This window comes from Hypanus sabinus, unplaced genomic scaffold, assembly GCF_030144855.1.
Source record: "Hypanus sabinus isolate sHypSab1 unplaced genomic scaffold, sHypSab1.hap1 scaffold_1045, whole genome shotgun sequence".
NCBI classification, from domain to species: domain Eukaryota; kingdom Metazoa; phylum Chordata; class Chondrichthyes; order Myliobatiformes; family Dasyatidae; genus Hypanus; species Hypanus sabinus.
The window spans coordinates 18,473-90,561 of NW_026779098.1; the positions used below are offsets into that span (position 1 = coordinate 18,473).

The 72,089-nt window shown below is 43.0% G+C and overlaps 1 long non-coding RNA gene across 1 annotated transcript; it reads left to right on the forward strand.

Moving 5' to 3' along the window:
* The first annotated feature begins 3,429 nt into the window (after nucleotides 1–3,429).
* LOC132386163 (uncharacterized) lies at nucleotides 3,430–56,975 on the forward strand. Its single transcript, XR_009509420.1, has 6 exons — nucleotides 3,430–3,855; nucleotides 14,436–14,528; nucleotides 36,440–36,509; nucleotides 42,191–42,542; nucleotides 55,652–55,716; nucleotides 56,838–56,975. It is a non-coding gene; the product is annotated as an uncharacterized LOC132386163 (long non-coding RNA).
* The last annotated feature ends 15,114 nt before the right edge of the window (nucleotides 56,976–72,089 follow it).

Consider the following 72,089-nt stretch of genomic DNA (forward strand, 5'->3'; position numbering starts at 1 on the left):
AGTGTAAACACAGGTAGGCAGGACGGAGAAGAAGGTGTTTGCCACACCAGCATTCGTCGGGAGAGTTTTGGACACTAGGCCGTGACGTCACATTACATCTCTCCCAGCCTTGGGGAAACGACTCTTGGAGCATGACGTACATTTATAGTTGCCCTGTGAGCAGAGGGTGACGTTAAACTGGAGAGGGTGCAAAAAGGATTTAACAGGAGGCTAGATAGGCTGGAAATTCCTCATCAGAGTGTATGTGACATTAGAGAGGTTGATAAAATAATGGCAGACATTGATATGGTCAGTAGTGAATCTGTTATCTCCAGGGTCATGGAGTTGGACGCTAGAGATTCCAGGTATAAAGTGAGAGAGGGAAGATTTAAATGGGACCATGAGGAGCAGGTTTTGTACACAGAAGGCGCTAATTACATGGAACAAACTACCTACAGTGATGGCATAGGTCGGCACCATTGCAATATCTCTTGCACTGTGGAGAGGGAAGTTTTACAGGGACATGGGGCAAATAGAGGTAACTGAGAATGGTTTTGTTTGTCCACTTTGTCAGCATGGATGTGTTGGGCTGAAGGGCCTGTTTCTGTGCTGCACAACTCAGTGACAAAGTCTGTTGCTCTGGCAGAGTGGGACGGACAGTGTTAGTAGTGAGAAGGTTTGGGGGATGTAGAGAGGAGAGTGAATGGTTGAGGATGGGGCGGATGGAAAAGAATGTGCGGAAAAGTGAGATCACCTATTCCCAGGATCTGTAAGAGTCATTTCCACATGGGGATGTTCAAAGGGACCTGGGTGTCATTGTAAACAAATCACTTGAGTTAACATGCAGATACAACAAGTAATGAGAGGGGCAAACAGTATTTTGTCCTGTGATCCAGGAGGAGTGGAGAAGAGGGGTACAGATATCTCGGTGGGTTCTGTAGGGTCCTGGTGAGAGCACACCTTGAATGTAGTGTCCGTGTTTGGTCACACTTCCTCAGGAAGGATATCCCTGCAATAGAGGGAGTGCAGTGACTGTTCCCCGCACTGACTGTGCTGGTTCCAGGGATGGAGGGTTGGTTATGTGAGAGGACAGTGAGTGGACCGGGTCTGTATTTCTTGCAGTCAATGAGAAAACGAGGAAATCTGTTAAATTCTTTCAGGATGTGACAGACAGTAGGCAAGGAGTATCTTTCCCCTGAATGAGAGTTCCAAAACTGAGGAAAATACCCTCAGAATGAGGTGTAAATCGCAAACACGAGAGAATCTGCTGATGCTGGAAATCCAAAGCAACAAAAGATGCTGGTGGAACTCATGAGGACAGGCAGCCTGTATGCCAAAGAGTAAACAGTTAACACTTCGGGCCAAGACCCTTCCATCAAATCACAGTGTGAAGGTTCTCAGCCCAAAGCATCATTACTCTTTTACATCAGAATGCGGTGACATGCATTCAGGATGGAAATAGAATTATATCTCTTTAATCAGAAAATGAAGAATTTCTGTATTCGCTGTATAAGTAATCTGGAGCCTCAGGTGCTGGGTTGTGTCAAAGCTGAGATCACCAGTCTCTGGGAGAGTTTTCGTCACTCAGTCCATAAGGCCACAAGATATAGGAACAGAATTCAGCCATTTCGCCCATCGAGCCCGCTCTGCCATTTCATCATCACTGATCAATTTATCCTCTTATCTTCCCTTGTATCCCTTTATGCCCTGACCACTAAAGAATCTATGAATCTCTGCCTATACCCAGTGATTTGACCTCTCCTGCTGCCTGTGGCAAAAATTCCACCGATTCACCACTCTCTGGCTGAAGGAATTCCTCCTCCTCTCCATTCTGAAAGGATATTCTATTTTGAAGCTGGGTGGTCTGGCTTTAGACACTCCCACCACAGGAAAAATCCTCTCCACATCCACTCAATCAAGCCCTTCCACTATTTGATAGGTTTCAATTCGGTAACTCTTCTTTCTCCAACGTCACGGGGAAGAGAGGCCCAGAGCTATGAAACGCTTTTCATATGACAAGCCATTTAATCCTGGTAAAATTCTCCATTTGTGACGTCATGTCAGCAGAAAAAGTTCTGGATTTCAGAGATTTTTGTATTTTGGAATTATGGACAAATCTGTAAACCTCAATCATTAACCCATGCTATCCCAGGCACACAGATGCAAAATAAAGACAGATGTAAATTTAAAGCAGGAAAGTGGAACCTTACGAGGAGGTGAAGCCTGATTACAAGGCCTCAGAACATTGTACTCTCCAAATGGTCAAAATACAGCCAAGTAACAAGTTCGAAAATACCCACAACATGCAGTATTACAGTGCCTCTGATTATCTTCGTCCATGGGATAAACACAAGCTGGGTCTGATCAACCCTGGCTCGGTCACCTGGGCAAGAGAGTCTCATGATTAACGACCCGAAACCCCCAATGACCCCAGGTTGCAGTACTGATGATGTGTCCCTTTGCACACCCGGTTCTTTAAGCCAAGTGGGAGTCAGGCCACGTTAATGAAAGGCATCGGCTAGATTAAATTGGCTCCACTACACTACCCTATCCACCATAGTCCCACATATCTCACCATACTAAACTCCACAGCTTTATCTCTTCCAGCCTGACATATACATCCACCAGCCCTACCCTCAAACCCAATCCTAAGAAGGGGCACCCACCGCTTCTAACCCTGGCCACACACCCACAAACCCGAAGCCGAGTGTACGGAGGAGTAAGATCCAACAAAGGCAAGTGTTGGACCTGGTGGATGAAGGCATGGGCCGGATCAATGTGGCAGCGTTGCGTGAGACTGAATCGAGAGTGACGAGATGAAGAAGCACAAGAGGGGTGATTCTCCGACTGCCCGCATAATCTTTGTTATTTTGATTTTGTTCTGATAGTCCTCTGTCTATTTGAATATGTTGGTATAATTCATATTTAATTCCAGTGTTTCTTGTCAATGTTGTGTCTGATGAAATGTGTCTGTGAATGCTGCTACAAATCCGTTGTTCCTTTCTCCTGTGTGCATAAATAAACTCGATTTGAACTTTACTTTGAAATGTCCAAATCTCTCCTTCGCTCTCCTGCTGCCTTGTGTCATGAACTGAACGTCTTCGTGTTTAATTTTACAATATTTCATCTAATTTTATTTTCATACTGCTTTTGAAATTTGCGTTTCCCTTTTCAATTGCAGCCCGCACCCCCGCCTGTCTCTGCCCTCTGTCCTTCCTCCTGTATTAAACGCAGCGCGAACCGTCACACATTGGTGCCGCTTCCCATCCCCCAGCGTTCCGCTTGGTGATTCCTTTCTCCAAGCAGCCAATCGGAATGCTCAGCGTCACCATTCTAATTAACATACTATTTTGTGCGCTGCCTATTTAGTCCGAGCTCCGAACAGTTTCTGATTATTATTGTGTTTGAAACCGACGGGGAAGTGCCTGATCCTCCGAAACCCGCTCCCAAGAAGGGCGCCAAGAAAGCTCCGTCCAAACCGGCGAGCAAGTTTGGCAAGAAACGCAAGAGGTCGAGGAAGGACAGTTACAAAGTGATGAAGCAGGTTCTCCCCGACACCGGCATCTCCTCCAAGGCCATGAGCATCATGAAATCATTCGTGAACGATATCTTCGAGCTCATCGCGGGTGAGGCTTATCGCCTGGCCGACTACAACAAGCGGTCCACCATCAGCTCCCGGGAGACCCAGACCGCCGTGCGCCTGCTGCTGCCCGGGGAGCTGGCCAAGCACGCCGTTTCCGAAGGGACAATGGCGGTGACCAAGTACACCAGCTCCAACTGAAGACAAGTTTACTGACAAAACAAACGGGAAAATCAAAGAATCTTTTAAGAGCCACTCACGGTTTCATTAAAAGAATATTGCGACATGGACTTGAGGTAAGCTTGAAAATTGCTTTTTGATGCGCTCATTCAGAATCTTATCTCCGTTACTCAGAAATTGCTGTCCACTATTCAGCAGAATCCAGATTTCTCTGTTACATTCCTGCGTACTGCACAGGCATGGAATCATGACGCACTCCTTCCCTGTCATTTCCTCTCGGTCATCAGGTTTCTCTGAAGAAGACACTAATTATTGCTTCTGGTTTAATAACCGTGAAGAATGCGGTTCTTTGAGCTTTGTCCCATTTTTGTTACCTCTCTTAACCCCATTCCAACCCGAGAGCTGAACACTCACGGTTTGTTCAGACTGTATTTGTTAAAGCCCCACTTTCTGAAGGGCCATCCGTTGGTAAACTGACTTGAGTTTACACAATGACCGTCCGCGAACATTTATAAATTGAAAGAAATCGGTGAACTAAATCTCCAGACACCGTGGCAATATTAACTACACTTAGTTTAAATCTGTTTCACCAATCATAAACGTCCCGCTACATTTCTCCAGACTGTGTATGAAGGGAGAATACGCATATTTCCGGAAGCCAGAATTTTTCACGGTCAAGACTCCAAGTTTATTTCTGATTTATCAAATCTATCTGACGTTGTATGTGTTCAGGAAACCTGGCTTCCCACATTTAAATTCTTCCTTCCAGGATTATATTGTAATTAGGCGTGATAGATTATTTCGTAGAGAAGGTGCTATTGCAAATTTTATACAGAAAGGGAGAAGGCATACAGTTGTGGATGTGAATGAAATGTATGAGACACTTGTAGAAGTATTTGATTCAACAGGGAGCGACATTAAAGAGGTATATTATTATAACCATGGTGGAAAGCTTTCGATTGATGTGTTAGAGTATATGTAGCTCCAGCTCACTGAGGGTTGTATGGTTGGGGCTTTTAATGCATAGACTTCACTGTGGGCTTGTTCTCAGAATGATGGTGCTTGTTTGATTGCAGAAGAGTTTTAGATATTTCACTGTGTCTAACTGGTGGGAGAGTTATGAGATTTAATGTTCATAATAGTTCTGAAATTGCTGTAAATTTAACTTTGGTTTCAAACATTCATGCTGCAGTGAGTGAGTGGTATGTCATGGGAGATGAAACATTGGGGAGTGATCATTTTCCTCTATTTATAAGCCTGGGTTTAGACCAAGATGCCTCTTTGAGGAGGTGGAATTTCGGTAAAGCAAATTGGAGAAGTTTTAATGTTTTATGTGATGAATGGAACATCTGTTTGGATGGAATGGAGAGCATGATGTCGATTTCTGCAAAGAAAGGTTCTCACGTTATTCCTCAAATTTGCTGGAAGAGACTCATATTAAAAAGTGCATTAATAGGAGAAAATCTGTACCATGGTGGACGGAGGAGTGTGCAGAGGCAATTATTGAGAAAAATGTGGCATTTTGGAAAGTTAAGAAGTATCACTGTCCGCGTGATCTTATTAAGTGTAACAGGTCACAGGCCGTGGTGAGGAAAGTAATGAAGGTTGTGAAAAATATTTACTAGAGGTCATATTGTGCTAGAATTCGAAGGACTATTAAACTTGGAGGTGTTAGGGGAATGATAAAGAAAATGGGGGTGAGGGATTCATAGGGTCCCAGTATTGATTAAAGAAGGTGATACAATTGTGACTGAAACGGAGAGGGTTTAGTTACTGGCTTGGTCATTTGCTGTAACTCATAATCAAAATAATGAAGAGACTAAACAATGTAGGGATAAGCTGTTAAGTGAATACCCAGACTTGTTGGAAACCTGCTGTAGCAATGACAGTGATGTAGAGTTTTATTTGTGTGAATTTAGGAAAACGATTATTAATACTGGGCTGACGGCTCCAGGAAAGGATGATATATGTTATTGCATGTTTAAACGTATGGCCGGAGCTCTTTGGAGATAATATTACATTTTTGAATCCTATTTGGCATTCAGGCCATCATCCCTCCTCATGGAAAATTGCAATTGTAGTGTCTATTCAGGATCCTGGTAAACCCCTGTTGGATCCTCCTAGTTATAGATAAATATTCCTGATGTCCCATTTGTGTAAACATATGGGATATATGGTATTAGAGTGGTTGAATTATTTTTTGGAAAAGGGAGGGGACATGTTGTTGTTAATATACTGGATTAGTTTGAGGGGAGAAGTGCTGGTTCAACAGCACATGTCCCAAAAGCAGTCAATGTTTTTATGCAGAAATCTCAGCATCTACTTCAACACAGCAAGCTTCCAGAAACAATATAGTCAGTGGAAATGTCAATCCATCGCCTCCTATATTGTCGCGATGAGGCCACACTCAGGTAGGAGGAACAACACCTTGTATTCTTGCTGGTCAGCCTCCAATCTGATGGCATGAACATCGATTTCTTGATCGTCCGGTCATGCCTCCCCTCCCTCATCATTCCCCATCCACTTTTCCCTCTTGTCGCCTGCCCATCACCTCCCTCGGGTGTTTCTCCCCCCCCTTTCTTTCTTCCACGCCCTTCTGTTCTCTCCTATCAGACTCGCCCTTCTCCAGCCCTGTAGCTCTTTCACCAATCAACTTCCCAGCTCCTTACTTCATCTCTCCCTCTCCCAGTTCCAGTTATCACTTTGTGTTTCTCTCTCCCCTCCCCCACCTTTAAATTTACTCCTCATTGTTTGTTCCCCAGTCCTACTGAAGAATCTTGGCCCAAAATGTAAACTGTACTTTTATCCACAGATGCTGCCTGGCCTGCAGAGTTTCTCTAGCATTTTGTGTGTTCTTGGATTTCAATAACTGCAGATTTTCTCCTCTTTATTACTCAATGTCAACAGGCATTCTGTATGACAACTGTCGAAGTCTCACTGCAGATATGAAACTCGAGGTTCGGCAGATGCTGAGAATAAACTGCAAAGTAACACACAAAGTACTGCAGGAGCTCAGCAAGTCGGGCAGCATCTCAGCAGAGAAATAAACAGTCTAGGTAGGATGAAGTGTTTGGGCCCACAATATTCACGGTTTATTCCTCTGCATAGATGCTGCTGGGGCTACTGAGACCCGCCAGCATTTTGCAAACATAAACTTCTTTTTTTTCAGTCAATCAGTTTCCAGATGTTGCTGAACTTTCATTTGTAGCCTCATCCTCCTGCTCTGGTTCCCTCTTTCTACTCCCCATCAACTCGAACCTCCATCACATCTAGAGCCTCCTTTTTGCTGACCCCACTTGTTTCTGCTCCATCGAATATTTACCCACCATTCTGCTCATACCTTAGAGGAGAGTATTGTATTGCAACAGTCTGGCTGTGTGAGGCACGGCCCTTCAAAATCAGTGAAAATCACCCAAAACAGTGAATGGAGAAGGGCAGAGCCTATATTACCAGCAATATCGAGGAGCAGATAGGGAAACAGATTCTGGAAAGGTGTAAGAATAACAGAGTTGTCATGATGGGAAATTTTAATTTGCCAAATATAGATTAGCACCTTTCTAGAGCAAGGGTTTTTATGAGGTGGAGTTTGTTAGGTGTGTTCTGGAAGGCTTCTTGACACAATACGTAGTTAAGCCTACAAGAGGAGAGGCTGCACTTGATTTGAAATGAACTTGGTCAGGTGTCAGATCTCTCAGTAGGAGAGCATTTTGGAGATAGTGAATATAATCCTTTCTCCTTTACAATATCATTGGAGAGATATTCGGAGCAGACAAGTTAGAAAAGAATGTAATTTGAAAAATGGGAATTATGAGGCTATCAGACAGGAATTTGGAAACAAATGCTCTCAAGGAAAAGTACGGTAGTGTGGCAAATGTTCAGGGAATACTTGAGTGAAGTTCTGCAATAGTTACGTTCCCATGAGACACGGAAGTGATGGTAGTGTGCAGAAACTCTGGTGTACAAAGGCTGGTCAAGAAGAAAAGAAAACATTACTTCTTACTTCTCCTGACAGTAAGAGTGTTCACTTTGATTTGTAAATATGTGGATTTCATCTCCAGGCACAGTGAGGATATAAAATCCCCATTTGAATACACTCAGATATGAACTGATTGTTCATAGTCACAGTGCATTGATTACTCTTCACAAACATGTCTATCCAAATAGAAACTATTTGCGCCATTGCAAAATACTCCACTTGAGGTTCCTCCCCTCCCTGAATCACAATATATAGGGGACAACCACCTAAATCTGATACAGCAGCTCAAAGAAAGCAACTTCCATTTCTTTGTTACAGGTACATCTGATTTTTCTGAGTCTTTCTGAAGTAATTATTGTCAAGCATTAAATGTAGATGGCTTCATTGGTAAATTGGAAGATGAAGAAACAATTGATGGAGCTGTGGATAGTGTGGAGGACTGGCAATAAATACAGCAAAATGTAGATCAATTGCAGATATAGGCTGGGAAATGGCAAATGGAATTTGACCCAGATAAATGTGACGAATTGCACCTCAGTAAGGCAAATGCAAGACAGAACACTGTTATGGGCAAGGTCCTTTAGTGTTGCTGAGCAGAGAGATCATGGCATCCTAGTTCATTGCTAGTTGTAAGTAGCTACACAAGTTGGTATGTTGTTTAGAAATAGGCTTACAACATGCTTGTATTTATTATTCGAAGCATTTAGCTCAATAGTCATGTTCCTACTTTGTAAGACTCTCGTTGGGCCACATCTGGATGACTGCATACATTTCTGGTTGCCCCACACTTGGAAGGATGTGGAGGCTTTGGAGAGGGTGAAGAATATGTTTACCAGGATGCTGCTTCATTTAGAGGGTGTGTGCTATCACAGGAGGAGTAATAAAATGTTGTTTCCACTGGAGCTCCAAAGGCTGAGGGGTGATCTGATAGAGGATTGCAGGAAGATGGAGGGTATGGACATGGTATAGGCAGGAAGGATTAGTGTTTGGGTGTTTTTGATTTGCTTTATAGCTAGTTCATCACAACATTGTGGCCCTAATGGCCTGCTGTTGTGCTGTACTCTTCATTGTTCTATGTTCTCCTTAGTTCTCAAATTATTTTCATAGCAAACTGACCCATTTGACAGTTACCTTGTAGCTGTTGGTTAAATCCTTTGCGATTTACAATTTGCTATTTCTAAACTCAAGGTAAAGATTCCATTTAGTATTTTAAATCTCTCACAATATCATTAGACATTTTGGATCTTAAACCACAAAAGCAGCAATGACGTTAAATTAGTTTCGTCTTTCCATGTTCATGAGATGTTCTTCTGCACACCATTGATTTAACATGTGGTAATTTAATAGCACCTTTCTGTCAGCTTAAACAGTCTGACATATCACAGAAACAAACGTTTTCACTGATAGAACTGCCAATGATCAAATGACTTATCTTTAAACGCTTTAAACTCTTGTACATGAAAGTGGCTGAAGGCTCTGATATTCTCAATCCACCATGCCTGGTACAAATGATCAATCCATGGTCAAAGTCACTAAGATCTCATTTCTCTCCTATGTTGTTGTTTGGTCTCAACAACAAATGAATCTCTTGACCATTCTTGCATGCTTTTATGCATTAAGTTTCATCGACAATATTGGATGATGAGATATCGGCACTAACAAGAGTAATGGGATGTACGGGTGTTCCTAATAAAGTGGCCACTGAATGTACTATGCTCTGCTTGGGCTGTCCTGAACCATTTCTCTGTCATTGAGGTATTTTAGAAGTAGAGTTTCTGATAAATTGGAAACACAGCAACCAACCTCACACATGCAGCAATGTTATGCCCTGATAGAAAGGAAAATGACTCAAAACCAGGGAGAACTTGCCCATCTTTTCCAAGGTATATGGAAATCACTCAAGAGGCTTTAACATATCTGCCTGGATTCATTCAGGATGGCATTGAAATAGCATCCTAGAATTTGAACTGTTCACTCGATTGGACCTCAAACCCACGCTATAGCCTCAAGGAAATAATCACACCACCTTGTCACTCTTGACACTGTTAAGAACTCAGCATAGAAACAACTTTAGGGAAATGGAAAACAATCAGCTCAGCAAAGGCAGCAGTACAGGAACTTGCAGCTCATACTGAATGGAATCTAAATTCATACTCTCTGTGATTAAAGAAGAGAATAGTAAATTTAATGTTATTCTATCTACAATTGAAAGGTGTCCTGAAGTTGTCTTCAAGGCTACCAGAGTCTGTACTTCTGCAGATAATCTATTACCTTCAGTGACAGTGTCTGATTGTACAAGACAATATGTGGGAACCGAATTCAGCACAGATATACTATAGCCCATTGTTGAACACACACAACTTAAACTAGAAAAATACAGTATTGCCTTTAAAACTGATCTGATTTACTGTCCCAGCTATCCAAAGATAAGTCATCCTTGTCATATAGTAGTATGTCTGTATTCATTTTACCTGTATTCTCAGTTTTCTGAAATATCCTCCCTCTCAATTTGTAGTTTCCAAAAGTCATAGGAGCAGAATTAGGCCATTTAGAACCAACGGGTCTGCCCATCATTCCATTTTGGATGATTTATTATCCCTCTCAACCCCATTTGCTTCCCTTGCTGCGGAACCTATCACAAACATATTAATGAATAATCTATCAACCTCTGCTTTACCCATCCCCAATTACATAGCTTCACAGCTGTCTGTGGCAAGCAATTCCATAGATTCACCACCTTCTGGCTCGAGAAATTCCTCCTCATTCCTGTTGTAAAGGGACATACTTCTACTCCAAGGCTGTACCGTCTGGTCCCAAACTCCCCCACCACAAAATACATCCTCTCTACTTCGGCTCTATTTAGGTCTTCCAATATCCATAAGCTTTCAATGTCCTTCTTTTCTCTTTACCAGAGCTATCAAAAGTGAGATTTCTTCCTCCAGATAATTGCCTTCCAAAAAACTCTTGTCATCCTGGTGTTTCTCCTGCTGATTGTTAACACTGAGTTTTCCAATGCCCGAGGGGTCAGACGACTTGATATCAGATTAAATGGTAATGCAGAGGGAATTTCTTCACAGGTAGGATTGTCTTAGCTCCACTTCTTTAACCAAACGAAACAACATTCCTCTGCAACTTGCTCCAACCACAGATCATTGATCGCACAAAGCACATAAAACTAAATATTGTCAAAAATAAGTGCATAAAATATAACTCACAATGCATGCAGTGTGCAGCACATTAAAAAACAACTAACAGTAGAGAGCTCACTGTCCTGTGATGAGAGGTCGGTTGTGGCAGGGCATTCATTGGTTTTGTAACCTAATGGAAGAAGCCTATTACCCAGTCTAGCAGTCGTAGTCCTCAAGCTGCAATGCCTCCTTCTCGATGATTATAAGTCAAAGAGATTGGGAGATATGTGCCAGGGATCCTCAATGATGCTTTGGGCTTTGACTAAATCAAATGTGTCAGATAATTAATATTCCAAACAACATTTTATTTAAAGTCAAACATCTATTTTTTGATATAATGAACATACTGAAATGCAATATAAAACATTAATTTTTCCAACTCAAATTGAGTTTATTCTTATTATCATAAGTTCAGTGAGGTACGGGTTCAGTGCCAAGGAAAATTTGCATGCAGCAACATCACAAAGATGAAGGGACAGACAGCACACAGAATATAGATTATGCATTAGGTCTACCTTAAGTCATGCCATATGCAATAAAGTCGATTTGCCATCATGAGTATATATTTTCAGAAGTTAATTGGCTGGAATAGTAATGAATGGGAGATTGGTTTGACTAGACAAAATAGATGAATGTCACTTGAGGCAGGCATCCCCAAGAGTGCTGAAAACATTGTCAATTACAATTTCCCACGAGACGTTACTCACGGACAGTTATAGAAAATCGTGTAGGTCTTGTAATGGAAATGTTCCCATGATAGTTCAGGGTTTATTCATCAAGAAGATACTTTGATTGATGTACCAGTTGGGTGGGAGGTGGACGGGGTAATATTTTGGTAATATTTTCTGAGGAGCTGACTGGTCAAACTAAATAGTGAGAACTGGTGCCGAATACTTTCCTGTGTTCAATGGTGGGTGAGGTTCACCAATGACGGACTGGGCCATATTTAGTACATATTACAGGCTTTTCCGTACAATGGCATTGATGCTTCCATATCAGGCCAAGATGAAACTAGTCAATAAACTCTCTAACAGACATCTGTCGAAATTAATCAACGTTTCAGATAATAATTCAAATTTTGTCAAGCTTCCAAGAAAGCATAGCGTTTTTGGTGACATTCCAAATCTCCTCAAATTCCTATTGAAATATAGCCGCCGTCACACCTTCTTTACAGCTGTATCAATATTTTGGGTCCAGGTTAGCTCCTCGGACATACTGGCACCCAGGATCTTAAAATAGCTCCCTCACTGCATTTCTGATCCCTCCATGAGGATCAGTGTGTGTCATTCACTCAACTATTATGTGTCATCTGTCCTCATACCCGAACTCCGGAAAACACGTTGAGGAATTCTTCCATGGGCAAAAAGTCAATGGTCTGAGATAACTGAGCAGCAAGTTGACTTCACAATTCTTTGTTAATTGTCAATTCAAATATGAGCGAAAGTCTGAGAATCAGATTCCCACGACACAATAGGTGACTTTGTGGTTTGTTAGAAGTAAAGGTCTGTTACGATCTATTAAGAACAGTGCATTCCAGTGATCCACTACTCTCTGAATAAATAAAACCCTACGCCTCACATGCCCTTTGAACACACGCCTTCTCACTTTAAATGCTTGCCCTTTGGTATTTGACATTTCAACCCCGGGAATCAGATACTCCCTGTCTACTCTATCTATGCCTCTTTTAAACTTAGAAATCTTCATCGGAATTCCCCTCAGGCTATGGTGCTCCAGAGGAAACAACTCACCGTCCTTTCCAATTGTATCCAGTCTCAATTGTAAGCCAGATTGACGCTGTGGAAATACAGCTCCAGAAATATGATTTTTATTTCTGCAAGGAGCATGTGTGTGTGTGGCAAATATCCGTCGACATTTCCTGGTACATGCTTCAGAGCATCGACTGATGATAAGAGGATGCTCACCATGACACTGGAGTAAACTCCAGATGTCTCCTTCTCCTGTGTAGTAAAGGACTTCAATTTGCTGCAGGTTCTGAGTTATCATAATTCGAAAATGAGCAATGCTAAAAGTTCAGGTGCAACTGTTCTATTTAAATTTTCTGCCCATTACACTACTGGTGTTTTGGCAGCAATAAAGGTCTTCCTTCTTTGGCTGTGTTCAGGGCTTCCTTCATCATGTCAGTGTTACGCCTGTGACAATAGACAATAGGTGCAGAAGTAGACCATTCAGCCCTTCGAGCCTGCACCGCCATTTTGAGATCATGCCTGATCAATTACTATTAATACCCTGTTCCTGCCTTGTCCCCTAATCCCTTGATTCCCCTTTCCATAAGATACCTATTTAGCTCCTTGAAAGCATCCAGAGAATTGGCCTCCACTACCTTCCGAGGCAGTGCATTCCAGACCCCCACAACTCTCTTGGAAAAGAAGTTTTTCCATAACTCTGTACTAAATGACCTTATTTAATGATCCTCTTTTTAAAACGTTTTTTATTGCGTTTTCAAATAATTACAGAAAGAAAAACAAATATACCCTTAGCCCCTCCCCTCTAACAACCCTACAGAAAAAAAGAAAATGAAAAAAAAGAAAGAAAGCGGGAGTGCCTGTATATCTGAAGATCCCCACATGCTCCACGGAGTTCGTAATAACTTTATTATATATACGTATTTCTTTCCCCAAATAACCAATTATTTTATCTTCGGAGCAGTCATTTGAGATCTTAAGCTGTGTTGCCTTTAAGGCATTTGTTTAGTTTATTATACTTTTGCTTTAGTAATTGGTTTGTTAACATTTTCTAGTTAAAGTTAAGGTTGTTTAAAGTAAATTCGTTTTCTGTGATATATAGCGGCATGCGATGACGTCACTCCCGGTTTCGCCGTGTGTTGTGGGAGAATACCGGTTTGGAGAAACAGGAAGGAGGGGGCTTATGTGTACAGTATCAGCGCGAGAAAAGTTTTCTTTCTACGCATGAGAAACATTAGTGAATCAACGCCCTAAGTTCATGAGATAATCGATATGTTGAATTAAAAATGTTAACGCTGATTCTGTTAAAAGTAATGATGATTGATAAAGTTTATGTTTTTTGTTATTTAAAGAGTTGCGGATAGTTTGTGTTGAAATGTATTTAAAGCCAGTCAATGGCGTGGGTAGATTCTGACTGTATGTTGCAGTTTAATGTAAGATTGTTGTTGTCGTTTTACTTTTGCACGTGTTTATGATGTAAATGTGATGTCAAGAAGGAAACAAATACAGTATATTTTTTGTATTGTTTTATCAACAGTTTTCACCATACCTTAATGTGGAAGAGTGAACAGTAAATGGTTAATCTTACTGGGACCGCCTCATTGATTGGTTTATGCTTGGTGTTTAGTTCAGAGTTATCTTACAGCTGTGCGAGAACACTACATAAGCATTTACGAGAATGACACCATCTGATTTCAAATCCCAGAAAATCCTGCAGTCTCGTTCCTGCAGTTCTTCCATTGGAGTGAAAATCATATAGTTATTGGAGATGATGTATGTTGCCGTATGTCGATTACAATAATGACATTTGTGCTGTTCATTTTTTTCAGACAGCTGCACCATAGACCCTGAAAGTGACATCAGGAATATCTTCTCCGCAAGTTACAGTGAGCATCTGGGTTAAATCTGATCAACAGCACAAGGTCAGAAACTTAGTGTCACTACCAAAAGTTCCAGCCAATAGAAGTTCAACACTGTATAATGTGTGTTAAAGAAATGTGAAATAGTGCAACACTTGTAATAATAATTAACAATCAATGAAACATACAAACAATGAGTTCTTCATTAGCATTTATTATAAGACTGGAAGTGGTTACTACTGATATTGGCAACATTTATTCACCATACCTAATATCTGTGCTCTTGAGATTGTCCCCATTAAACACAAAATTATTAAAAAATAATTAATTTTAGACGTACTTATTTAAGACCATATGACATAAGAGCAGAATGAGATAATCGGGCCCATTGAATCAGCTCTGCCATTCAATCACTGATGATCCTTTGTTTTATCTCCTCCTCAACCCCATGAGAAAGTAAGGATACATGGGATCCAAGGAGACATTGCTTTGTGGATCCTGAACTGACTTACCCCCAGAAGGCAAAATGTGCTTGGAGACGGGTCATATTCTGCATGGAGGCCAGAGTCCAGTGTTGTGCCTCAGGGATCTATTCTGGGACTCCAACTCTTCGGGATTTTTATAAATTACTGAGATGAGGTAATTTAATGAGATGAGGCATTAATAAGATGCAAAACTGGGCTGAGAAATGGTAGATGAAGTTCAACCCAGATAAGTGTGGCCTGGTTCATTTTGGTAGGTCAAATATGATGGCAGAATGTAGAGTTAATGCCTAGACTCTTGGCAGTGAGGAGGATCAGAGGGATCTTGGGGTCCCAGGCCCAAATTTTCTTTAAATAACTATTTATGGTTCTTAGTAATTGTTCCATCCAAATAAGTAAGTTTATTTCTTACAATTTTAAAAGGAAGGTTAGTATTAATTGATACTAAATGATTCAATAGAATAAGTTCACTCTTATCCTGAATACTGACTAAAACAGGAGACAAAAGAATGTACGATAGCTAATAAAGTCTCAACATTAGGAATATAAAGCAAAAGGTCATCGGCATAATGCAAAATTTCTAAGGTAAGGACATGTTCGGCACAGCTTTGTAGGCTGGAGGGCCTGTATTGTGCAGTAGTTCCGTGTTTCTATGTTTCCTCAACATTTCATGTCCCTCCACCAATATTCCTAATATCTGCAAACCTGGCAGGAAAGCCATCTATTCCTTCATCTAAGTCATTATTTACAGCATAAAAATAAGTGGCCCCATAGGAACCCTGCGGATCACCACTAGCCACTGGCAGCCAACCAGAACAGGATCCATTTATTCCCACTCGCTGCCTCCTACCAATCAGCCAATGTACTACCCATGTTAGTAACATTCTTGTAATACCATGGGCTCTTAATTAAATGCGCAGCCTTCTGTGTGGCACTTGTGTCAAAGGACTGCTTAACGCCCAGATATACAAAATACACTGCATCCCCTTTATCTATCCTACTGGCATTCTCATTAAATTATCGCAAAAGGTACATATTTTTAGCCAGATGGTGGTGGAATTATGGAATTCGTTGCCACATACAGTGTGGAGGCCCAATCATTGAAGGTGCTTAAGGAGGAGATTGATAGGTATCTAATTAGTCAGTGTATCAAGGGATATGGGGAAAAAGTCGGAAATTGGATCTAGATGGGAGAATAGTTCAGCTCATGGTGGAGTGGCAGAGCAGATTCAATGGGTCGAATGGCCTCCTTCTGCACCTTTACCTTGCTTGAAATGTAATATGAATTATTAATAGAGTAAACGAATAGACTATAAAGAGACAGTACTTAGCTCATGACGAATTAATGTTGTCACAAATAAAGTGACTATGAATCACTGATTATTTCTACTTGGCATAATTTATAATTATTTAATTATTTCTGGTTAAATATTGCTATATTTCTACAGAATTCCTGCTTAGTATGAATGTAACGAGACCCAATTTCCTTCGGGATCAATAAAGTATGTCGTTCAGTCTGTCTGTCTGACTGAAGTTTCTGGCAGACTGAATTCCTTCCGATGGATCATTGCTGGGAGTGCTCGTTCCATTTGGGCAGCTCGCCATCTACAACACAAGTTCAGAAATATTCATTTGTTACTGAAAGCATAGTACCTTAAAACCTGGAATACAACAAATGATTAATATTGAATAGGATAAAAAAAACCTGACACATAAAGGTTTGGACCAAGAGGAAGTGGATTATGATGAATGTTAAATTGTGCCAATGCTTGAAATAAGGGATGGCAATAAATAAAGGGCTGCAAGAAGACCACAGACATGTCATCAGGTTTGAAGGACCATGTGCCTCAATGACCCTGAGTTCTATGTTGTCTGGAGTCAGGGCCTTCTGCTTTAGCTCTTGGTAGTATCAGCCATACCTAACAGGTCAATAAGTAGAGGCCAGGCGAAGAGATGTCCATGGGTCCTGCCCGTTCGGGGTTTCAGTTCAGCAATAAAAATTCAGACTGGTAAATAAAAACTGGTCTGGAAAAGCAATAAAGAATAATTCTACATCTGAGTGTAACTGTATTCCTGAGTCTCCACATGAAATGCATACTAGACAGTAGAGAAAACTAAGTGGAAGTACTGACATGATGAAGGAAGCCCTGGACACAACCAGAGAGGAAGACCTTTATTGCTGCCAAAAACACCGGTAGTGTAATGGGCAGAAAATATAAATAGAACAGTTGCATTTGACTTTCAGCATTGTTTGTTTTCGAATTATGATAACTCAGAACTTGTAGTAGGATGCAGAAAATTTAATTCCTTTACTGCACAGAAGAAAGAGACATCTGGAGTTTACTCCAATGTCGTGGTGAACATCCTCTTATCATCAGTCGTGTGCTCTGAATCATGCACCAAGAAATGCTGCTTGATATTTGCCACACACACATACTCCTTGCAGAAATAAAAATCTTATTTCTGGAGCTGTATTTCCTCAGTGTCAGCTTGGCTTACAATTGAGACTAGATACAACTATTGTATTATACAATATTAATTAAAGTTCATAATGTGCTCCTTTGTTGCCTTTACATAGATCTAGTTTTATCAAGAGAACAGAAACATTCCCCGACATGTGACACAGCAGACTCTGCTTAGCTAATATTATAGACTGATTACTTTTGTTGAAAGTTATCAATATACGTTATCAAATGACAAATTTAATTAAATTACAAAGCACTTCAAATCACTTCAACAGGACTGACGATTTGGTATTCACTTAATGAGTGACATGTCAACAGAAACATTGAGAAAGTTTGTAGTATGATACCAAAGCAAAACGGATTATTGTGTAATGTGGGCATTGATTGCAAATTGATTGGAACTCATTGTCCTGTAATTCTGTTTGAGGCATCATGGTCGTGGAATTATGGAATTCGTTGCCACATGCAGTGTGGAGGCCCAATAATTGAGGGTGTTTAAGGAGGAGATTGATGGGAATCTAATTAGTCAGGGTATCAAGGAATATGGGGAAAAAGTCGGAAATTGGAGATGGGAGAATACTTAAGCTCATGGTGAAGTGGCGGAGCAGACTCAAGGGGCCGAATGGCCTACTTCTGCTCCTTTACTTTGTCTTGTCTTGACATGTGAATTATTAATATAGTAAATGAATAGACTAAACTCAGAAACAGTGCTTAGCTGATAACGAATTAATGTTGTCACGAATAAAATGACTATGAATCACTGATTATTTCCACGGCATAATTTATTATTATTTAATTATTTATGGTTTCATATTTCTATATTTCTACGTGGGCTTTTCCGCCGGCTTTCACTATTACGCTGTTACAGGAGTTCTAGCCTTTCTTCTGGTGCGTCTCCAGGAGCTGTTCCCCAGACCCTCTTTTATCCCCACTCATAGGGTCTCAGATGTCACTCAGGGTGGAATGATGCCATCCCCTAACCTGCCCACGTTGCCTGAGGGCATCCACGAAGCATAGTATTCAATACACAATTCCGCCTCCAAGAAACAATGACCTTTTCCGTGGCTTTGTATCGCTGGGGGCTAGGACATTCCAAACTTCTCTCACTCATTTCCTGGGTCTCCTACCCTGACTTAATAGCGATCTTGCAATTCTCAAAAAGGAAGAGGGAGAAAACAGAGAACTATCGGCCTGTCAGCCTGACATCGGTGGTGGGAAAGATGCTGGAGTCCATTATTAAGGATGAAATTGTGGCATATCTAGATAGCAGTGACAGGATTGGGCCAAGCCAGCATGGATTTACCAAGGGTGAATCATGCTTGACTAATCTGTTGGAGTTTTTCGAGGATGTAACCAGAAAGTTAGACGGGGGAGATCCAGTGGATGTAGTGTACCTTGATTTTCAGAAGGCATTTGATAAGGTCCCACATAGAAGATTGGTGGGTAAAATCAAAGCTCATGGCATCGGGGGGAAGGCATTGACATGGATAGAACACTGGTTGGCAGATAGAAAGCAAAGGGTAGGTGTGAATGGGTGTTTCTCAGAATGGCAGGTGGTGACTAGTGGGGTGCCACAGGGCTCGGTATTGGGACCACAGCTGTTTACCACTTACGTTAATGATTTGGATGAAGGCATATAAAATAACATCAGCAAATTTGCTGATAATACTAAGCTGGATGGCAGTACGACATGTGATGAGGATGCTGGGAGAATTCAGGGTGACTTAGATAGGCTGGCTGAGTGGGCAGATACTAGGCAGATGGCGTTTAATGTGAATAAGTGTGAGGTTATCCACTTTGGGAGTAAGAACAGGAAGGTAGATTATTATCTGAACGGTTTAGAGTTGGGTAAGGGAGCAATACAAAGAGATCTCGGAGTCCTTGTTCATCAGTCACTGAAGGTGAATGAGCAAGTACAGCAGGCAGTGAAGAAGGCTAATGGAATGTTGGCCTTTATTGCAAAGGGAATTGAGTAGAAGAGCAAGGAAATCCTCCTGCATTTGTACAGAGCCCTGATGAGACCTCACCTGGAGTATTGTGTACTGTTTTGGTCTTCAGGGTTAAGGAAGGACATCCTGGCTGTAGAGGAAGTGCAGCGTAGATTCATGAGGTTAATTCCTGGGGTGTCTGGACTGTCTTACGCAGAGAGGTTAGAGAGACTGGGCTTGTACACGCTGGAATTAAGGAGATTGAGAGGGGATCTGATTGAAGCATGTAAGATTATTAAGAGATTGGACTAGATAGAGGCAGGAAATATGTTCCAGATGCTGGGAGAGTCCAGTACCAGAGGGCATGGTTTGAGAATAAGGGGTAGGTCATTTAGGACAGAGTTAAGGAAAAGCTTCTTCTCCCAGAGAGTTGTGGGGGTCTGGAATGCACTGCCTTGGAAGATAGTGGAGGCCAATTCTCTGGATGCTTTCAAGAAGGAGCTAGATAGGTATCATGGATAAGGGAATCAAGAGATATGGGGACAAAGCAGGAACAGGGTATTGATAGTAATTGATCAGCCATGATTTCAAAATGGCGGTGCAGGCTTGTAGGGCCGAATGGTCTACTGCACCTATTGTCTATTGTCACAGGCGTAACACTGACATGATGAAGGAAGCACTGAACACAGCCAGAGAAAGAAGACCTTTATTGCTGCCAAAAACACCAGTAGTGTAATGGGCAGAAAATATAAATACAACCGTTGCACGTGAACTTTTAGCATTGCTCATTTTTGAATTATGATAACTCAGAACTTGTAGTAGGATGCAGCAAATTGAAGTCCTTTACTACACAGGAGAAGGAGACATCTGGAGGTTACTCCAGTGTCATGGTGAACACCCTCTTATCATCAGTCGATGCTCTGAAGCATGTACCAGGAAATGTCGATGGATATTTGCCACACACACACATGCTCCTTGCAGAAATAAAAATCATATTTCTGGAGCTGTATTTCCACAGCGTCAGTCTGGCTTACAATTGAGACTGGATACAATTGGAAAGGACGGTGAGTTGTTTCCTCTGGAGCACCATAGCCTGAGGGGAATTGCGATGAAGGTTTATAAGTTTAAAAGAGGCATAGATAGAGTAGACAGGGAGTATCTGATTCCCGGGGTTGAAATGTCAAATATCAAAGGGCAGGCATTTAAAGTGAGAAGGCGTGTGTTCAAAGGGCATGTGAGGCGTAGGGTTTTATTTATTCAGAGAGTGGTGGATCACTGGAATGCACAGTTCTTAATAGATCTTAACAGACCTTTACTTCTAACAAACCACAAAGTCACCTGTTGTATGTTCGGAATCTGCTTCTCAGACTTTCGCCCATATTTTCCTGTGAATTGACAAGAAACAAAGAATTGTGAATTCAACTTGCAGCTCAGTTATCTCAGACCATTGACTTTCTTGCCCATGGAAGAATTCCTCACCGTGTTTTCCGGAGGTCGGGTTTGAGAATATAGAGTTCGGGTATGAGGACAGATGACACATTAGAGTTGTGTGAATGACACACACCAATCCTCATGGAGGGATCAGAAATGCAGTGAGGGAGCCATTTAAAGTTCCTGGGGGCCAGTGTGTCCGAGGAGCTAACCTGGACCCAACATATTGATACAGCTGTAAAGAAGGTGTGACGGCGGGTATATTTCAATAGGAATTTGAGGAGATTTGGAATGTCACCAAAAATGCTATGCTTTCTTGGAAGCTTGACAAAATTTGAATTATTATCTGAAACATTGACAAATTTCTACAGATGTCTGTTAGAGAGTATATTGACTGGTTTCATCTTGGCCTGATATGGAAGCATCAATGCCATTGTACGGAAAAGCCTGTAATATGTACTAAATATGGCCCAGTCCGTCATTGGTGAACCTCACCCACCATTGAACACAGGAAAGTATTCGGCACCAGTTCTCACTATTTAGTTTGACCAGACAGCTCCTCAGAAAATATTACCAAAATATTACCCCGTCCACCTCCCACCCAACTGGTGCATCAATCAAAGTATCTTCTCGATGAATAAACCCTGAACTATCATGGGAACATTTCCATTGCAAGACCAACACGGTTTTGTATAACTGTCCGTGAGTAACGTCTCGTGGGAAATTGTAATTGACGTTGTTTTCAGCCCTGTTGGGGATGCCTGCCTCAAGTAACATTCATCTATTTTGTCTAGTCAAACCAATCTCCCATTCATTACTATTCCAGCCAATTAACTTCTGAAAATATATACTCATGATGGCAAATCGACTTTATTGCATATGGCATGACTTAAGGAAGAGCTAATGCATAATCTATATTCTGTGTGCTGTCTGTCCCTTCATCTTTGTGATGTTGCTGCATGCAAATTTTCCTTGGTACTGAATCCGTACCTCACTGAACTTATGATAATAAGAATAAACTCAATTTGACTTGGAAAAATTAATGTTTTTTTATTGCATTTCTGTATGTTCATTATATCAAAAAATAGATGTTTGACTTTAAATAAAATGTTGTTTGGAATATTAATGATCTGACACATTTGATTTAGTCAAATCCCAAAGCATCATTGAGGATCCCTGGCACATATCTCCCAATCTCTTTGACCTATAATCATCGGGAAGGAGGCACTGGAGCTTGAGAACTATGACTGCTAGACTGGGTAATAGCTTCTTTCATTAGGTTACAAAACCAATGAATGCCCTGCCACTCCCGACCTCTCATCACAAGACAGTGAGCTCTTTACTGTTAGTTGTTTTTTTTAATGTGCCGCACACTGCATGCATTGTGAATTATATTTTATTCACTTATTTTTGACAATATTTAGTTTTATGTGCTTTGTGCGATCAATGTTCTGTGGTTGGAGCACGTTGTAGAGGAATGTTGTTTCGTTTGGTTGTATATCTGTAAAGAAAATTCAACAATGAACACTGTTAAAGAAGTGGAGGTAAGACAATCCTACCTGTGAAGAAATTCCCTCTGCATTACTGTTTAATCTGGTTTCATGACGACTGGACATTTGGGCTTTGGAAAACTCAGTGTTAACAAGCAGCAGGAGAAACACCAGGACGACAAGTGTTTTTTGGAAGGCCATTATCTGGAGGAAGGTATCTCACTTTTGATAGCTCTGGTAAAGAGAAAAGAAGGACATTGAAAGCTTATGGATATTGAAAGACCTAGATAGAGTTGAAGTAGAGAGGATGTATTTTGTGGTGGTGGAGTTTGGGACCAGACGGTACAGCCTTGGAGTAGAAGTATGTCCCTTTACAACAGGGATGAGGAGGGATTTCTCGAGCCAGAAGGTGGTGAATCTTTGGAATTGCTTGCCACAGACAGCTGTGAAGCTAAGTGATTGGGGATGTGTAAAGTGGAGATTGATAGATTATTCATTAGTATGTTTGTGAAAGGTTCCTGACCAGGGGAAGCAAATGAGGTTGAGAGGGATAATAAATCAGCCAAAATGGAATGGTGGGGCAAACCCTTTGGGTTTAAATGGCCTAATTCTGCTCCTATGACTTTTGGAAACTACAAATTGAGAGGTAGAATATTTCAGAAAACTGAGAATACAGGTAAAGTGAATACAGACATCCTTCTATATGACAAGAATGACTTATCGTTGGATAGCTGGGACAGTAAATCAGATCAGTTTTAAAGGCAATACTGTATTTTTGTAGTTTTAAGTTGTGTGTGTTCAACAATAGGCTATAGTATATCTGTGCTGAATTCAGTTCCCACATATTGTCTTGTACAATCAGATACCTGTCACAAGGTAATAGATTATCTGCAGAAGTACAGACTCTAGTAGCCTTGAAGACTACTTTAGAACACCCTTCAATTGTAGATAGAATAACATTAAAATTACTATTCTCTTCTTTAATCACAGAGAGTTTGAATTTAGATTCCATTCCGTATGAGCTGCAAGTTCCTGTACTGCTGCCTTTGCTGAGCTGATTGTTTTCCATTTCCCTAAAGTTGTTTTTATGCTGAGTTCGTATCAGTGTCAAGTGTGACCAGGTGGTGTGATTCTTCCCTTGAGTCTATAGAATGGGTTCAAGGTCCAATCTTGTGAACAGTTCAAATTCTAGGATGCTATTTCAATGCAGCTCTGAAGCAATCCAGACAGAGATGTTAAAGCCTCTTGAGTGATTTCCATGTACCTTGGAAAAGATGGGCAAGTTCTCCCTGGTGTTCAGTTCTTGTCCTTTCTATCAGTGTCATTATCAATCACATTGTCGTAACGTTGCTGCATGAGTGAGATTGGATGCTGTTTTTTCAATTTATCAGAAACTCTACTTCTAAAATACCTCAGTGACAGAGAAATGGTTCAGGACAGCCCAATCAGAGCATAATACATTCAGTGGCCACTTTATTATGGACACCCGTACATCCCACTACACTTGTTAGTGCCGATATCTCATCATCCAAAATTTTCGATGTAACTTAATGCATAAAAGCATGCAGGAATGGTCAAGAGATTCATTTGCTGTTGAGACCAAACATCAGCATAGAAGAGAAATGAGATCTTAGTGACCTTGACCATGGATTGATCACATGTGCCAGGCAGGGTGGTTTGAGAATCTCAGAACCTTCAGCGACTTTCATGTACAAGAGATTCCAGCGTTTAAAGATAAGTCATCTGATCTTTGGCAGTTCTATGGGTGAAAATATTTGTTTCTGTGATATGTCAGACTGTTTAAGGTGACAGAAAGGTGCTATTAACTCAAATTACCACATGTTAAATCAATGGTGTGCAGAAGAACATCTCATGAACATGGAATGTCGAAACTAATTTAACGTCATTGCTGCTTGTGTAGTTTAGGAGCCAACATGTCTAATGATATTGTGAGAGATTTAAAATTCTAATTGGAATCTTTACCTTGAGTTTAGAAATAGCAAGTTGTAAATTGCAAAGGATTTAACCAACAGCTACAAAGTAACAGTAAAACTTGTCAGTTTGCTATGAAAATGCTTTGAGAACATAGAACAATGAAGAGTACAGCACAACAGCAGGCCATTTGGGCCACAATGTTGTGATGAACTAGCTATAAAGCAAATCAAAAACACCCAAACACTAATACTTCCTGCCTATACCATGTCCATACCCTCCATCTTCCTGCAATCCTCTATCAGATTACCCCTCAGCCTTTGGAGCTCCAGTGGAAACAACATTTTATTACGCCTCCTGTGATAGCACACACCCTCTAAATGAAGCAGCATCCTGGTAAACATATTCTTCACCCTCTCCAAAGCCTCCACATCCTTCCAAGTGTGGGGCGACCAGAACTGTATGCAGTCATCCAGATGTGGCCCAACGAGAGTCTTACAAAGTAGGAACATGAGAATTGAGCTAAATTATTTGAATAATAAATGCAAGCATGTTGTACGCCTATTTATAAACAACATACCAACTTGTGTAGCTACTTACAACTAGCAATGACCTAGGATGCCATGATCTCTCTGCTCAGCAACACCAAAGGACCTTGCCCATAACAGTGTTCTGTCTTGCGTTTGCCTTACTGAGGTGCAATTCGTCACATTTATCTGGGTCAAATTCCATTTGCCATTTCCCAGCCTATATCTGCAATTGATCTACATTTTGCTGTATTTATTGCCAGTTCTCCACACTATCCACAGCTCCATCAATTGTTTCATCATCTGCCAATTTACCAATGAAGCCATCTCCATTTAATGCTTGTCAATAATTATTTCAGAAAGACTCAGACAAATCAGATTTACCTGTAACGAAGAAATCGAAGTTGCTTTCTTTGAGCTGCTGTATCAGATTTCGGTGGTTGTCCCCTATATATTGTGATTCAGGGAGGGGAACAACCTCAAATGGAGTATTTTGCAATGGCGCAAATATTTGGATAAACATGTTTGTGAAGAGTAATCAATGCACTGTGACTATGAACAAACAGTTCATATCTTAGTGTATTCAAATGGGGATCTTATATACTCACTGTGCCTGGAGATGAAATCCACATATTTACACAATCAAAGTGAACACTCTTACTGTTAGGAGAAGTAAGAACCAAGATGCACTTATACCTCATCCGTAGCATGGACTCTCAAATTGCACCGTCCACTGCAATCTTGGTCAGCAACCAATAATTTCCTATCTTTTTCCTTCCTGTGTTCCTCAGGAGTAGAGTGACATTTGTGATTTCCCGGTCACGGGGAGCAATTCCTGACTAATTATTCTTGCACTGTGAATGCCTTCACAATCGCTTCAGCCTCTTTTTGCGAATCCGTGATGTCTTGTCCATCCACCGTCAGGATTTACAACTCTCCAAGCAATATCTCCTTATTAAAAGTGATGATACTCAATGCCGCCCAGGCTTCAATTTCTGGCATCTCTTCATGTCGGAAAACATTGGAGACTGACACAAAGTACGTGTACAGTTCTCTGCCGTTTCAGTGTATCTGACAACTTCTCCAGTGTCATTTCCCAGAGGTCCAATATCCATTCTACACTCTCTTTTACTGTTTATACATCTGTAAAAGTACTCTTTGTATCCTCTTTAATATTCACAAAAAGAATTAGGTTTAATATCACTGCTATATGTCTTGAAATGTGTTATGCTCGAGAAGTACATCGTAATACATTATAATAAAACCAGTAAATCACAGTTAGATTTCTATAAAAATAGTATAAAAAAGTTAAATAAGTAAGAAATCCGATGTCAGATGGGAAGAGGCTGTCGCTGAACTATTGAGTGTGTGCCTTCAGGCTCCTGTACCTCCTCCATGATGGTAGAAATGGGAAGAAGGCATGTCCTGGGTGGTGGTGGTCCTTCATGATGGATGCTGCCTTTTTGAGGCAGCGCTCGTCAGTGATGTCATGGATGCTATTATTTCATCCATACTTTTCCTTAATTCTATTGCAATTATTCTGCACATTATTCTACACCTTCTGCATTATTAATGTTTTACCTTATCCTACCTCATTACACTGTGTAACGATATGATTTGATTTGTCTCAAGGGTATACATGCAAAAACATTCACTATTGCGGTACCTATGGCAATAATAAAAACATTCCAATTCCAATCTGTTGAACCCACTTCCCTGCTATTTATTGAAATACTGTCCACAGCCCTAGTTATGTGATTTGTCAGGACTTCAGACCTAGCATGTCTCAGCTGGAACCTGTCCAATCAAATCATCTCCATCCTTCCGCAATAGTGGAAGCAAAGTACCATGAATCTAAGCATTCTTCTCTTCCTCCAGCCAGCCCTCCTGTCACCCGCAGCCATTGGATCGTCTTGACTTAAGGAGGGACAGCTGTAGCCTAATAGGGGGCAGGTGTTTATAAGGGACTCGGGGACTGAGCCTGGGTGTGGGTTGTCCTACTCCGAAGCCGGTTTAACCCGATCTGTACCTGGGCTGCCGGCTCTGAATTCTGCTCTTTCCCTGGTTGCCGGCCTGCTCGGAATCCTGTTTTGCCCTGTTGCCGGCCTCTTCTGCATATGTTCTGTCCGGTTGGACTTGTTCCACTGCTTCTCTCGTGTGCGCTGGTCCCGCTGTTCCGCCTTAGTCGCCTTGCCTGCGCTGTCACGCTGTTGGTTGCCCTTCCCAATAAACCGGTGTATCACGGTAGCCCTACTGCTCACGCTGGACGCAGCTTTCTTCTGATTCCTTGCCTCCCTCAGGCAGGCCCGGCTGGACTGCCGCTGCCCGGTGGGGATTCTGCCCTTTCCACCCATTGCTCACTAAGGGTTGTGCCCCGCACCTGCCCAGGTGTCCGCTCCTTGCAGATGCCTCCGTGTTTTTAGCCTGGGAGGTGGCCCTGCCCGGGATCCATGCGGCCCGCCACGAGCTCTGGGATCCTCCTGCCCTATCACGAAATCGGGGATCCAGCCCCGCCTGCATAAGCCCCTGCATGCCACGGCATCCCCATCCTGTCCTACCCCTAGTACTTCAGTGCCTGCGTTCTGCATTCGGGTCCAATCCTGTCCCCGTCCTGACAAGCTCCTGGAGACTTGATACTATCAAAAGGCTTGTCAGGAGGCAGATAAGAGTCAGGAGTCTAGATGTAGGGATGAGAGTGATGAAAAACCAGAATGGGTAAGGATGGGATTTCTCTATTAGGTCTCCAGATAAAGTTTGAATAACCAACAGACTTATGATCTGTTATGGCTTCTGTCACATGAAGTGGATGTTTTTCACTGGGTACTGTAAAACAAATGGAAAGTTAAAAACAGTATATTCCACGAATGGATGGTTACGTACTCGTGACATGACAGTGGTACCCTTGTCACTTGACAGGGGTTGAAGCTGTACTGGACTTGAGGTAATGGTCTTGTGATGGTGAAATGACGTCATTTTCCCGCCAGTAGAGATCATGTGACAGTTTTTTTTTACTGGTTATAAAAGGAAGACCCCACCCTGTGAGGAGGGGCAGCTCGTGGCTGGATTTGTCAAGTTGATTTCATGCCACTGCGTGATTTAATGGGATGACGCAGTTTAGCTGAAGGTTGAAGTTTTATCAAATGCCAAAAGTTTAAAAGATCATTGCCAGCAGGTTCTTGAAATACTGCTAGTTCCGAAATCAGTGGAGAGTGAAGATCGAAGATCGAGGAGGATCTATTTCGACGGTGAAACGGGTTCGACCTTATTTAATCCTTAATCGAAAGGATTTCGTGGACTGTTCACGTGTTAATCTCTGCGGGAAAGCCGGAGATTGAGGACAGTGTGATAAAGGAAAGGTCAGTGCCTTTAAGCCGTTCCATTTTGTAAATTCGTCGTGGGAGAAGTTCGACATCGGGTATCGAAGTGAAGCGACGTGAAAGAAAATTTAAATAGTCTTATAAAGTCTCTCCTTTTAGCTGAACTGTGAGCATATCGAACTTTTGGCAATACTACTTTCAAGAACTGTTTTTGCAATATCGCTTTAAGGACTGTTTGAGCTGCCGCACAGCAGCTGTTTCCGGTTACGTTAGTGTTTGGTTACTTTTGGGGGGGTTTGTTTTCTGTGTTTAATAAACGTGTTATTTGTTATACAGAACCCCTTGCCGAACATATATTCATTGTTGCCGGAATACGTAACAGGATGACGTCAGCTTTTCTGTCAATGCAGAATCATCTCACCCACTTCCACGTAGCAAATCAGTGGTCAGCACTTTACACCACTTAATATCTTTGAATCCAAACCCCAGCTCCTGAAGGGAAAAAGGTAGGTCATCGGGCATCGTGAATAAATTATTGAGATTTATTTCTCGTCAGCTGAGGAATACTATGTTACCCTGCAGACTTTGTATGAATTGAACGAGCTGGTCTTTGTGCAATAGATGTCAAGTCTGATCTCTAATTGCGACTAATACGTATCTGTGGAGGGAAATCCCCATAACTGGACAACTGTAAATCCTGCATTGGACTCAGCCGACGGCCCCTGTGCTCCACCATAGACTTTCCATAGAGTCCAAAAAGAGAGAGTGACATTCCACAGATCTTCCCAGTTCACAAGCTGGGAAATCCCCTGGCTAAATTCATCTCAGATTTACTAAGTACAAACTAAGTTAATAGACATGTTTTTACCATTTAGAAGACATTTGGACATGTGCATTTATTAGAAAGGTTTAGAGGGTCATTGAGGGCAAATAAGAAGCTCATTCAGGTAACTTGCTCAGCGTGGATGTGTTTGGCCGAAGTGCCTGTTTTCTGTGCAGTATATTTCTCCAAATCTATTTTATTAAGTAGTTCAGATTATTTTCTTTTTGTAATAGTGGACATGTGTTTTCAGCCGATGAATCTTTAAAACTGAGTTTGTGGAAAAAGCTGCCGATGTCAGCAGAGCAGCTGCTCGCTCTGGAACTGGCCCTGTGCTCTTTTGAGTCAAGCTGATGTGCAGTCAGCTGGCAAACCAGTGCAGAGAATCAATTGTCAAACTGATCTACTGTCACTGGTGCTTCCAGCTCCCCTGTGAGCTGACTCCGTTATCGGGTGTGACTTTATATATAGTAAGCAGCACTCAGCTTTCGGGCTTAATACTGAATTAACCCCATGGACTGGCGTTATGAAGTGTCTGTGGGCCAAGATGGGAACATACCCAGATTAATTGTCCTAGGCCATTCTGAGCAGGTTCTCCAGAGAAAAATTGTAGTAAGAGGACAGCTTGCATAATGTAGATTTTGAGTGAATGATGAGTGATAATCTCAAACACTTTAGAATCTCAGTGTTTCCTGTGGGACTACTAAACCTGTTCCACTATCCAGCAGAGATCAGAGGCTGGTCACTGTCTGAACTTGATACATTCATGGTGTTCTTTGCCTTACATCCACATCAGGTTTAAAAATGTTACTGGTGTTTATCTGCTGCACCTATATTTCCAGTACGCTCATCGCTACCCTTTCAGTGACAGATCTGAATGCCACTCGTATTGACCCAGACATTTACATTCGGACCTAAAATATCCTCTTCTACACCTCACCAATTGTTCACTTACATCGAAACTGTGCATCGTATTCCAATATATTTTATGTGCAGTCATAAAAAGTACAAATTGATCAATGTATATTTCACCCTTTGTGTGTTCTACTGGTGCCTGTCGACCATGTGGCCTTGCTTATCCTGTTGCTGCTCAGTTCTGTTATTCAGCTGATGGAAGACTGACGTATCATAGAGGGAGAAAGATGAACTTAGAGAAATGGAGACTGCAAGAACTGCTTCTGTTCCCAGCCATTCTCCATGACAACAAGAATTCTGGACTGGCTGGTTGACAGGACACGCTCAAGGAACAAAGACAGAATGAATGTTAACAACGTTTGAGGGCAGCATTCGTGAAATAACGAAGTTGAATTTGTTCAGGTCTCGTACCACACATCCGCCAATCTCTTTGACACCCACAATCTTTAGGAATTAAATGCTGGAGCATCAGATCTACGACTGCCAGACTGGGTAACAGCTTCTTCCCTCAGGCTGAGAACCTAATAAATATACTCGCACCACCAAGGTCTCATCACGAGCAATGTGAGCTGTTTATTGTTTACTGTTTACTCTTTACAATTCACCCGTGCTGCCCACTGCATGTATTTGAATTTTATTTTAGCCATTTATTTGTGACAATGGTGTGTTTTATGTGCTGTGCTTTGTGGGTATATGTTTTCTGAGTGCACCATGGGTTGGAGGAACATTTCTTTATTTGGTTGTCTGTACTTGAACTTGAGTTACTGAACCTGTTGAGCTAGTGTATTTGTCGGTGCAGGTTAACAATGCACAAATTACAGAAGTGGAGGAAAGTCAAATTCACCTGTGCAGACTGAGGTAGATCCACTTTGCTTCTGATACTTTTGAGTATACGTTGGGCTCTGGAAAACTCAGGGTTAACAAACAGAGGCCAAGTGTATTTTGAAAAGGCATTTACCTTTAGGAAGAGATCTCACTGTTCATGGCTCTGGGAGAAATTCATTGAAACAGGCGGGTTTGTGGATCTTGGATATGAAGTAGAAATGTTGGTTATGGGGTTAGAGTTCTATTATGTTGGTGGCAGTCTAACATGTCTGTTGCTATGAAAATGCTTTGAAAACAATGCAGAGTACTGTTGGGGGAGACAGTCTATGGGGGAAGCAACTATGGTGGCACTTCTGACACAGAGTCTGCCCCTGTGACTCAGATGACAGGGACATCAAAGATGCAATAATAACAGGGTTGACTTAGTGGGCGATTTTAATTTCCCAAATATTAATTAGCATCTCCATCGAGCAAGGGGTTTAGATGGAGTGGCATTGTTAGGTGGGTTCAGGAAAGTTTCTTGCCAAAATATGATGATAAGCCTACATGAGGAGAGGCTGTACTTGATCGAGTATTGGGAAATGAACCTAGTCAGGTGTCAGGTCTCTCAGTGGTAGAGCATTTTGGAGATAGAAATCACAATTCTATCTCCTTTACCATAACATTGGAGAGGGATAGGAACAGATAAGTTAGGAAAACGTTTCATAAGAGTAGGGGGAAATATCATGCTATCCGGTAGGAACGTGGAAGCTTGAATTGGGAGCAGATGTTATCAGGAAATGTATGGCAGAAATGTGGGAAATGTTCAGTGGATGTTTGTGTGGATTCCTGAAGAGATGTGTTCTAATGAGACAGGGAGAGGATGGTACGGGACAGGAACCATGGGGTACAAATGCTGTTGTAAATCTAATCAAGAGGAGAGCAAAAGCTCATGAAAGGTGCGAAAGACTAGATAATGATTGAGATCTGGAAGATTGAGGCCAGAAGCGGCCAGGTGAAGGATTGATGAGCAGGATAAAGGAAAACCCCAAGGCATTATACAATGACAGGAATAGCAAGGGGATAAGACGTGAGAGAATAGGACCAATAAAGAGTGCCGGGGGATACGTGTGAATGGAACACAGGCGACTGTGGAAGGCGAGGGGTGGAGCCCATGGCAATGATATTTGCTTCATGAATGGGGACAGAAGTAGTTCCGGAGGATTGGAGTGTTGCAGATCTTTTTCCATTATTCAACAAAGGAAGCAGAGTTAGCCCGGGAAATTGAAGACCAGTGAGTCTTACTTCAGTTGATGGTTAGTACTTTGGTGGAGAGATCCCATGAGGTCGAATTTATAAACATATGGAGAGGTATAATATGATTATAAATTAAAAGCATGGCTTTGTCAAAGAAGGTTGTGCCTTACGAGTCTGATTGAATTTTTTGAGGATGTAACTAAATATATTGATGAAGGTAGAGCGGAAAACGTAGTGTATATGGACTTTAGTAATGCAATTCATATGATATTCCATGGAAAGCTTATGGAGAAACTAAGCAGGCATGGGATCCAAGGGAAATTGCTTTGAGCATCCAGAACTAGCTTGCCCACAGATGGAAAAGTGTGATTTTAAACGGGTCATATTCTGCATAGAGGTCGGCGACCAGAGGTGTGCCTCAGGGACCTGTTCTGGACGCCTTTCTCATTCTGATTTTTATAAATGGTCTACATGAGGAAGTGGAAGAGGATTTAGTAAATTTGCTGATGTCACAGAGGTTGGGCGTGTTGTGGATAGTGTGGAAAGCTGTCAGATTTCACAGCAGAACATTGATATGGTGCAAAACTGGACTGAGAGTTGGCAGATGGAGTTCAACAAAGATAATGTGAGGTGGTTCATTTTGGTAGGTGAATTATGATGTCAGAATATAGTATTAATAGTAAAATTCTTGGCAGTGTGGAGGAACAGAGGGATCTTGGGGTCCAAGTCCATAAGACACTCAAAGCTGCTGTTCAGGTTGACTGTGGTTGATGAGACATACGGTGCATTGGCCTTCACCAACTGTGGGATTGAGATCAAGAGCCGAGAGGATAATATTGCAGCTATATAGTACCCCTGTCAGACCCCACTTGGAATACTGTGTCCAGTTCTGGTCGCTGTACAAAAGGAAGAATGTGGAGACTACAGAGAGGGTGCAGAGGAGATTTACGAGGATGGTCCCGGTAGTGAGGAGCATGCCCATTGAGAATAGATTGAATGATCTTGTCCTTTTCTTCTCAGAGCAACGAAGGATGAGTGGTGACATAATAGAGGTGTATAAGATGATCAGGGGCTTTGTTTGTGCAGATAGTCAGAGGTCTTATCCCAGGGCTGAAAAGGCTAATGAGTGAGGGCACATTTTGAAGGTGTTTGGAAGTAGATACAGAGGAGATGTCAGGGGTAAGTATTTTAAGCAGTGAGTGATGAGTTTGTGGAATGGTGCAGGAGGATACAATAGGGTATTTGAAGAGACTCCTGGGATGGAACATGGAGTTTAGAAAAAAATAGAGGGCTATGTGTAATCCGGGGTAAATTCGAAATTCAAAAAAATGTTCGGTAAACCATTGTGGGCCAAAGGACCTGCATTGTGCTGGAAGTTTTCCATGTTCTATGTTCTAAATGCTCTTCATATTACAAGACATTCAATCCTCGGTTTTATATTCTGATTCTCTTGAAATAAAATTTTACACGGCATTTACCTTCCTGACCACAGAATCAACCAACAAATTAAGTTTTCAAATGCTGCACAGGAATCCCAAATGCTTTTGCACTTCAGATTTTTATGTTTTATTTCCATTTAGAAAGCAGTAAAACTTTCATTTCTTCTAACAAAGTTTACAACCATAAACCTCTCAACATTGGATTCATCTGCCACTTATTTGACCATTCCCTTAATGTGTCGAATTCTTCTGTATCTTCCCTATTCTTTCAAATCTACCTGCCGATTCACTTCTCTTTGTATCGTCTGCAAACTTTGCAACAAGGCCATCAATTCCATCAGGTCCATCAATCCCATCATTCAAATCATTCTCATATAATAAAAAAAAAATGGTCACAACACAAAGCCATGAGGAACACCAATAGTCAAGGTAATGAATCAGAAAAGGATCCCATTCTCCCCGCTCTTTTCCTCCTGCTAAGCAGCACTTCTTGAATCCGTGCTGGTATCTTTTCAATAATACCATGGGTTTATAGTTTGTTAAACAGCCTTATGTGTGGCAGCTTGTGAAAAGCCTTCTGAAAATCTATGTCCACAACATCAACGTATCTACATCGACACAACATCAACATATTTGTCTATCTTATTTTTTTCTTTCTTCAAAGAATTCCAACAGATTAGTCAGGCATGGTTTTCTCAAGGAAACCATGCCTCCGACAAGCTATTCGTGCCTCCCAGAATCCCTAAACCACATCCTTTACAATCAACTCCAACATCGTCCCTACCACTAAAGTCTGATTATCTGGCCCCTTCTTTCCTATCTTCTGCCTTTCACATTTCTCAAAGAGTGGGGCGACTGGGACGTTCCGGAGTTTGGAGAACAATTCCAGTCCCATCATGCTCGGAGTCTCTTTACATCCACTGAGTGGAAAGCTTGGGATATTCCCGACTGATCGAGTTTCTTTTCACGGTTCAAAGACCGATAGGCTTGGGAATTGATCATTACAAATTGTCCTGTGATTACACAGCTTGTACCTTGGTTTACTAGGTGGCGCAGCTTGAGGGGATGGAAGTCCTTGTTCCATCTTGCATCTCAATAAATAAGTAAATAATAGATTTGGGGCATCACATCTGAACTGCGGAGGAATTTGGGGTGGGAGAAAAAAAATGATCAGTGGTCCTGGTCCAGGTGAGTCCAGCAAATAGGATAACCACTGAAAAGTGACTGCTAAGCAGCTAAGAAATAAATATAGGAATCAGAATCAAAAGGTTAATATACTCTGCATTGTTATGTAAAGTGCGTGCGCTTGTTACAGGATCAATTAGATTAGGGAGTTAAAAGTGTGCCTCAAAGACTGGAGGAAGATTGCTGATATTCATGATACTTTGGTCCCACTTTTGGGGAGGAATGGAGATGATTTGATTGGACAGGGTACAGCTGAATCATGCTCGGACTCAGGTCCTGACAAGTCACATAACTACGGCTATAGACAGTCTTTCACTAAATTGCAGGGAAATGGGTTCAACAGATTGGAAATGTTATGGATGATGTTTAAGTGTATCTTGTTTCTCACTTCTTCTGGCAGCAATAGTGTTAACTTTGATGTCTAAATATGTGGATTTGATCCCAGGGACAGTGCGGACATACGACCCCCAACTGACGACACTGAGTCAGGACCTGTTTGTTCATGGTCACCTTCAATTGATTATTCTTGGCAAACTTGTTTATCCAAATAGAAGCTATTTACATAGAGCTTGATAAGGGTAGGCAGTGCGTGTATCTACATTGATTTTACTCAGGCGCTGGGCAAAGTCTTTTTGGATGGTAATCCGGAAAATTCAGATGCATGTGGTTGGCAAGGAATTGGCTGTTTGGAGTCAGTACTGGCTTTCGCATAAGAGACAGGAGGAGTGGTTAAAGGAAAACATTGGAGCTGGAGGTCTTCGATTAGTGGAGTTTCACAGCGATCTATTATGGGACCTCTGCTGCTTGTAATGTCTCTAGATGTCCTGGATGAAAATGTAGATGGATTCGTTAGTAAATTAGCAGATGATACCAGGATTGACGGAGCTGTGGATAGTACAAGGGAGTGGCAATAAATACAACAAAATATAGATCAGTTGCAGATATAGGCTGAGAAATGGCAGATGGAATTTGACCCAGAGAAATGTGAGGAACTGCAACTCTGCAGGGCAAATGCAAAGAGACAGAACTCTGTTATGGACAAGGTCTTTTAGAGTGTTGCTGAGCAGAGATCATGGCATCCCCATTCATTGCTAGTTGAATGTAGCTACACAGGTTGATATGTTGCTTCAGAGAAGCTTACAGAATGCTTTCATTTATTTGTCCAGGTACTGAGTTCAAAATTCATGTTCCAACTTGGTAAAACTCTCGTTGGGCCACGTCAGGATCACTGCATAAAGTTCTGGTGGCCCCACACTTGGAAGGATGTGGAGGCTCAGTAGAGGGTGCAGAGTATGTTTACCAGGATGCTGCCTCAGTTAAAGGGTGTGTACTATCACAAGAGGGGTAATAAAATAGTTGTTTTCACTGCAACTCCAGAGACTGAGAGGTGATCTGATGCAGAAAGATGGAGGGATTTGGACATGGTGTAGGTAGGAGGGATTAGTGGGTTTGGTTTACCAATGACGGACTGGGCCATATTTACTACTACTGACAGGCTTTTCCGTACAATGGCATTGATGCTTCCATATCAGGCCACGAGAAAACCAGTCAATATACTCTCTAACAAACAACTGTGGAAATTTGTAAATGTTTCAGCTAACATGTCAAATTTTGTCAAGCTTCCAAGAAAGTATAGCGTTTTTGGTGACATTCAAAATCTACTCAAATTTCTATTGAAATATAGCCGCCGAAATACCTTCTTTACCACAGCATAAATATGTTGGGTCCAGGTTAGGTCCTCGGATATTTTCACACCCAGGAACTTAGCTCCCTCATTTAATTTCTGATCCCTCCATGAGGATTGGCGTGTGTTATTCTCTCAACTATTTTCTGTCACCTGTCCTCATACCTGAACCCTTTTCAGTGCAACAGCACTCCAGAAAGCATGCTGTGGAATTCTTCCATGGGCAACAAAGTCAATAGTCTGAGATAACGGAGCTGCAAGCTGAATTCACTGTTCTTTGTTTCTTGTCAATTCACAGGAAAATATGTGCGAAAGTCTGAGATGCATATTCCCACATAGCTGTCCAGAACACAGCAGGTAACCGTTTGGTAAGTAAAGATCTGTTAAGAGCTCGTAAGAACAATGCATTCCAGTCATCCACAACTCTCTGAGTCAAAAGCCTACCTCTCATGTGCCCCTTGAACCCATGCCTTCTCACTCTAGATGCCTGCCCTTTGGTATTTGACATTTCAACCACGGGAAACAGATACTCCCTGTCTAATCTATCTGTGCCTCTTTTAATCTTATAAACTTTTATCTGATCCCGCCTCAGTCTCTGGTGTTCCAGAGAAAACATTTCAGCTTCCTTTCCAATTGTATCCAGTCTCAATTGTAAGCCAAGCTGATGCTAAGGAAATACACCTCCAGAAATATGATTTTGATTTCTGCAATGAGTATGTGTGTGTATGGCAAATATCCATCAGCATTTCCTGGTGAATGATTCAGAGCACACGACTAATGATAAGAGGATGTTCATCATGACAATGGAGTTGTTTCCTTCTGTGCAATAATGTACTTCAATTTGCTGCATCCGACTACCACTTCTGAGCTGTTATAATTTGAGAATGAAAAATGCTAAAAGTCCAAGTGCAACTATTATATTTATATTTTCTGCCAATTACACTACTGACAGTTAGGGCAGAAATAAATGTCTTCCTTCTCTGGCCGTGGTCAGGGCTTTCTTCACCATGTCACTAGCTTCCTCTTGGGTTTCAGTGCAGTCCAGTACACATCCCACGTGGAGACTGAGGAGAAGCCTTACACTCAGATCTAGAATAATTCTTCATTGCTGTTTCTGGAGCAGTTTGGTCTTACTCGTCAGAGTTGTTATTCCTTGGCTGAACGCCCAGACCCGTGGACCTCTCTTAGCCTGGCCTCTACTTATTGACCTATTTGGTACGGCTGATACTGCCGAGAGCCAAAGCGGAAGCCCCTGTCTCCAGACAACATAGAACTCAGGGTCATTGAGGCACAATGGCCTCCAAACCTAAAGCTTGTGGTCCTCTTTCAGGCCTTTATTTTTTGCTATCCCTTATTTTAAGCATTGACACAATTTAACATTCATCATAAACCACTTCCTCCTGTATCCAAACCTTTATGAATCAGGTTTTCTATCCGATTCAATGTTAAATGTTTATTTTATAACATTTTTATGGCTCCAAGCTTTCAGTAACAAATGAATATTGCTGACCTTGTATTGTAGATTGGGAATTGCACAGAGGGTTAGGATCACCTAAAGTCTGGATGGTGACAATCTTCAATCTTCCACGACTCTTCAGTCAGTGATAAATGGATGCTTTAGTTGTGTCAAAATAATTCGTCATCGGCTAAGCACTATCTCTGAGCTTAGTCTATTTATTTACTCGTTGAATAATTCACGTCTTCCTGTTGGAATTCTTTGAGGAGAATACAAGTAGGATAGATAAATGGGATGCAGCGGATTTTGTTTATCTGGACGTCAGGAAGGCCTTTGACAAGTTACCACACAGATGGCTGATTACAAAAGTAAGAGCCCATGATATTACTAGAATGTTATTAACATGGTCAGGTCATTGGCTGATTGGTAAGAGGCAGCAATTGGGAATAAAATGCTCCTTTTCCGGTTACCTGCCAGTGGCCAGTGGTGTTCCACAGTGGTCGGTGTTGGGATCACTTCTTTTTTTTTGCTGTATATAATGACTTATATGATAGAATAGATGGCTGTGTTGCCAAGTTTCAGATGTTAGAAAGATTCGTGGAAGGGCATGTAGTGTTGAGGAAACAGGTAGAATAGGAACATACAGAACGTAGAATTGCAACAGCACAATACAGGCTTCTTGGTCCACAAAGCTGTGTCAAATATGTCCTTTCTTTAGAACTTTTGCATTATGCCGATGACCTTTTGCTTTAAATTTCTAATGTTAAGACTTCATTACCTTTCGTACTTCCTTCATTCTCCTGTTTTTGCCAGTTTTCAGGACATAAAATAAATTTTCATAAGAATGAAAATTTTCCTTTGAATAATTTGGTATCAATTAATAGCAACCTTACTTTTAAAATTGTAAGAAATCAATGTAAACACAAGGAAATCTGCAGATGCTGCTAATTCGAGAAACACACACAAGATGAAGGTGGAACGCAGCAGGCCAGGCAGCATGTATAGAAAGAAGCATTGTCGATGTTTCGGGCCGAGACCATTCGTCAGGACTAACTGAAAGAAAAGATAGAGATTTGAAAATAGGAGGTGGAGGGGGAAATGCAAAAATATAAGAAAAGACCTGAGCGCGTGGGTTGAAGCAAAAAGCTAGAGAGCTGATTGGCAAAAGGGATACAGGGCTGGAGAAGGGAAAGGAACATGGGACGGGAGGCCTAGGGAGAAAGAAAGGTGGAGAGGAACACCAGAGTGAGATGGAGAACAGGCAGCGTGATGGACAGAGAGAGAACAAAAAGTGGCGGGGGGGGGGGAAATAACTAAATCAGGGCTAGGGTAAGAAGGCGAGGGGCATTAACGAAAGTTAGAGAAGTCAATGTTCATGCCATCAAGTTGGATGCTGCCCAGACGGTATATAGAAAAAGGAAGACATCTCCTTCGTCCTGGAATGAAAAGCCTCATCCCGAGAGCAGATGCGGCGGAGACGCAGGAATTGCGAAGAGGGGATGACATTTTTGCAAGAGACATGGTGGGAATACAAATAGTCCAGGTAGCTGTAAGATTCAGTCGGCTTATAGAAGATATGTGTAGATAAGCCGTCTCCAGAGATGGAGACAGGAAGATCAAGAAAGGGGAGGGAGGTGTCGGAAATGGACCAGGTAAATTTGAGAACAGGATGGAAGTTGGAGGGAAAGTTAATGAAATCAACGTGTTCAGCATGCGTGCAGAAAACAGCACCAATGCAGTCGTCGATGTAGCGAAGGAAAAGAGGGGGGCAGATACTCGTATAGGCTTGGAACATGGACTGCTCCACAAAGCCAACAGAAAGGCTGACGTAGATGGGACCCATGCGGGTGCCCCTGGCTGCACCTTTGGTATGGAGGAAGTGGGAGGAGCCAAAGGACAAATTATTGAAAGTGAGAACGAATTCCTCTAGACGGAGGTGAGTGGTGATAGACGGGAATTGGTTTGGTCTGGAATCCAAAAATAATCGGAGAGCTTTAAGACCTTCTTGGTGGGGGATGGAGGTATATAGGGACTGCACATCTATGGCGAAAATAAAGCAGTGGGGGGCAATAGAACTAAAAATCACCGAAAAAATTCAGAACATGAGAAGTGTCACGAACATAGGTGGGAAGGGATTGAACAAGGTTGGATAAAACAGTGTCAGGATACGCAGAAATGAGTCCGGTCGGGCAGAAGCAAGCTGAGACAATAGGTCTACCTGGACAGGCAGGTTTGTGCATCTTGTGCAGGAGGCTGAGACGGGAAGTACGGGGTGTGGGAACTATGAGATTGGTGGCAGGGGATGGGAGCTCCCCTGAGCTGACAAGGTTGGTGATGGTGTGGGAGACAGTGGCCTGGTGCTCCTTAGTAGGGTCATGATCGAGGTGTAAGTAAGAGGAGGTATCAGTGAGTTGTCGCTGTGCCTCGGCCATGTAGAAGTCAGTACACAACGCCACGACAGCGCCCCCTTATCAGCGGGTTTGATACTGAGTTTGGGGTTGGAGCGGAGAGCAGAGCTTTCGGAAGAAGTGAGGTTGGAAGTGGAACAAGTGGAAGTCCAGATGGTTGATGTTCCGTCAGCAGCTAGCAATAAAGAGATCCAGAGCAGGCAGAAGACCAGAGCGGGGTGTTGATGAAGAGGAGTTTGGTTGAAGACGGGTCATCGGTGGGGGTGGGAGTCCTTGCCGAAGAATTAGGCTCGTAGACGGAGCCGGCGGAAGAAAAGTTCAGCATCATGGCGTACGTCGAACTCGCTGAGGTGTGGGCGAAGGAGCACAAAGATGAGGTCTTTACTGAGGACAGAGCACTCTGCCTCAGGGAGTTGAATGTCGGAGGGGATGGTAAATTCCCGGCACGGTTGAGAGATAAGATCACAGGGGAGAGGCTGGTGAAGTCGGTGGAGAGGGGAGGATTAGGGTGAGAGGAAGGTGGAGCCTCTGAGGGTCCAGGAGCTGACGATGGGATTGAGGGAGAGGAGAATGCAGAGTGGTGCTTGGGGAAGGTCAGACAGGAGTCACAACCGCTGCACGTGAAGACCCGGCCTGGTGTTCAAGGCTGGAGTCGCAGTTGGGGTCTGCGCAATTGCGATGAAGGTGTCCATGGTCGTTGGAACTGGCATTGATGATGCTGGAGTCCGGGTTTTGAATATGCCCTGGGTTGCTGTGGCAGCCGAGATCGACGGCGGGGCCATTCCATGGTCTTTGGAACCAGCATTGATGGTGCTGGAGTCCGGATTTTGAATATGCCCTGGGTTGCTGTGGCAGCCGAGATCGACGGGGGGCCATTACATGGTCTTTTGAACCAGTATTGATGGTGCTGGAGTCCGGGTATGAGAGAGTGTGAGATGTTTGAGAGAGCCATGGTTTTCAAGGGACATTGGAAGATTATTTCGAAAAAGAGAAAGATCTATAATAAATATAGGCAGCATGGTGTAAATGACGTGTTTGAGGAATATAAAGAATATAAATAAATTTTCTTAAGGAAGAAAATAGAAACGCTAAAAGAAGATACGAGGTTGCTTTGGCAAGTATGGTGAAAATAAATCCTAAAGGTTTCTACAGTTATATCAATAGCAAAAGGATAGTAAGGGAGAAAATTGGTCCCTTAGAGAATCAGAGTGGACAGCTGTATGTGGAGCCAAAAAGAGATGGGGTCGATTTTGAACAATTTATTTTCTTCGGTATTCAATAAGGAGAAGTAAATTGTATCGTGTAAGATAAGGGAAACAAGTATGGTAGTTGTGGAAACTATGATGAGTAAAAAAGAGGAAGTACTGGCGCTTTTAACGAATATAAAATGGCAAAAGCCTTTGGGTCCTGACAGGATTTTCCCTTGGACCTTGAGGGAAGTTAGTGTAGATACAGCTAGGGTTGTGACAGAAATAGATCAAATGTCATTAGAGACGGTCATCCCTACTTCGAGACACACCGCTAATTCTGCGACACCTCTGGTGCCTGACTGCATCGGTCTCGACCATTGCTCTGGATTCATCAGCTGCGTGGAGAGCATTCACCCCTGCATGGGCAACAGCTTGCTTTATGTATCGTACTACCCTGACTTGCATATTGACTTTCATCCGCGAAGGTACAATATCCATGGTCGAACCTGACCAGCGGAGGGCCATCAACAGCATGTCTGACTATGGCCCCCTCTCCTGCTGCGATGAGGCCAAGTATATGTTGAATGAGCAACGACTCATATTCCGATTGTGTAGCCTCCAATCTCGACGGCATGAACATTGATTTCTTCAAATTCAAGAAATGAATATCCTGTGCTTCTTCCGCCCACTCCACCTCAGCGTTCCTTCGGATCCCCCCGCCCCATTCTGGTGGCTTTTTACTCCTTCACTTCCCCTCACGCACCGCCATGACCTCCTCATCAATTCTGTCTGGCTCTCCATCTCTTTTGTGTAATCCCGTGGTCCTGCGTCTCTCCTGTTAGATTCCTTTCTCTTCATCTCTTTGCCTTTTCTGCCTGTCACTCAGCTCTTCACATAATCGTTCCTCCAGAAACCAGACCCCTCCCGCACTCACTTGTCCTTCTACTCCTCCCCCATCACCTAATTCTGGCTTTTGTCTCTTTCTCTTTAATCAGAATGAAGGTTCCCAGCCCGAGCTGTCGACTGGTTGCTGAGTTCCTCCAACATTCTCTGTGTGTTTGCTTCTGTTTGTTTATTGATTAAAATAATCAGACTGGTTCAGTGGAAGAGGAATTTGTGGAATGGTCAGAGACAGTTTCATACAGTAGTTTATTTACCCAGGAACATGCCATTTCAGTTGTAATCTGTGTAAAGAGGTGGTATTACAGAGAGTTCTTGCGGTGAAGGATCCTGAATATGAGCAGTGGCAGATGTTTAAGGAGAAGGTTCGTTAGAGCCGACATTTATCCCGATCAGACAGAGGAATCACAGGGAGCAAACAACAGTCTGTGGTTAAAAGAGTTCAAGGTAAATATTAACTCAGAGAACAAACAAAGAGGCAACGACAGGGTGGACAAAACAGTCGGGATTTTTCCAGTAACTCATGATGAGACAAAAGATAAAAATATCAAGGAAAAACAGATTAGTTAACTCAATAATTTCCATTAGTGTTTTCAGTGGGGACACAGCAAACATCCTACAGATATCTAACGGTGACATTTCAATGCTGTGCCATAATGTGTAGCAATCACCATCAGGGGTGATAAACTAATGGGACTAAAAGCAAAAATATCCAGTTCCCAACGACCTGCACCAGACGGTTTCACAGGAAGGCTGGAGAGAAAGTAGAGACATTGGAATCTGTCAAAAATCACTGTTACAGAAAGGTCCCAGTGGAGCTGAAAACCATTGCTGAAGGGTGGAAGAGAAAGGAAAACAAAGTAGGTAACTGTACTGGAGTCTATAATCTGTGAAGAAATGACAAGTCATTTAGAAAAGTTTAATGTCATTGAACTAAACCAAGAGGGTTTACAGTCAGATTCACACAGCACAGAAACAAGTCTTCAGCTCAAATGGTCCACACTGACCAAAATTCCCATCTGAGCTTCTGGTCTGTAACCGCCTCACAACGATATTATGAACAATGTTATCCTCCGTCCTTGTCCCATTTCCCACCTTCTGACCCATATCCTTCAAAACCTTTCCTTCCCACTAGCCTGTCCGAGTACTGCTTCGATGTACCTCATTCAACCACTCCCCCAGTAGCTCATTCCATTTGCTGTCCAGCCTGTGCTTGGAAATGTTGCCCTTCAGGTTCCTATTAGATCTCCTCTTACACCAATGCCTTCCGGTTCCTGATTCCCCAACACTGGCAGAAAGACTGTTTTATTCGACCCACACTGCAATACACCTCTGCAATACCAGCACTCATTCTCTGACATTCCAGGGAAAATTGTCCAAAACACCTTTCACAATTCAGTCCTTTGAGATCCAGTCACATCCCAGTAAATCTCCTCTGCACTCTTTCCAGCTGATTGGTGTCTGTCATACAGCAGGGCGACCTGAACTAAACACTATTTGCAAAATACGGCGAAACCAACATGGTGTACATCTGCACCATTTCTTCCCAGCTTCTATATTCGGTGCCCTGACTGAAGGACAGTGTTCCAAACCCCTCTTCACCACCCTGTCCATCTGGAACCTGGTCTTGGACCCTGTAACCTGGGTTACTGAATATTAAAACAACACACAGAAAATGCCGGTGGAACACAGCAGGCCAGGCAGCATCTATTAGGAGAAGCACTGTCGACGTTTCGGGCCGAGACTCTTCACCCCACACTCAGGTTGGAGGAATAACACCTTATATACCAGCTGGTTAGCCTCCAACCTGATGGCATGAACATTGACTTCTCTAACTTCCGTTAATGCACCTTCTTACCCCATCCCTGACATATTTAGTTTTTTCCCCTTTTTCCCTTTATTTTTTCTTTCTCTCTCTGCGCATCACCCTGCCTGTTCTCCATCTCCCTCTGGTGCTCCCCTCCCCTTTTCTTTCTCACTCGGCATCCCGTCCCATGATCCTTTCCCTTCTCGAGCTCTGTAACCCTTTTACCAATCACCTCTCTGGCTCTCAGTTCACCCCACCCCCTCCGGTCTTCTCCTGACATTTTGCATTCTCCCCCACTTTCAAATCTCTTACTATCTTTCCGTTCAGTTAGTCCTGACGAAGGGTCTCGGCCCGAAACTTCGACAGCCCTTCTCCCTATAGATGCTGCCTCGCCTGTTGCGTTCCACCAGCATTCTGTGTGATACCAGAGTTTTGAGACTTTATAGGGGAAGTTGGAGAAGTGTGTCTTTGTACTTTCTGGAGCATTTACCACATGTAAGGCAAGTGCACAAGACAAGAGCTCTGTGCTGGGATGGAAGTGTGTTAATATTGATTGAAGTCAGGTTATCATACTGAGACAGAATAACGTGTAAGGAGGATATAATTGGTGGAGTTTTCCAGGGACCAGTTCTGGATCATCAGTGACTTATTGATATTAATGACCCGATGGAAGGGCAGAATGTGCGGAATCCACGGTGTCAATGATGGGGAACGTGATGAGGGGACGTGTTGTGATTGAACATTTGGTCTCTCCAACAAGACAGGGGGAAGCTGGTGAGAAGAATACTTGGTAAATGAAGCTTAATGTGGTAAAGTGTGATGGCATGCAGAGAAGCAGGAGGAAACAAAAGTCAGACAATTATTTATGTAGAGATAAATTGTCAATGAGAGAAATAGAGAGGCGGCAATGTGTTCTCCTGCACAACAAAGTAGAGATGAGTGTAGTGAGTGGTTCATAAAAACATATATGACCAAGGTTCAGAGGTGAATGGTTCATTGATATTTATTGCTGAAGATATTTATAGAGAGGTTTTGTTACAGTGTCAGACAAATGCACAATGATGGATTTTGGAAAGTTAAAGCAGGTTATGACACAGACAGAGAAAAATAGGTTCCTGAGGATTGTTGACGAAAAGAAAGACTTGGGGTACAGGTACATAATTTCATGAAGGTGCCAACACAGGTAGACAAGGTTGTGAAGAAGGTGCACGTCATGCTTGCCTTCATCGGCAAAAGGCTTTGGGAGGAGCTGGGACATCATAATACAGTTGTACAAATCAATAATGAAACCATCAGGAGTACCCTGTGCAGTTCTGGTCACCACGAGAGGAAGGATGTGGTTAAGCTGAAACGATGCAAAAAAGATTCACAGGAATGTTACATGGACCGCGGGATTCAGTTACAAGGAAAAATCATACTGACTTGGACTGTTTTCCACGAAGTGAAGGAGGCTGACAGGTGAAATGGTAGAAGTTTATAAAACTAAGTGAGGAGTAGACAAGCAGAATAACTTACCCAGAGTGCAAGTATCAAATATGACAAGGTGCAGCTTTAAAATGCCAGGGTGAGTACTTAAAAGTGGGCATTAGTGGAGGTAAGATTAGTGTCTCCGTAAAAAGGGAGGGTGGGGAATAAATCAATCAGGGATGGGCTAAGAAAGGGAGGAAGGTTATTAGCGGGTTAGAAAAATCAATGTTCATTCCATCAGGTTGGAGGCTACCCAGACGGAATATGCTGTGTTGTTCCTCTAACCTGAGTGTGGCTTCATCGTGATAGTAGAGGAGTCGTGGATAGACATATCAGAATGGGAATGGGACGCGGAATTAAAATATGGGGCCACTAGGAGGTGCTACTTTCTCTGGCTTTTCATGTCTATCCACGGTCCCAGAACAGGAACACTGCAATCCAGTAACGTTGCTCAGTCTCCTTCATCCTTCAACGCTGGCAGATGGTATTTATTTGGTACTACATATGCCGAATTGTAATAACCCCTTGACAGCGTTTGTTCAGCCTGCCAGCCGACTCTGTAACTGCCATCAGCAGAAGTTGTGATATTACTGGTGACATAGCTATTGTCCGTACAGTTAGCTAAATCTGATCCCATTACCCCGTAGTTGCAATAACAGACTTCACGCTCATTCTCGTGAAGTAGTTTCAGAGATTAGGATTCGTGCAGACCATTATAAGAAATTTAATGTCAGCGTTCAAAACAGTTCCATTGGCAAGTGTAATTTCTCTGGGCAGTTCAGACCAGTGCTCCCTTCACAGATCTAACATTGCTACTAAAGTAAAACACAGACTCAATCTTGCCCAAACCTCAGCACCTGCAACTGGCTTTCGCACGGCGCTGACATCGATCGAAGCTTGTGTCTTCCTTGCTCTCAGCAAAGGATCGGCTATCTCGCCTCGGTTCAGCCACATCGAATTGTCTTCAATTCCAAAAGGAAGTTACAGACTATAACGTACGATGGTCTACACACACAAATTGCTTGAAGAACTCAGCAGGCCAGACAGCATTAACAGGAGAAGTACTTTTTTTTCCAAAGATGCTGCCTGACCTGCGAAGCTCCTCCAGCATTTTGAGTTTGTTGCTCGAATTTCCAGCAGCTGTAGATTTCCTCTTGTTTGCCAATTGCGATGATCGTTTGTCAGAAAACGTGTGGTGAAAAAACAGCGCAGAACCTCAGGATACTGACCACCACCCCTTTCTAGTGAAGATGGAAACCATCCCTTTGGTATCGATCACCCCTGCACAGATGAAGTCCCAGTGATTGGGTGAATGCAAGTCGGCTTTTTCCATGGGGGTTGGGAGGTACTACAACCAGAGGGCATGAGTTAAGGATGATGGGTGAAAGTTTAAGGAGAACAAGAAAGGAAAGTTCTTCACTCAGACGGTTGTGAGGGTGTTGGAACGAGCTGCCAGAATGAGTGTTGCATGCAAGTTTGATTTCAATATTTAAGAGAAGTTCGGATAGATGCGTGCGAACGATCCCTGCGAAAAGAAGAGAGGGGTAGAGAGGGAACGATGTCCTTAGTGGTGGGCTCCTGTTGAAGGTGGCGGAAGTTGCGTAGGATAATATGCTGGTTCCGGAGGCTGGTGTGGTGGTCTGGTGGGGTCAGCAACCCATTGTGCTTTCCCCTTAGATTCCTTCTTCTCCTCTCCTGCCTAACCCCGCCCTGCTTCCCCTCCCCACCCTTGATCTTTCCTCTGATTGGTTTTCCGCCATCTTCTTCATAGGGCCCCTGCCCCCTGCTTCTTTAGACCTGACGAAGGTTCTCGACCAGAAACATTGACTGCTTTTTTCAACTGATGCTGCCGGCCCTGCTGAGCTCATCCAGCTTTTTTGTACGTCCGGTAAATGGTTGACTCGTGCATTAGTCTTTACATTAATTCTTACTCATAGACTCAACTCACATCGGTAAAGGCATATTTTTTTGAGGTTTGCAAAATGGCTTTGTGTGGGTGAGATTATAGTTTACAAACTTGATCACATCGTTTATGAAAAATGGTTGATTGATGAAGCCCGGGGTGGATATTGTATTAGTCGAATTTGAAAAGCTTTCAACAAGGCCTCTCATGGTGGTTCGGAGGGATATTCACTCTGTGTCTGACCCCGGGAGTGTGTGATGGGACGGTGTGGAGGGAGATTCAATCTGTGTCTCACACCGGGAGTGTGCGATGGGACGGTGTGGAGGGAGATTCAGTCTGTGTCTGAACCCGGGAGTATGTGATGGGACGGTGTGGCGGGAAATTCACTTTGTGTCTGAAACCGGTAGTGTGTGATGGGACGGTGTGGAGGGAGATTTATTCCGTGACTGACCACGAGAGTGTGTGATGGAACGGGGTGGAGGGAGATTCACTCAGCGTCTGACCCCGGGAGTGTGTGATGTGACGGTGTGGAGCGAAATTCACTCCGTGTCTGACCCCTGGAGTGTGTGATGGGACGGTGTGGAGGGAGATTCACTTTGTGTCTGACCCCGGGCGTGTGTGATGAGACGGTGTGGAGGGAGATTCACTCTGTGTCTGACCCCGGGAGTGTGTGATGGGACGGTGTGGAGGGAAATTCACTTTGTGTCTGACACCGGTAGTGTGTGATGGGACGGGGTGGAGGGAGATTCATTCTGTGTCTGACCACGGGAGTGTATAATGGAACGCTGTGGCGGGAGATTCACTCTGTGTCTGATCCCGGGAGTGGGTGAAGGGACGGTGTGGAGGGAGATTCACTCTGTGTCTGACCCCGGGAGTGTGTGAAGGGACGGTGTGGTGGGAGATTCACTCTGTGACTGACGCCGGGAGTGTGTGATGGGACGGTGTGGAGGGAGATTCACTCTGTGTCTGACACTGGGAGTTTGTGATGGGACGGTGTGGAGGGAAATTCACTCTGTGTCTGACCCCGGGAGTGTGTGATGGGACGGTGTGGAGGGAGATTCAATCTGTGTCTCACACCGGGAGTGTGCGATGGGACGGTGTGGAGGGAGATTCAGTCTGTGTCTGAACCCGGGAGTATGTGATGGGATGGTGTGGCGGGAAATTCACTTTGTGTCTGAAACCGGTAGTGTGTGATGGGACGGTGTGGAGGGAGATTTATTCCGTGACTGACCACGAGAGTGTGTGATGGAACGGGGTGGAGGGAGATTCACTCAGCGTCTGACCCCGGGAGTGTGTGATGTGACGGTGTGGAGCGAAATTCACTCCGTGTCTGACCCCTGGAGTGTGTGATGGGACGGTGTGGAGGGAGATTCACTTTGTGTCTGACCCCGGGCGTGTGTGATGAGACGGTGTGGAGGGAGATTCACTCTGTGTCTGACCCCGGGAGTGTGTGATGGGACGGTGTGGAGGGAAATTCACTTTGTGTCTTACACCGGTAGTGTGTGATGGGACGGGGTGGAGGGAGATTCATTCTGTGTCTGACCACGGGAGTGTGTGATGGAACGGTGTGGAGGGAGATTCACTCTGCGTCTGACACCGGGAGTGTGTGATGGGACGGTGTGGAGGGAGATTCACTCTGTGTCTGACCCCGGGATTGTGTGATGGGACGGTGTGGAGGGAAGTTCACTTTGCGTCTGACACCGGTTGTGTGTGATGGGACGGTGTGGAGTGAGATTCCCTCTGCGTCTGACACCGGGATTGTGTGATGGGACGGTGTGGTGGGAGATTCACTCTGTGTCTGGCCCCGCAAGTGTGTGATGGGACGGTGTGGAGGGGTTAACGATTCAATGACTGACTCCCAGACGGGCAGAGGGTGAATCACTGTTCCTTGTTCCTGAATTCCAGAGCTTGCTTGTTCCAAGGACTGGATCAGAAATGAAGACCGGGGAGGAGGGGGGGGAAGTCACGTGATGACGTAGGCTCGGTACGCTGGAACCCAGCCCTCCCGTAAAAAAGTTAATAAATTAATGTTTAAGTGAAGAAAAGTTAATTAATACTTTTTTAAGGTTACTTATAAATTACTTTGGATTGTTTTAAGCTATGCCTCATAAACAGAGGATGAAGAAAACTGCTACCGCGAAGACCGCTCAAGTTGGAACAGAATCAAGGCCTACTTCTACTGAAGAACCGCGGACTCAGTTACAACACAGCACCGGTGAAACAGAAAAGGTGACTGCGGCAGCATCGGCCATTTCTAAAGGAAAAGATCAACGAGAACTGCGCAACCGTAAAGGAACGAGCATGCGCAAAAGAGAGCAACCAGAACTACAAAACCCAGCAACGAATGAAATCGACAGTGAACCGAGTCTGAGAGAGAGGCGGACTCTCTGGAAAAATCAGGCGAAGATGGAGCAGAAGAAGAAGATGAAAGTTCCTCTGAAAATACAAAAAAGATTTTGAGGCAAATAATGCATAAATTAAATGCATTAAAAGTTACCAAAAAGTAATTAAAGAAAACAATAACAAATATGGAGGCTATGTTTGATAAAATGACAAAGAAACAGGAAAAAATGGAAAAGAAAATTACAGATTTGGACGTCAAAATGGAAGAAATGGATGGAAGAATGAAGAAGATGGAAGATGATAATGATGCCTGGACATCAGAAAGAAAACAACTCGTGGGAAAAATTGATGAGCTTGAAAATTTTAGTAGACGCAACAATATTAAAATTGTTGGACTTAAAGAAGGTACCGAAGGAGAAGACCCAATAATTTTTTTTCAAAAATGGATTCCTGAGAAATTGGAAATGGGAGAAGAAACTTTAATTGAGATTGAAAGGGTGCACAGAGCCTTAAGACCAAGATCTCAAGATGATCAAAATCCGCGATCAATTTTGATAAGATGTTTAAGATACCAGGATAAAGAAAAGATTTTGAGGGCGGCTGCCCAGGGTGCTAAAAGTAGAAAAGGTCCGTTGATGATAGCAGGGAAACCAGTTCTTTTTTATCCTGATATAAGTTATAACCTTTTGAAGAGAAAGAAAGAATTTAATCCAGCTAAAAATGTTTTATGGGACAAAGGTTATAAGTTTTTAATGCGTCACCCAGCAACACTGATAAATTTTTTGGAGGAAGGAAAAAGATTTTTTTCTGATTATCCAGATGCGGAGGTGTTTGCACAAAACCTTCCATCTCTTCGTTAATTAAACGTAGCGATTTCTAAATGTAATGGTTAAAGACGAAGACAGAGAAATCAAATGGAACTGATGGACATTTAAGGACGATATAAGGGAGAAAAGTAAAATTTTAGAAATATTAATTGAGAATAGTATGTTTTTTAATATATACTTTTTATGTTGCGGGGGGCTGCGGAGCTTTGAATCGGTTACTACGGGATTCACGTGTGTAATCATGGCGATTGCCATGACCCGTACAATAGAGGGGGGTAATGTTGTGTTTTTTTTCTTTCACAACATTAGTAAGGGGGTATTTTGTTTTTTTCTTTATTTTCTATTTTTCTTCTATTGTTTTGCCTGGATGATTGGTGGGGACACACATAGCAACATGGTGACTTCTAAAAAGATTTCCCAGGATGCAATGAAAGTTGAAAGATTAGGTATTATTATAGATTGGAGTGACATAAATAAAAATAATGACTAATTTATTGATTTTTTTTAAGTTTTAATGTTAGTGGGCTTAATGGACCAATAAAAAGAAAAAGAATTTTAACATATAATAAAAAAAATGAAAATAGATATAGCTTTCTTACAAGAAACTCATTTAACGGATATAGAACATCAGAAATTAAAAAGAGACTGGGTTGGAAATGTTATTGCAGTTTCACTTAACTCAAAGGCAAGAGGAGTTGCAATTTTGGTTAATAAAAATTTACCAATTAAAATACAAAATATATTAATTGATTCGGCCGGAAGATATTTAATTATACATTGTCAATTTTTTTCAGAACTATGGACTCTTATGAATATTTATGCACCAAATGAAAATGATGTAAAATTTATATAGGAGGTCTTTTTGAATTTGGCTAAAGCACATGATAAAATATTAATAGGTGGAGATTTTAATATTTTGTTTAGATCCAGTTTTAGATAGATCAACAAAGGCTATTACAAAATCAAAAGTAGCAAAATTAACTCTATCATTGATGAAAGATTTAAATTTGATTGATATATGGAGAAGAATCAATCCAAAAGAAAGGGATTATTCATTTTATTCAAATAGACATAAAACATATTCAAGGATAGATTTTTTCCTATTATCAACAAATACTCAAGATAGAGTGAAAAATGTGGAATATAAAGCAAGAATATTGTCTGATCACTCTCCTTTAATAATGACAATGATAATGATAGATAAAGAGGAATCAATTTATAGATGGAGATTTAATTCAATTCTACTAAAACGTCAAGATTTTTGTGATTTTATGAAAAAGCAGATTCAGTTCTTTTTCGTTACAAATTTACATTCAGTTGATGATAAATTTATATTGTGGGAAGCAATGATAGCATATTTGAGAGGCCAGATAATGTTATACTTCTAAAATTAAGAAGGAATATATGATAGAAATAGATCAATTGGAAAAAGAGATTATAAAATTAGAAAAAGAATCTCAAAGAAATATGACAGAAGAAAAACGAAGGCAACTTATTAATAAGAAGTTAAAACATAATACACTCCAGACATATTGAACAGAAAAAGTAATTATGAGAACTAAACAGAGATATTATGAACTAGGTGAATTTCTTGCATGGCAGTTAAAAACAGATCAGATTTCTAAAACAATAAATGCAATTCGAACAAAAGTGAATGAAATTACTTATAAACCTCTAGAAATTAATGAGGCTTTTAAGAATTTTTATTCTGAGTTGTATGAATCAGAATCAAAGAATGATGACGTTAAGATAGAAGAATTTTTATCACAAATAACTCTTCCAAAATTAAATACAGAAGAACAGAAGGGATTAGGTATGCCTTTTACATTGAAGGAAGTTGAAGAAGCTTTGGGATCACTTCAAAGTAATAAATCTCCAGGAGAAGATGGTTTTCCACCTGAATTTTATAAAAAAGTTTAAAGATTTATTAATTCCTCCTTTTATGGAGTTAATATATCAAGCGGAAAGAACGCATAAACTTCCAGAATCTTTTTCAACAGCTATTTTAATAGTGTTGCCAAAAAAAGATAGAGACCTTTTAAAACCAACATCATATAGACCTATTTATTTATTAAACACCGATTATAAAATAACAGCAAAAATCTTATCTAATAGATCATCTAAATGCTTACCAAAATTAGTGCATATGGATCAAACAGGATTTATGAAAAATAGACAATCGGCAGATAATGTAACTCGGTTATTTAGTATAATCCATCTAGCACAAAAGAGGGAGGAAATGAGTGTGGCAGTTGCTTTAGATGTAGAAAAAGCATTTGATAGATTGGAATGGGATTTTTTATTTAGGGTACTGGAAAAATATGGACTAGGAACATCATTTATAAAATGGATTAAAACCATAAATACTAATCCCAAAGCTAAAGTAGTGACAAATGGTCAAATTTCAACATCATTTCAGTTAACAAGATCAACAAGGCAAGGTTGCCCACTATCACCTGCTTTACTTGTGTTGGCAATAGAACCACCAGCTGAATTAATTAGAATGGACCCAGATATTAAGGGTTTCAGAGTTAATCAGGAAGAATACAAGATTAACTTATTTGCTGATGATGTTCTACTTTATTTAACAGATCCATTACATTCACTACGCAAATTATCTTATAGACTAGAAGAATATGGGAAAATATCGGGTTATAAAATAAATTGGGATAAAAGTGAAATGTTACCTCTTACTAAAGGAGATTATAATCAATGTCGATTAATAACTCAATTTAGATGGCCAGCAAATGGTATAAAATATTTAGGTATAAGAGTTGATAATGATATAAAAATCTTACACAAATTAAATTATTTACCACTTTTGAAAAAAATTCAGCAAGATCTTGAAAAATGGATGGCATTACCAATAACATTAGTAGGTAGAGTAAATACTATAAAAATTAATATATTCCCTAGATTACAATATTTATTTCAATCATTACCAATCAATTACCCCAGAAGTTTTTTCAAGAGTTAAACAAATATGTGAGGAAATTCCTCTGGAAAGGTAAGATATCAAGAATATCGTTGGAAAAATTGACATGGAAATTTGATCCAGGAGGATTACAACTTTCAAATTTTAGGAATTATTATAAAGCAAATCAACTTAGATTTATTGCATCTTTTTTCGAGAAAGATAAACCGGCATGGATTAGAATAGAATTAGATAAAATAGGAGAAAACGTACCAGAAGATTTTATATACAAATGGGAATCTAAATGGATACGGGAACAGAAAGAATCTCCTATATTAAAACATTTGATTGATTTATGGAATAAGATAAATGTTGATGATGAGACAAAAAAATCTTTATTAGCAAAGAGATCTTTAATTCAAAATAGACTTATTCCTTTCACAATGGACAATCAACTTTTATATAATTGGATTCAAAATGTGATTAGATATATAGGGAATTGTTTTGAAGGAGGTATATTAATGTCATTTGATCAATTAAAGAATAAATATAAAATATCAAATAACACTTTATTTTGTTACTTTCAATTAAGGGCTTATTTAAGAGAAAAATTAGGTCAAACAATGTTATTGCCGAAATCTAATGAAGTAGAAATTTTAATTCAAAAAGGAAATAATAAAAAAATTATATATTGTATGTATAATTTGATTCAAAGACAGGTATTTAAACAAGGAGTCCATAAGTCAAGACAAAAATGGGAAAGTGATTTGAATATTAAAATTGAAGAAACAAATTGGTCAAGACTGTGTCTTGATAGTATGACATATACAATAAATGTTCGGTTAAGATTAGCGCAGTATAATTTTCTACATCAATTATATATTACACCACAAAAAAATAAAAAAAAAATAAATCCAAATTTATCGGATCAGTGTTTCCGATGTAACCAGGAAACTGGTACCTTTTTACATTCGACATGGTCTTGCTCTAAAATTCAACCTTTTTGGACAAATTTAAGACTTTTACTGGAACAAATTACAGGAACACAATTTCCTCATAATCCAATATTATTTTTACTAGGTGATATTGAAGGGATAAAACCGAAACTCAAACTAAATAAGTATCAGAAAGAATTTATAAAAATTGCACTGGCAGTAGCCAAAAAAGCTATTGCAGTTACTTGGAAATCGGATACACATTTAAGTATAGACTCTTGGAAGAAAGAAATCTATGGTTGTATTCCATTAGAAAAAAATACTTATAATTTAAGAGATAAATATGAAACATTTCTGAAATTTTGGAGCCCTTATTTACAAAAGACAGGAATAAATATATAGATGCTCTGAAGATGAAACAATTGCTTATTAGGGGAAAGAAATAAATATACATATTAAAGTTATTACGAATTCCATGGAGCATGTGGAGTTCTTCCAACAACCAGGCATTCTTTCTTTCTTTCTTTTTTTTTTCTTTCATTCTCTTTTTTTTCTATAGGGCAGTTAGGGGGAGGGGTTAAGGGGAGGGGGTAAGGGTTACATACATTGTTTTTTCATACTTTACTTTGTAAACATTTAAAAATGCAATAAAATAAGTTTTTAAAAAAAGAAATGAAGACCGGCTTTATTACATATCCACGTTTGAAAGATCCTACACTGAGGCCGATCTGCATTGCTGCAACTCTAAATCGAATCTACTTGAAATCAGTTCAAGCTAGGAAGAGGTATTTGTCAGATGAACTGAAGAGCAGTATATATATATATATATATATATATATATATATATATAGATAGATAGATAGATAGATAGATAGATAGATAGAGAGAGAGAGAGAGAGAGAGAGAGAGCTCCCTCCATACGGTCTCATCACACACTCCGGGGCTCAGAGTCAGAGTTAGGCTCCAGCATCACCGTCCCAACTCACACTCCCTTGATCAGACACAAAGTGAAGCTCACTCCACACCGTCGCATCACACACTCCCCGGTTCAGACGCAGAGTGAGTCTCCCTCCAGTACGTCCCATCACACACTCCCATGGTCAGACACAGAGTGATCTCCCTTCCATACCGTCTCATCACACACTCCCGGTGTCAGACACAGAGTGATCTCCCACCACACCGTCGCATTACACACTCCCCGGTTCAGACACAGAGTGAGGCTCCCTGCATCTTGCCATCACATTCTACTGGTGTGAGATACAGAGTTCCTTCCACACCATCCCTTCGCGCTCTCCCTTTGTCAGACGTAACGTGACGCTCCTTAAATTCAAACTTTAATGATAGTAATTTATTTTCACAGAATTTTGTTGAGAAATCTGTCCGCGACCAAGGCAGTTCATACTGGATTGGAAAATGCAACTATGGGTGAGATTTGGGGTATTGCAAGTTTCTGAGAAAAGAGTGAGTCGGGGATCGGTGCAGGCTGAGTGAAGGGAGTGGGCAATGTGTTTAGTTTGGGGACTGACACAGTCTGCGAGAGGGGAGTGGGCAGTGAGATTAGTTTGGGGACTGACGCTGTTTGCTAGAAGGAGTGGGCATTGATATTAGTTTGCGGACTGATAAGGGCTGTATGGAGAGCGTGTGCAATTGGCTTTGTTTGGGGATTGACAAAGTCTGTTGGTAGAGGGTGTGCAGTTGAATTAATGTGGGAACTGGCATGGGCTGTGGGAAGAGAGTGCGAAGTGGGAGTGTTTTGGTGGTTGCCACAGATCTTTAGGGAGAAGGCTAGGCATTGGGTTTATCGTGGGGACTCGCGCGGGGTCTTGGAGTGAAAGTGGGATGTACACGTATTTTGGGGACTAACACGGGTCTGTGGGGAGAGACTGGAGCTGCAGAGCTCTTTTGGGAACTGACCCAGGTTGTAGGAGAGAGTGAGGCAGTGGGAACACTTTGGGGCCTAGCACATGTCTGTGGTGAGGGAATGAGGGAGGGGTGTACATAGGGGACACACACAGATCTGAGGGGAGAGAATAGTTCAGTGGGAGTACTCTGGGGACTGAGACACGTCCGTGGGGAGATCATGGGAAGCGGGAGGTGTTTTGGTGATTGACACAGGTCTCTAAGAAGAGGGTTGAGCAGTGGGATTATTTTGGGTTCCGGCACGGGGCTGTGGGGAGAGAGTCAGGCAGTGTAGTTTGGACTGACACTGATCTGTGTGGTGGGAGTGGTGAGTCTGAGTACTTAGGCAGAAAACACAGGCCTGTGGGGAGACATTGAAGATGTGGCAGCATTTTGAGGACTGACATGGGGCCTTGGGAGAGACTGACGCTGTGGGAATATTTTGGGGACTGACAAAGGGCTGCAGGGAGAAAGTGGACCATTGAGAAAATTCTGGATACTGAGACAGGGCTGTGCTGGGAAAGTGGGATTGTGGGAAATTTTGGGGTGCCGCAGGTCGTTGGCGAGAGTGGGCGTCAGTGATTTTGGGGACTAATACACGGCTGCCTGCTGAAGGTACGCTGATATTGCTTACCCCTTCTTGATAGGAGAGTGGCCTCGAATATCGTGTTCCAAATGAAGGCTGGAGTCTTCGAATGCATTGAATGTGGATGGTACCCTCACTTTGAACATTGCAGTGAGGATAAGCGTTGCTTCATCTGCGAGAAGTCGGCGCTTCTGTGCTCAGATCTTTCTGAAAAGATCCAGGATCTCTGTCAACAGTCAATAGGGTCGACTTAAACAAGTGGCAAAACCGTCTTTATCTCACCGACTCACATTACATCATCAGCTCTGCCTCTCACCCTTGCCTTATTATCTTTCCCTCTATCGCAATCTTACCCACCATCTCGCCCACTCTTCACCTTCGTTCCTCTGAACACTCTCTCTCATCCCACTCCACTCCCGCCTCTTCCATTTCATCCGCATTTTCTCCCTCCCGCATCTCGCCTCCCTTTCCCCGAACTCTTCCTCTTCTATCCCTGTCTCTCTCTCGATTCTCTATTCCCCCTCTACACACTCTCCCAATCCCTCTCTTTCCCTTTTATCGAACTCAACTCGCTCTCCCGCTTCTGTCTTCAGCTACTCTCACCTCAATCATGCGCGTCAATGTTCTCGATACCCCAGTCCTGTGGAATAAGAGTGCATGTATTCGCCTTATCCGTGCCCCTTGTAGTTTTGTACAGCTCTACATGGTCACAAAATAAAGCCTGAAAATTTCCGACTGCACCATAACTCAGCTCCTAAAATCCTGGCAGAAACTTCGGAATTCTCCCTCTGTAATCTTTCCAGTTCGTTGAGATTTTTCTCAGAGCAAGGCAAGCAGAACTAAACTCCATACTCCATGTGCGGCCTGACCGACGTCATTTGCAACTGCAACGTGTCCTCCGACTCCCGTACTCAGTGCCCTGACTGATGAAGGGCAGCGTGTCAAATATCCTGTCCACCAGTATCGCATCTTCTCTACCGGATTCACGGTCTGTTTTATTATCTGTGACGTAGACCACCTGAGATTTGTTCTTTTGAAGGATCAGTGGGGCGCTAATATGTAAAAATTACCGACAAATGCAACAAGCTAATAAATGCCGCAAAAAATGTGGAGGTGGTGCTCATACGTTCAAGAAAATGCCAGCGGAAGGGAAGAAGGTGTTTCTGGATCATTGAGATTTCGGCCTCCTGTTTCTCGTCAATCCTCCTTCCCAGACGACCATCCTTGTCACCGTCCGCCACGACTTCCTCTGCAGCCCTCTCCGTTTCCGCCACCGCATTCTTCTTCCACACTTCTTGACTCTAGCAACCCTCCGTTCACTGCGCTGCGTGCCGTCTTCGTCATCTCCTCCTTCTCCAACACCTCCACGTCTCCCTGATCTGCTTGATCCCCTGCAGGTCCACCCCGCTTCCATTAACCGTCTTCCTCCTTTACACGTCCCCCTCTCACTGTTTATATAGAAGTATGGCGAGGAAGGGGGAGAGGTGACGTCCAGTGTTACACCAACCAGCTCCCTTCAAACGGATATTGATCTCTCGTTTCTGAGCCTTTGCTCTATTCTGTGTGAACAGGCCGATCGTTTGTATGGACAAAACTTCATCCCGAGTGGGGTGGTGGGCGGATGGGATGAGGGTAGATGTGCGGAAAGATGCGTTAGACCACTTTAGACCAGAGCCAGTGCAGACACCCCTTGCGGCCAATCCGCTCAATAACAGGTAGACCACTTTGGATGCTTCTGGATGGGAGGAGAGGGGTGCAAATTACCAAGCAGGGGAAAGTCTCACCGGTCAGGTCTCTGACAGAGACTATGGCTCTGTGGCTCAGAAAGGAAAGGAGTGAAATTTGGCGAGCATTATCCTGAGGGTAGTCTTTGTTAGGTGAGCAGAAAAGAGGTACTGAGGACGAGAACGAGATTTCTCAATGGTATGCGGTCGATATACTAACCAGTATATAGGCAGGAAAATGGAGCCGGTTCTGCAAACTTTGAAAGAACATTCAGTTTAAACTGTGACTGAAATGTTAGGATTTGGAACGAAGTCTTGAGATATCTGTATCACTGGGCGCTCCTGCTCGGAAGCTGCGACCTCTGCAAACCGAGCGGTTTATTTCATTTCAATTCAATTCATTTCAAGTTTATTTGCAATTCCATCACATATGACCGCCAGGGCCAAGCTTCAAAAACACAACACCAAGCTCACGTAATATGTATAAAATAGCAAGTTAGCAAGCATATGTAGGGTATCAGTGAGATATATTCACGCTTTATGTACAGGCGCACACACGCACGCGCGCGCACGAGCACATGTATATATAATCAGCTTGAGGTCCTAGACAGTGTAAAAGCCACCGAAATCTAGAAACTACAACAACTACTCTTGTGTTCTGCCGAATGAACACTGGGAGACAGCACAGACTCCTGCCTGGAGATCGCGCCACACCGCCCCTCGTTGTGCAGCTCCTTCATTTTCTCCGCCATCTGGCAACTCTCTCAGTTTACACCTGAACCGGAGTGGAACTAATATCCCAGCGGGAAGGTTTGCCATTAAGAAAGGGGTCGATGTGTTGTTTAAGCCAGAGTTGCAGGGGGATGATAACCAGAATGATTGAACAGAAAGTTGAGTCATTGTTGGGACAGATGTTGTCAAGACCTCAGATAAAGTCAGCGAGCAAAACGTTGAACCTGCTGGATCTCATGTTCTGAGCTACGTCCATTTCAAAGCAATAAGTATTATACGAAGAGCAGATGAGCTCAGGGTCGGAGCCAACGATTGAAAGCATGAGAGAGCCATTAGTAAGATTTGTTTTCAGGAGGGGCAAGTCTGTTAGCTCAGCCTTCCAGTTTACCGCTGTTTTTGTCGTACTAATGTTTATATAATTTAAGCTAAGGTGAGGCTTCAGAGGTGGAACTGAGGAATGAGAAGGGTATGAACTCGTTCATGGGGCAACATTATCGACCACCGTACAGTCGGGGGATTTAGAGGAACAAATCTGTGGAGAGTTCGGAGTCTATTGTAAGAGACATCAGGTTGTGGCATCGGGTGAGTTTAAGATTCTTGGTACTGACTGTGAAAGGATCACTGGGATAGTTTTCTTAATCAGTTAAGGAAGGAACCTTAATCAGCAGATAGATAGTCCCAATGAGAGAGTGCAATACTTGATCTCATCCTAGCGATTAGGACACGCAAGGGGTCAGAAGTGTGTGTCAGGGAACAATTTGCATCTAGTGTTGGTAATGCCATTAGATACAGGATAAGTATGGAAAAGGATAGATGCAACCTCGAGTTAAGTTTAGTTTTGAGGTTTATAACAATACGGGACGCAAGTAGACCACAGAGCTTGTATCTTTTACCCGTAGGGTGGAAATGTCTAATATTAGAAGACCTGCATTGAGGTAAGAGCGGGTAGGTTCAAAGGAGATGAATTTCGCAAGTTTTTGTCGTCACAGAGATTGGCGGGTAATTGGAAAGTTCTGGCAGCTCTGGTGGTGGAGGTAAATCCATACAGACTTTTAACTGGCTCTTCTATAGGTACGTGGGTGTGCAAGGAATGGAAGGAGACAGATGTCGGGAGAACAAATTCAGAATTGAGATATCACAATTCTTGAACCAAAGCGTCTGTTCTGTTGTGTGATTTACCTTCTCTGCTCTGTAGAAAGAGCAGAGTGATCTGACCTCATCCGGTGGAAAGTGCAGGGAGTTAGTTTGTGAAAAGTCACTTGACGATTTATCGATAACAAGAGGGAACGACCAATTCACAGAAGGCATACGGCATGAAAAAGACGCACAGAGACACCATCTTCAAAGGGACACTGAAAAACCCCTTACAATGCTTTTGTATCACAGACACAACCCTCGTCGTAATACGAACACGCCCCTCATGGTGACAGCCACACACTGATAGACCCGGTACTGCAACAAGGAAACTTCCTCGCTGTGTGCATAGGGGTGATAGAGATATATAGAGATGTATTTAGACCGAACGTGCAGGATACAGGAACCTGGGTGACAGACAGTGCAGATCCAGAGACGTGCAGAGACCCCTTGTGACCAACCCGCTCAATAGCAGGTAGACCCTTTGGATACTTCTGGATGGGAGGACAGAGGTGCAAATGCTGAAGCTGGGGAAAGTCTCAACGGTCAGGTCTCTGGCACTGACTGTGGTTCTGTGGCTCAGTAGGTAATGGGTTGAGATGTGGCGAGCTGTATCGATAGAGTGTTCCTTGTTAGTGGAACAGAAAAGAGATACTGTGGATGAGAACGAGATTTTGCAATGGTATGTGGTCCCCAAAGTACAAGGATATAGCTAGGATTGGGGAGAATGCCTTATGAGGTTTAGTGAAATCGACCTTTTCTCCTTGCAGCGACCGAGGAAGAGAGATGAATCGGTCGACGTGTATACGATAATGAGAGGCATTTATCAGTGGATAGTGTTACGAAGGATGAATAACTCTGGTGGGCAGAAGGGTGCAAGGTTGTCAATGTCCCCCTCCCCTGGGAGAATCACAAACTGTTGCTGTTACCACGCTGCTAACGAGAGAGTAGGAGAGACAAAAGAAAACATGCCAGAACCTCTGTTACCGATAACAGCCTGAGAGAGAGTTATGTTTATCCACCATGTTATGACTCCCGAAAGACGTATGGCTGCGGAGAGGGCTGTTTACTTGGTACTATTCTGTTCATTAAAATTCCTCAGTGGACAGCCGGAGTGGGCTGGTTTGATGGGCTAAGCCATTCAAAACTGATTGACACCTGATACCCCGTGAGTGGGGATAAAAGTGAGGACTGGGGTGTCACCCCCTCAGACGCAGCAGGAGACACACTAGTGAGCATCAGAAACCCACGAGAAAGTGTGGGGCATCGGGGACCGAACGGATCGGTCAATTTCACTCACAGCCGTTATAGCAAGGCCGGTGGGGGCTTGTGTGTGTGTCCACCTTTGCCGGAGTGACGAGTCCACCACGGAAGAACGGTCTAGCTAAAGAACAGAGGGGTCATACCTGAATGGCCACAACGAAACGACGGATCCAGAAAGTAAAGGAAGGTTTGGAAGACAATAGCTGTCACTGTTTGATCGTCCTCTCTCTCTCTCTCTCTCTCTCCAACAATTACAACACATCGACCAGCAACTACCTGAGCCTACATGAATTGAACTGAACGTTATACTTTCTCATGATAATTCATTATCCCCTATACAACGATAGAGCTTGTTTATCATTGATTGTTATTTTAGGTTTAGTATTGCTAACGTGTATTATCTGTATATTTGCCTTGATATTGACTTGCATATTTTACTAATAAACAATGCTGAAAATAGTACCACCAGACTTTAACGGATACTTCTATATTTGCTGGTAAGACACCCAGGTACGGGGTACGTAACAATAGTCGGACACTTTTTCCCCTGGGCTGTGATGGCTAGCACAAAAGGGTACTGTTTTATGGTGCTTGGAAGTAGGAACAGAGGTGATTTCAGGGTAAGTTTATTTGCACAGAGAGTTGTGACGGCGTGGAATGGCTGCCGGCGGCGGCGGTGGAGGCGGAAATGATAGGGTCTTTTGAGAGACTCGTGGATGACTAAGTAGAGCTTAGAAAAGTAGAGGTCTAATGATAAAGCCTAGGTAATTCTAAGGCAAGGACATGTTCGGCAAAATTTGTGGGCCAAAGGATCTCTGTTGTGCCGTAGATTTTCTATGTTTCTATGTTGTCTACGCTTCAGACGCCAATATATAGGAAAAAAAGGGGGAGTAGGTTCTGCAAATTTATGTACGTTCATTTGTGGTCAAATTTAGAAAGAAATTTCAGTTTAGCATTATGGTTGGAATGAGAGCTTCAGGTATGTGTATCCCTGGATTCTCTTCCACGGAAGGTGAGAACTCCTCAGACCAGACGGTTTCATTTCATTTCAATTAAATTCGAATTAAGTTTAATTGTAATTCCATCACACGGGAATGCCCATGAAAACAGCCAGTATCTGGCTGTTAATTGGATTACCAACAGTCCAACATGGCACAACACACACATAAAATGTATACAATAGAAACGTAGCAAGCATATGGAGGATATCAATAAAACACCTTCACGCATTATGTACACAGACACACACACACACACGCACACACACACACACAGACACACACACACACACACACACACACACACACACACACACACACACACACACAGAGTTATGCAACTTGAGGCCACTGGGCGCTTTGAATGATACGGTAATCTACAATTGTTCACCACAGAGATTGTTTTCTGCCACGTGAACACTGGGGGGCAGCAGAGGCTCCTGATTTGAGGCAGCGGCCACCGCCATCACCTTGCTCAGCTGCTTCATGTCGTATCCCATGAACAACTCCCTCATTTTTACACCTCAACTGGATTGGAACTATTACCCCATCGGTGAGGTTTACCATTAAAAGGGGGTAGTGCTGGTATGAACGAATGTTGTAAGAACTCTCTAAAACTTTATGAAAATAAGAATGCCATTGCAGATAGTTGAGTGGTTGTTAGGACAGATGTTGTTAAGACCTCTGACAAAGTCAGGAAGCAAAAAGTTGAGCCTACGTCACTCAGTCTCTGGTGCACCACTCCCGTCTCCGGCACTCATCCCTCGCCTATAGGCAGCTTCGTCTCCGTGACCCATGCCCTCTCCTGCACACATCGCCTTCTTCATCCTCTCATACGTTGCCATACGCCCCTCCCCGTCTCCGTGATACACTCCACTCGCTAAACGCTCCTCATCTACGTCGTCGTCTTTCCTCCCGTTCTGTGACACAGGCAATTGTTGCGTGTATGAGGGAGAGTTACACCTCCCTCATTCCACTGGATATCCATAAACATGATCTGATCCTCTCTACGGCTCCGTATGCACATGCCGTTCGAGTAGTTCCACACAAGATGATTGCAATCATCAATTGCAATCTCTACACCCTTGCCCTGGCCTCATCTCTTCTCCCCTTCCTTCCAATTCTGGCAGCACACAATCCGCTCACACCCACATACAGACACACACACACACACACACACACACACACACACACACACACACACACACACACACACACACACCATCTCCGAGAGACACACACACAGTTCGTAGGCAGTCATCATAACATGACTGAGTTCACTGTGAAATTTGAGAAAGTGAAGAGGTTGAGTCGGTGGTGAAGAAGGCGAATGCAATGTTGGCATTCATTTCTAGAACAATATAGGTGCAGGGATGTGACGTTGAGGCTGTGAGCAGCATTGGGACCCTTATTTAAGAAAGGATCTGCTGACGTTGGAGAGGGTTCAGAGGAGATGCACTAGAATGATTCCCGGAAAGGGAGGGTTAACATATGGAAAACGTCTGACCACTCTTGGAGTGTGCTCACTTGAGTTTGGAAGAATCCGGAGGGGGGGGGAACTCATAGACACAATTTGAAAGTTGAAAGACATGGAGAGAGTGGATGTGAAAAAGTTGTTTCTCACGGTGGGCGAGTCTAGTACGAGCGGACATGACTTGAGAATTGAATGGCGCCCATTCAGAACAGAGAAGCAAAGATTTTTTTTTTAGCCAGAGGGTGCAATTTTAGCAATTTGTTGCCACGGGCGGCAGTGGAGGCCAAGTCATTGGGTGTATTTAATTCAGAGATTGATAGGTATCTGTGTAGTAAGGACATCAACGTTTATGGTGAGAAGGCGGAATAGAACTAAATGGGACAATGGATCAACTCATGAAGATAAAATGAGTCGATGGGCCTAATGGCCGACCTCTGCTCCTTTGCCATACGGTCTTAAACGCATCCAGCTGCAGCTTCTAACACGCCGCGTTAAGCAGTGGGAAAATGAACTGGATGAACTCAGGGTCATTCGGAAAGGCGATGGTGTGATAGCGAGGACACAGTGGGAGTAACTGAACCTGCACTGTAACTCGAAAACACTCGAAAACATTCCTCCCCGCATGCATAACATCCTCCCTCTCCAAAGCCCCTTCCCGAATCCGTCAAACTCTCTCTCTCCTCCACTGTTCCCCGTCACTGTCACTCCGTCTCCAGTACACCACTCCCGTTTCCGTCACCCATCCCTCGCACTCAAACTATCGCGTCTCCCTGACCCACAACCTATCCTGCGCACTTCGGCTTCTCCATAATCCCGTACATACCCAGGTGCCCCTCCCCCGTCTCCGTGATACACTCCACCCGCGAAACGCTCCCCATCTACGCCATCCCTCCACTCTCCTTCCACTCTGTGTCACAGGCAATAGTGGAGAGTATGGGGGAGCGATGACGTCTGGTATTTCTACTCCCCCGTTCCATTGGGTATCTATCACCAGGATCTGAGCTTCACCACAGCTCTGCAGACACAGTCCGGTCGTGTGGTTCCACATCACTTGCATCAGGAACTGCAATCTCACCACCCTTTCCCTGGCCTCCTCTCTCCTCCCCTTCCTTCCTCATTCGGCAGCACACAGTCCACTCTCACACACAAACAATCTCCGAGAGACACACACAATTCGTACTACTGGGAAACCGAAATGCTGGGTACTGGTGAGTGGGGTGACCGGAGAAGGGAGAGGGTTTGGTACATTTTCTGATTCTAGTAGAGTGTGCTGCGATGGTGCGGGAGGTACCTCAGATGTCTGACTCCGGGAGAGTAATGGTTTAATATTTCGGCAGCTTCGGTGGTTGTGTGACCCTGGAAGTGTGTGATCGCGAGGTGTGGACAGAACTTCACTCTGTTCCTGGCCCCGGACTGTGTGTGACGGATCGTAGCTGAGGGAGCGTTACTCAGTGCATGTTTCCTGGTGCGTGTGATGAGATTGTATGGAGGGATTCTCGCTCTGTCTGTGACTCCTAGTCACGGGTCAGTGGATTCCGGTGTTTAAGCTGACTCGAAATAGAGATGGGTGCCTCAAAATGGCAACTCACACGTTCTGCTCCAACGGCTGCAGTCTGAACACCCTTTCTATAGCCAATCTCCTCCCCTTCCTTCCTCTATTCTCCCAACACCATTCCTTCTATATGTTTCTGAAGTGGGTGAGTGAACAATAGTATGTCCTGGTCCATATCGGTACCAGCGACATGGGAAGGTGGTTTTACAAAGTGAAGTCAGGGATTTATCTGTTAAATTAAAGGACAGGATAACTACCCGTCCCAGCTGAGGGCATGGATGAACACATTCGATTATGATATTGTGACCATTATTGAGAATTGGTTGTAGGAGGAACAAGCAGGACAGCACGATATTTCGTGGTTCCCTATTTTTAGGCGTGAGAAAGCGGAAGAATTTCAGAAAGATTGGTGACATTACAGGGCTGAGAAAATCTCACCGCAGAGCGCAGGCAGAACATACAAGGCAGCTCGTCTAAGTGAGACTTTATCGGTGGAAATGAGGAATAAGAAATGCGTGGTCATGTTATGGGGCTACATTATAGACCAGCAAACAGTCTGCTGGATTAGGAGGAAGAAACCTGCAGAAAGATCGCAGACTGTTGCAGTATATATAAAATTGTTATAGCAGGTGATTTCGGCTTTCCACGTATTGACTGAGTCGCCTACTGCTCAAGGACCAGTGGGATAGAGTTTAACAAAAATATTCAGGGATGATTCCTTGATCAGTCCCAGTGAGAGAAAACACTACTTTATAATCTACTGCGGAATGAGACGGCAGGTGTCAGCGCTTTGTGCAGGAGCAGACTTTGTATCGAGTGATCATAAAGTCATTTGTCTCCAGGTGATTATAGGAAAGTATAGGGCAGTCGTTGGGTTGCGATTCGGAAATGGAGCAAGGCCATATTTGTTGGGTACAGAAAGGATCTGGAATGTGTGGATTTGGACAACATGTTTTCTGGAGCTTTAATTACCTTGGCAGCTTTACGTCACAAGATGCTGGATGTAGAGTAGAAATAAAAATAAGAATTGTCATTGCCAAAACCAACTTCCAAAAAATGAAACCCATTTTACCTACTGACAGATTTCTATGACAACAAGGCTTAGGCTACTGAAATACTAATTCTGGTCAATCTTGCTGTGTGCTTCCGAAACGTGGACTGTAAGACCAGAACTCAAAAGAAACTTAGAAGCAACAGGAAGGTGGCTTCTTAGAAGAATGCTGAAAATATCACATAGAGATGGGGTACTAATGAGACAATACCCCATATAGCAAGATCTTTAGTGAGAACATTAAATGAGAGGAAACTTAAAATTCCTGGGCAATGTCATCAGGAAGGAACAAATGCAATGTTTTGCATTATATATAACCATCTAAAAATTACAGCACAGAAACAGGCCATCTCGGCCTTTGTAGACCGTGCTTAACGCTTACTCTCACCTAATCCCACTGACCTGCGATCATCCCATAACCCTTCATTCCTTTCCTGTCCATATACCTATCCAAGTTTAACTTTAATAACAATATCGAGCCTGCCTCTAACACTTATACTGGAAGCTCGTTACACACAGCGAGCACTCTCTGAGTAAAGACATTCCCCTTTGTGTTACCTCTGAAATTTTGCCCCCTCTCCCTCAACTCGTGTTGTCTTGTTTGAATCGCCCGTCATCTCAATGAAAAAGCCAATGCACGTCAACTCCATCTTCCCCCTGATAATTTGAAATACCTCCATCAAGTCCCCCCTCAAACTTCTACGTTCTAATGAATAAAGACCTAACTTGTTCAAACTTCTCTAACTTCCTTTAATGCCCCTCCTCCTCTCTTACCCCATCCCTGATTTATTTATTTTCTCCCTTCCCCTTTTAGTTCTCTCTCTGCCCATCACTGCCTGTTCTCCATCTCCCTCTGGTGCTCCCCTCTCCTTTTCATTCTCCCTAGGACTTCAGCGCCTTGTTCCTTTCCCTTCCCCAATTCTGTATCTTTTTTTAGCCAATCACCTTTCCAGCTCCTTGCTTCACGCAACCCCTTCCGGACTTCTCCTATGTTTTCGCGTCCCTCTCCCCTCCGATTTTGAAATCTCTTACTATCTTTTCTTTCAGTTAGTCCGGACAAGGGGTCTCGGCCCGAATAGACGACAGTGCTTCTTCCTATTGATTCTGCCAGGCCGGCTGTGTTCCACCAACCTTTTGTGTCTGTTGCCTGAGTTTGCAGCATCTGTAGATTTCCTCGTGTTTCCTATGCACAATACTCGGATTTATAAAGGGAAGCATACCAAAAGCTTTCATCACCACCCTATCCACATGAGGTTCCACCTTCAGGGAACAATGTACTATTCTCCCTCGATCACTCTGTTCTACTGCATTCTTCAATGCCCTACCATTTACCATGTATGTCCTATTTTGATTATTCCTACCAAAATGTAGCAGCTCATACTTATCAGCATTAAACTCCATCTGCCATCTTTCAGCCCACTCTTCTATCTGGCCTAAATCTCTCTGCAAGCTTTGAAAAACTACTTCATTATCTACAACGCAACCTATCTTCGTATCATCTTCGGATTTACTAATCTAATTTACCACCCCATCAGACAGATCATCAATGTATATGACAAACAACATTGGACTCAGTATAGATCCCTGAGGCACACCACTAGTCACGGGCCTCCAACCTGACAAACAGATATCCACCACTACTCTCTGGCACCTCCCATCCAGTCACAGTTGAATCCATTTTTCGACTTCAAAATTAATATCTGACGATTGAAACTTCCTCACTAACCTTCCGTGCGGAACTTTGTCAACGATGATACTGGTGTTCTGAGCTGTGTATATTTCAATGCTGTAAGTTTTTTTTTTTAAAGGCGGGTGAGCTCAGGGCATGAATTAACACATTTTGATGATATTGTAGACATTATTGAGTCCTTGCAGGAGGAACAAGTTGGACAGACCAATATTTCTGGGATCCCTATTTTCAGCCGTCTACATACGGAAGGAATTAAAGGAGAACGGGGTGACATTACTCGGGAGGAAAAATGTCACCGAATGCCAAACAGAAAACCTACGGTCACGCAGGGCGCAAAGCACAGTGGGAATGTACAAGACAGAAAGATAACTATCAGATGCATAATATAACAAGCAGACGGATAACAAGACAGAGATAGACCAGGCAACCGGTAGCTTTCTCATCCATCCCCGGAGAGAAATGACTAATAGCGCGGTGGAAGTGGAGAGGGAGTATCCTTTCAGGAGAGGTGAACGGCAATGTTTTGTTTGCCCAGAGAGTGCGATGAGTGGAATGTGCTGTCCGGGTTGGAGGTGGAGGCAAATCGACATAGGCGTTAAATTGGCTCTTTGGTAGGCACGTGTATGTGCAGGGATTGCATGGAGATGAGCAACTAAGTCGTAAAACCGGCTTAGATAGAAGGTATAATTGTTATAGCCGAGTTTCGGGCCGAAGGGTCTGCTCCGTTCTGTGATTTCTGGTCACTGCACGGCATGAGGAAACAGAGTGATTTGAACGCAGAGGGTGGGAACAGCAGGGATCAGGGACTATGACGATGAATTGGCAAAGACAAGGAATGATTTTTCAGCAGACGGAATGGGCAGTGATCGATCCACAAGGAGTGACAGATCAGACTCAAGCAGATGGATAATCTTCGTTTTAACAGCGACCCTCATTATCACGGGTATCTGCTGGAGGATTCATGGTGAGTTTCACACCGGTCGGAACGACAAAACCACAGAGAATAAAAATGGCCACTGTAACAGCGACACATTCCCATCATTTCCCAGAAAAACCCTTTACGGTGATATCAACACACCCCTCACTGTGGTACTGACGGGTCTCTCAGCATGACTACGACTCACCCCTCACCGTCACACCGACACAACCCCCACCAACACATCCCTCAACATGATACCAACATATCCCTCAACGTAATACCAATGTAATACCGAGTCACTGTAACATTGACACGTCCCGCACTGTGACGTAGAAACATCCCTAACTGTGACACAGACATGTCCATCACTTTTAAGCCGACTTATCTCTTATTATGACAGTAACTGCCACTTCACCGAAACACCAACGTAACACTCACCGTCACAATGACACCTTCCTCACCGTGACACCGACAAGCCCTCAGAGCGTCACCCACTCAGTCCGCACCGTGTCAATAACACTACACTTACCGTGACACCGACACATCCACCGTGACAACAACAGGTCTTTCCTCGTGAGACAGACACGCCCCTCACCGTGACATCGGCATTTTGTCCACTGTCACACCAATACACCGGACATTATGACACCGACGAGTCTCTCTTTGCAACACCGTCACACCTCGCACTGTGACTCCGACATATCTCTCACCGTGACAAAGAGAAACACCGCGATATGACCCGGTGCATTTCTCACATTGAACCAGAAACACCTATCACAATGACAGCTAGACGTCTCTCATTGAAACACCGACTCGGTTTGACACGGAATCAACTATCACCGCGATACTGACGCAGCTCCCATCGTGTCACCAATAAAAACCTCGCTGGTAACATAATATACCCCTCAGCATGTCCCAGACACGTATCGCACTGTGGCGCCGACGCCCCTCACTGTGCCAACAGCACACACCTCACTGTTACACCCTCACCGTGACACTGACACACTATAAACGCCAAACATCCTTCACCATCTCAGATCCCTCCTGAACGAAACTACAAACTCCTTTGGGCAGAAAATCAGGAGATCAACAGGAACCAACGCCAATGTCGAATACCAGTCCAAGAGTTAAACTCAAACTTTGAATGTAAGATATGTGAGATTTCCCACCCGTATGACCCCAGAGAACCTGTCACAAGGAGACTCCGAAACACACCTCACAGTAACACCGACACGCCCGTCACTGTGACACTGAGACACCACTGACACCTACAGGCTCCTCAACGTGACCCGTCCAGCTCCGCACCGTGACAAAGACTTACACGTCACTGTAACACCCCTCACCCCGAAGCAAATACCCACACCTAACCCTGACACAGACAAAACCCTTACTGTGATACCGACATCTAAATTCACAACGGCGCCGACAAAGTTTTATCCATCATACCCACACACACCTCAGCGTGGCAACCGAACACACACCGTGGCCATGACATGCCTCCACGGTGACACAGACACCATTCTCAATGAGAGCAGCATCCACACGTTACACAGATACTCCACCCACCGTGACACGAACAGACTCCTCACTTTGACATTTCCCTCTCCGTGATGTCGAGAGACACCTCCATCACAGCAACACAAGCATGCCCCGCGCTGAGACTGTGAATTGATCATCACCACGATACCGACACAGACCACATTGTAACAACAACAAAACCTTCACCAGGGCATTGATAACCCCTCAGAGATACACAGACACGCCCCTCATCTTTCCGATGACGCCTCTCACTGTGACACCGGCACATCCTTCACTGTGACACGCTTCACCGTGACACTGACTCAACACTCTCTGTGACCCGTTCGGTAGCGTGACGCTGACTCCCGTTTCTCTGTAAACGCTAAACATCCTTCACCATCTCTCTCAGTATCACAGATTCGTCCGTCTTTTAAACGAATGCACAGCGATCTCCGTCAGCAGTTCACTGAGATGGAAACGAAGTACAGATCTGTCAACGCAAGGCTCAAATCTGTGAATTGTTGAACAGCAGAAGAGGTGAGGCATCATCCCCCTCTTTCACCCGCTCCTCATCACAGGGCAGGCATGGAGAGACGATGCGTCACTCTGTGTTTGACCCAGTGATATGTGATGGGGCTGCGTGGAAGAAGTTGCATCTTCACTACTGTGTGGATCCAGCTTCACTCTGTGTCTGACAGCGGGATTGTGTGATGGGACAGTGCACAGAGAGATTCACCACATGTGTGACCCCTGAAGTGTGTCATGGCACCGTGGAAAGAGAGTTTCAATCTGAATCCCGGAGTGTGTGATGGGTTCGTGGAGAGACAGCTTCAGTCTGTGTCTGATATCGGGAGTGTGTGATGGGACGTTATTGAGAGACGTTTATTCTGTGTGACAATGGATTGTGTGATTCGATGTTGTGGAGTGCGTCATTGGAGAATGTGGACGGAACTTCGCCTTGTGTGTGAACACTGTGGGGTGTGATTGAACGGTTCAGAGGGAGCTTCACTCTCTGACACGCCAAGAATTGTGTGATAAGATGGGAGGAAGAAGATTCACGCTGTGTTAGACTAGGGTGTGTGCGATGGGACCATTTGGTGGCAGCTTCTCCTTCTGTCTGACCGGTGGAGTGTGTGATGGGGCATGGAGAGAGAGATTCATTCTCCGTCTGATTGTGAGTGTGTGATCGGACGGTGTGCAGGGAGTTTAAGTCTGTGTCTCACCCCCTCACCCCGTGTGTTTGTGATGGGACTCTGTG